The sequence below is a fragment of the Cornus florida genome, unplaced genomic scaffold, assembly GCF_030987335.1.
Source record: "Cornus florida cultivar Cherokee Brave unplaced genomic scaffold, ASM3098733v1 CherokeeBrave_3.0.0_Hap2_Chr03, whole genome shotgun sequence".
Classification (NCBI taxonomy): Eukaryota; Viridiplantae; Streptophyta; class Magnoliopsida; order Cornales; family Cornaceae; genus Cornus; species Cornus florida.
In genome coordinates, this window is record NW_026775573.1 from 40,840,409 (window position 1) to 40,912,497 (window position 72,089).

General features: G+C 36.3%; 4 protein-coding genes and 1 pseudogene across 4 annotated transcripts; 2 read left to right on the top strand and 3 right to left on the bottom strand.

The window, feature by feature from the left end:
• The first annotated feature begins 22,361 nt into the window (after positions 1-22,361).
• Positions 22,362-23,012, top strand: LOC132298762 (vacuolar iron transporter homolog 4-like). Its single transcript, XM_059795128.1, has one exon. It carries the CDS (start codon positions 22,362-22,364, stop codon positions 23,010-23,012), a length of 651 nt encoding a protein of 216 aa, XP_059651111.1.
• Positions 23,013-23,990: 978 nt separating this feature from the next.
• Positions 23,991-25,003, bottom strand: LOC132301492 (probable LRR receptor-like serine/threonine-protein kinase At3g47570). Its single transcript, XM_059798742.1, has 2 exons — positions 24,316-25,003; positions 23,991-24,184 (listed from the first exon to the last, which is right to left on the bottom strand). Exons 1-2 carry the CDS (start codon positions 25,001-25,003, stop codon positions 23,991-23,993), a joined length of 882 nt encoding a protein of 293 aa, XP_059654725.1.
• Positions 25,004-25,543: 540 nt separating this feature from the next.
• On the bottom strand, positions 25,544-32,830 carry LOC132301493 (LRR receptor-like serine/threonine-protein kinase GSO1). Its single transcript, XM_059798743.1, has 9 exons — positions 32,629-32,830; positions 31,705-32,098; positions 30,909-31,249; positions 30,421-30,711; positions 29,959-30,041; positions 29,802-29,873; positions 29,273-29,525; positions 27,839-28,201; positions 25,544-26,313 (listed from the first exon to the last, which is right to left on the bottom strand). Exons 1-9 carry the CDS (start codon positions 32,828-32,830, stop codon positions 25,544-25,546), a joined length of 2,769 nt encoding a protein of 922 aa, XP_059654726.1.
• Positions 32,831-36,685: 3,855 nt separating this feature from the next.
• Positions 36,686-39,219, top strand: LOC132301494 (vacuolar iron transporter homolog 2.1-like; annotated as a pseudogene).
• A 1,862-nt stretch (positions 39,220-41,081) lies between these two features.
• LOC132301495 (probable LRR receptor-like serine/threonine-protein kinase At3g47570) lies at positions 41,082-42,347 on the bottom strand. Its single transcript, XM_059798744.1, has one exon. It carries the CDS (start codon positions 42,345-42,347, stop codon positions 41,082-41,084), a length of 1,266 nt encoding a protein of 421 aa, XP_059654727.1.
• Positions 42,348-72,089: the final 29,742 nt, after the last annotated feature.

The following is a 72,089-nucleotide window of genomic DNA, read 5'->3' on the forward strand; positions in this document are numbered from 1 at the left end:
TTGACGAGTTATCGCGTAGCCGTCTTATTATTCAAGGTTTTAACCAAGGAGGACAGAGAGCTATCGGCATGATTCGGGCAAAGCTAACTATTGGCGAGCTCCAAGCAGAAACCTTATTCCATGTGATTGATGCAAAGACGTCCTACAATTTGTTGTTGGGAAGGCCTTGGATACATAGTAATGGCGTCATTCCATCGACTCTTCATCAGTGCTTCAAATTCTACAAAAATGGCGTACAAACGGTTGTAGAGGATCATAAGCCATTTACAGAGGTAGAATCTCATTTTGCCGATGCCAAGTTCTATATCGATCATGATACACCTTCGGAAGAGCCCATCCCAAGCCTTCCGTCTACACAAGAGATTCAATCTACAAAAGCGAAAGAAGCATTAAGTGATCCACTAGACGTTTCAGTGACAGACATTGTAAAGGTAGCTAAAACGCGAGGGGTCTCAATAAAAGCACATCGGACGAAACCTATTTTAAAGTATGTTCCCAAATCTCAGCGACAAGAAGGGCAGGCACCTGTTATCGAGATAATTGAAACTAAGGAATTTAAATTAAAGATGTCACAAACCAAGGAAAAAGAAGATATGCAAAAGCTTAAAGGAGAGTTAACTCTTCCTCTCCCTAAGATTCAGAAGTCTTCGCCTTCCAAGTCTCCGTTAAAAGGGTTCGTGCGGCCTTCGAAATCTATGGTTGATCATTTATCGCTTCCAAAACAAAGGACCGACTAAGGATTCGATCCTAAAGCATACCAACTCTTGCCTAAGTCGGGGTATGATTTTACAAATCCTGCAAGCCTTGGAAAACTGATTGCTGAGGTCACCGGTGAGAAGGTGCACGGCCTCAATGAGACACAGAAGAAGTTGAAAGATCAAGGGCATAAAATCATTTCACCTAAGTCTGGTCTCGGTTTCGTAGCTTCTGAGCCACTTCGAATTCAAATCACAAAGAGGGATAAGAAGTCAAGCACCTCATACATTGGGTTTGAAGAAGTTGAGGATGAACAAGATCAGTAGACTGGGCATAAAAAATCAGTCTTTGACCATATAAGAGCTCCATGCGATCGAACATCTGTATTCAACAGGTTGTCAAGCCGAGAATCAAATGTTTCAAGTTCTCATCTCAGCAATTTGCCTCGTAACTCTGTTTTTAACAGAATGAGCTTTCATGACCAAGGAAGAAAATCTGCACAACCTCAATCTCGAAAGTCAGTGTTTTCTCGAATTGGTACTATCCATGATGCACCACTAAAAAACAGCAAGATTGTGAAGTCAGAAGAAGCTAACATCGACATGGTGAATAATAGTGAGGTTCAGAGCCTAGTGCCTTCGCGAATGAAACGTAAGACAGAGATAGATGTCACCAATGATGTTACATTGAAAGCTCGAAGGCGAACCATTGTATTTACTAATCAATCAGCAGAAGTGGATAGAATAGAAGGCACTGGCGAATCGTCTTGTGTTACTTCATACCACATCACTGTTGAAGAGGAACCTGACTGTGAACAACCAGATGATATCGAGAAAGCTCCACCAACACTAGAAGACGGGGGGCAGGCTACTGTTGATCAACTCAAAGAAATCAACTTAGGAACTGACGATCAACCCAAACCAGTTTTTGTTAGTGCATTCCTAAACCCCTCAGAAGAAAATGATTACTTTCAATTATTGTCTGAGTACAAGGATGTTTTTGCTTGGACATACAAAGAGATGCCCGGTCTTGATCCTAAAATTGCAGTGCATAATCTCGCTGTCAAATGTGGGACACGTCCGATTAAGCAGTCTCAACGTTTCTTCCGTCCAGAGCTAGTTCCAAGGATAGAGGAAGAACTCAACAAATTGATTGAAGTAGGGTTTGTCCGTGAAGTCAAATATCCAACATGGATTTCGAGCATTGTTCCAGTGAAGAAGAAAAATGGACAGATTCGAATCTGTGTGGACTTTCGTGATTTGAATGAGGCATGCCCAAAAGATGATTTTCCTCTTCCCATCCCTGAGCTCACTGTAGATGCAACCATTGGACATGAAGCTCTCTCTTTTATGGATTGTTACTCTGGGTACAATCAGATAAGAATGACTGCAAGGGACGAGGAGTTAACTGCCTTTTGCACTCCTAAAGGCATATATTGTTACAAAGTTATGCCCTTTGGACTAAAAAATGCGGGAGCAACATACCAGCGCGCTATGCAAAGGATCTTCGACGACATACTCCACAAGATTGTTGAATGTTATGTTGATGACTTGGTGGTTAAAACAAAAGAACGAAGAAATTATTTACAGGATTTACGTACTGTCTTTAATCGCCTTCGAAAATATCAACTTAAGATGAATCCCCTTAAATGTGCATTTGGTGTGACTTCAGGGAAATTCCTGGGATACGTCGTACGTCATCGTGGTATTGAGATTGATCCTAATAAAATTGAGGCCATTCAAAAGATGCCGCCACCAAAGACTTTACGTGAACTTAGAAGTTTACAAGGTCAATTTGCGTTCATTCGTCGGTTCATCTCAAATTTAGCGGGTCGTTGTCAGCCTTTTAACCGACTCCTAAAAAAAGATGTTCCATTTAATTGGGACCAATCATGCCAATACCGGAGAATTGAGAAGGTACTTTGAGGTAGTTTTTTTTTTTTTTTTTTTTCTTCTCCTCCTCCATGTTGCCTGTTGTTGTTGGAGGAATCCAATTTTTTTTTTAAATTCCTTTTCTTTTCTTTCCTTTTTTTTTTTTTCCCTTTTTTTTTCACGCTAGATTTCTTTTTTTTTTTTTTTTCTTTTTTTTTTTTTTTTTCACACTTCACTATAGGATTTTTTTTTCTCGCTTTCTAACTTCTTTTTTTTTTTTTTTTTTTTTTTTTTTTGAAGGACTTGAGAAGGTATAGCAAATTGGTTTTGTCAGCCATAACAGAAATTGAAATCCTCTTTCTAAACAACATCGATCGAGCTTTGGTATCCATCATGGTGGTGTTCAAGTGTTTCGCAAAGCAAAAGCTGACTATCTTAGAGAGCGAAAATAGTCAACGAGTCCAATGAACGACATTAAGTGTATATGACTCACTTTTTGGTCGCAATGCTATTCAAGTGCCTGATTCTAACAATAAACATTGTTCATCTCATTGGGCATGCACGGCCACATGCGAACTCACCGACTTTGGTCCTGATCAGATTAATGAAGAATCTATTGTCTCTAAAGCCTTGATACTAAATTCTTCACTTCATGAGAGAGTTGTTGAAGAAAACCAGTTTTCACTATTGGGTCTTAATGTTCAGGCGAAGGAAATATCATGGAGTATTCCCTATAAACTTCCTGCTGAATTGTTATACACCGAACTATATTGGGAGTGGTTAGAAGATGTCTTGGCGCGTTTCCATGACTTTCTATCAAAACAACAACTATATGGTGCTTTATTCGCCTCCCTATTTTCCTATGATCATCATGAAGATGTATTCAAAGCATTCCTTGAATGTTGGTGCCTAGCCACTAATACACTTCATTGTTCTATTGGCGAGCTATCAATTTCTCTTCGAGATCTATATATGCTAGGTGGTCTCCCTCAGCAAGGAACTATTTATGATGAAGTTATTCCTTGTGCAGATGAACTATCAAGAGCTGGCAACAACAAAAATTCTATCCCTTTGAGTTGTCAACACCTATTTTTGGCCTTCCATAGACTTTCCAAGAAGTATAAAGGAGATCAGAATGTGAAGATATCTGACTGGATTAATTTATGGTTTAAAGGTGCATCAAGACATGCCAAACCTTCAAAGAAATCAACAAAAAATAAAGTTCACCGCCCTATGAGGACTCAAAATCCGTCTGGTGTGATCCTCCTGTCCAGTCGATGTCCACCAAAGAGAAAGAAGTATTTATCAACCTTGGTGTAGATGAAACATCGAGAGACACCACTTATCTAGCTGCTTTTTTAGCCTATTGGCTCTGCAAATTTGCCTTACCTGCACACCCTGGCAACATAATTCGTCCTGGGACTTTCAAGGTCGCAAGCATGTTAGCAGATGGCTGCAACATTTGTCTTTCCATCCCGGTTCTGGCCAGTATTTACAGAGGCTTAAAAGAGATTGTTTCCTCACCAGATCCTGGAAGCTGCTCTGCGATATTTCCTATTCACTGTGTATTCGGATGGTTGAGTGAATATTTCAGAACTAATTTCACCATTCCTAATACCAATTATTGGCCTAGAATGACATTATATGCAGGCGAAGGAGGAGCAAGATACTTTGACCATTTTAAAGCCCAAAATTTATTCAGATCATGTAAAGGAATAAACTTAACTCGAATGGCTAAAAGATCTTCAAAAGAGCGACTTATTGTAGATAATGGCGAGATGAAAAAGGCTGACTTTGACACCCTAATCAATCTTCGATCATGTTATTTGACATTGCGCCAAAATGACCGTCTTATCATTGAGCCGTATAGTCCACACAGATTTAGCCGACAATTTGGGTACCATCAAGATATTCCTGGAAAATTAAAAAATGACTTTCGTACTTGCACCTTAGAGGAATTTTTAAAGCATTGGAACTCATCCGTTCATTATTCTTCTGGTTGTGATGCGTTGCTTCCTTCAACCTTCAGCCACCAAAAATCCTCAGTTACCAGAGCATATGCCAAATGGTGGTCCAGCGTATATATTGATCCATTTACACAGAAAGAAACTACCTCAAAGCAATCTAAACGCACGATTTCCCCACCAGAGAAACCAACTAAAATTAGAAAGGTTTTAATTAAGGGGCTAAAGTCAAATCTCCCATCTAAGCCAGTGCCAAAGTTAACCATCAAATCTCATAATGATTGTGACGTTGTTGGAGGATCTAGTAGCCATCACCAAACAGCAGAAGATGTCCCACCACTAATCAATAACCGTTGCTGTCGTCAGTTGTTAATGGAGTTAGAGGAGGATGTGAAAGCTTATGATGAGGATCGTAACTGGAAGCATGTCACCGACAAAGTGAGACTTGATTCAGTACAAGAATGTGTTGCCACTTCTCTTGATCCATTTTTTACTGGGGTACCTAGCAGTTCACAACCTATACAGGTAACTGGTATTTAAATTGAACTTTCCTATATATATAAATTTTTTTTTTTTTTTTTTTTGGTACTGCAAATTACCATTATTTATTATTATTTTTTTAATAGATAAAAGACAGCAAGGGATTTCTTGGGGAAGATGTCGTCATTGTTGCTAATCCAACATGTAGTGAAGAATCTATTTATGGACCGTCTGCCTTAGAGTTGGCCACTGCGATAGGAAAAGGTACAGAGATTTCACTACAAAGAAGCAGAGTTAGTCAACACTCGGATGTTTTGGGGGTTGCTGAAGTGACTAGTCAAGCTATGGAGGCGGTTGAAAATATTGGTAAAGATCATGTAGTTATCTCTTCTTTGATTTTAAGAGAACAGGGTCCACCCTTGCATCGTGTTGCCCCTTCTGAAATGTCAATTTTCAATGCGGAAGAGATCGTTCTTGATGTTCATCGTCGTGCTGCTTTATTCTTTATTGATTTCATAAAGAATATCATACGCGATACTCCTACCGATAAAATACCGTCTCGAGCACCTAAACTTCAAACACTTTATGAAGGACTCGCAAAACTCCCTGGAGACCATTCAGCTTTGAAGAAGCGAATTGACTCATATACCAATAATGTGGCCAATTATATTGCTACATCTTCTTCATATGCCTGTATGATGACTTCAGACTCTCAATCCCAACGATTGGCCAGTATTGATGCACAGCTCACCAACGCTAGGTCTATAAAAGATGATGGTGCTAAGCGTATAGATTCACTTCAATCTAGTTTGAGTGAAGCTGAATTTAAAGAAGCTAGATTAGTGAAAGAATTGCAAGAAGCCAGGGAAGAGACTCAAGGGCTTAAAGTCCTCATATCGACAACGGATGCACAGTTATCTCAGAAGAAGGAAGCCATCACCAAACTTTGGGAAGATCGAAAATCAATAGAAGAAGCTAACGTCATCTCGAATCGCGATCTTGAAGTAGTGAAGCAATTGGAAGAGATATTATGACAAGAACGTGACGAAATTATCGCTATGGAATTTTAGTATTGATCATCATTTTTTTTTTTCAAAAACAAAGTTGTAACTTTGAATTTTAGCAATAAAACAAATGATTTATTATCTCCATTTTATTTACAAAGATGTTATCATTATTTATTTGTTTCACCGTTCACAGTTTATACTCTTGCGGGCCAGGAGTTTATAAAGAATTTTTTTTTTTTTTTTTTGGGCCGTACACAGTTTTAGCTCATGCGGGCCAGGAGCATAGTGCAGTTTAAGCTCGTACGATCAGGAGCATTGGCTTCATGGGTAGTAGCGCTTCAGGAATTTGCCATTAATGGGCCCCACTCTTACTCCGTCTTCATCAATAATGAGATATGCGCCGTTAGTATAAACTTCGCGAACAACATACGGTCCATCCCATTTGGATACAAATTTATTTCCCTTGCGATTTATGACAATCAGTCTACGAACAGCTAATACTAAGTCTCGAACTTGAAATGACCGAGGTCGAACTCTCTTATTGAACGCTTTAGAAAGTCGAGCTTGATAACACTTTAGCTGTTGTTGAGCTTCTAATCTCTTTCCATCCAATGCTTCCAGTTCTTGAAGACGTAAGATGGCATTTTCTTCACTTGTAAGACCTTCTTGTATGGCTATCCTTAATGAAGGGATTTGTTGTTCCAATGGAAGAACTGCTTCTACGCCATAGACCAGAGAATATGGAGTTGCTTGAGTAGGTGTCCGATGCGTAGTGCGGTATGCCCATAATGCTTCTTCCATTCGCTCATGCCAATCTCGCATTGTTTGGTTGACTACTTTCTTCAATAGCTCACATAGAGTCTTATTGAATGCTTCTGCGAGACCATTTGCAGGGGCATTGTACATGGAGGATTTACGTTATTTGAATCCAAATTTCTCACAAAGGTCATTTACCCAACTGTTTTTAAAATTCGTCCCGTTATCAGTGATGATGTATCGAGGGACACCATATCGATAAATAATGTTGGACTTGATGAAGTCAACCACTGTTTCCTTTTTCACATGTTTATAGGGTGCAGCTTCCGCCCATTTTGAAAAATAATCAGTTGCAGCCAAGATATACAAGTGGCCTTTTGAAGACTTTTCTAAAGGACCAACTACATCTAATCCCCATGCATCGAACGGCCATGACGTCACAGTAGGGTGTAATGGTTCCGGTGGTTGGTGTATGAAGTTGGCATAGAATTGATAGGCTTGACACCTTTTTGCATACTCCAAGCAATCTTTGACCATGGTGGGCCAATAATAACCCATTCTTTTGACGCGAAAGTGCAGCTTTGGACCAGATTGATGAGCTCCACAAATCCCGGAATGTGCCTCCTTCATTGCATGCATTGCTTCATCATTTCCAAGGCAGCGAAGGAAAAGGCCCTCATAGGAACGCCTATACAATGTATCGTTGTAATAGATGAAACGAGGTGCTCGCCTTCGTATTTCAGTCTTATGGCGTAGGTCTCCGGGAAGCTTTCCATGTTCCAGATAATCAATGATAGGGATTTTCCAGTCTTCTTCCTCTTGTGTCCAACAAGAAACCACATTACTTTCTTCAAATTTATCCTCCAAGACTTGTGGCAAGACCCATCTTTGACATACAGGAACATCAACCAGGTCTTCATCAGTTAATGCCAATGTTGTAGCCAAATTTGCCAAAGCATCAGCTATCCGATTTTCTTTTCTTGGAATGTGCTCTAGTATGACGCTATCAAACCGTTCCAACAAATGAGAGGCGTAACGATGGTACGGTACTGGATCATCTTTCTTAACCTCATATTCTTTAAGAAGTTGGTTGATCACCAACTTAGAGTCTCCATATATTTCGAGGTCCGTGATGTTCATCTCATTCGCCATTTGAAGGCCGATAATCAAGGCTTGATACTCAACTACATTATTTGAGCAGTTTTCAGCAAGTGCAAAAGAGTATGGAATGACATGTCTCTTTGGAGAAACAAAAACTACACCTGCTCCAGCCCCATCTGATCATGCTGCCCCATCGAAAAACATCATCCATGGAGTGAGGATGTCCACAAGGAAGACTTCTTCATCAGGAAAATCTTCAGAAATTTCCCAATCGGCTGGAATAGGATGGTCAGCTAAGAAATCAGCTAAGACTTGTCTTTTTACTGCTTTTTGTGGCACATAAATAATTTCAAATTCGTTGAACAAAATTGACCACCTCGCCAATCGTCTGGAAAGGACCGGCTTAGACATGACATATTTGAGAGGATCTGCCCTTGCAACAAGATGTATCGTATGAGCCAAGAAATAATGCCTCAATTTCTTAGAAGCGAAGACAAGTGCGAGGCATGTTTTTTCAATCGGAGGATAATTTCGCTCCATCGGGGTGAGTCTGCGACTTAAATAATACAATGCCTTCTCTTTATGTTCTTCATTATTCTGAACAAGTAAGGCACCCAGCGATTCTTCTTGCGCAGCAATGTAAAGTATGAGTGGCTTTCCAGGTACCGGTGCTCCCAACACCGGAGAATTGAGAAGGTACTTTTTTGATGCTATCAAAAGCATTTTGGCATGATTGGTCCCAATTAAATGGAACATCTTTTTTTAGGAGTCGGTTAAAAGGCTGACAACGACCCGCTAAATTTGAGATGAACCGACGAATGAACGCAAGTTGACCTTGTAAACTTCTAAGTTCACGTAAAGTCTTTGGTGACGGCATCTTTTGAATGGCCTCAATTTTATTAGGATCAATCTCAATACCACGATGACGTACGACGTATCCCAGGAATTTCCCTGAAGTCACACCAAATGCACATTTAAGGGGATTCATCTTAAGTTGATATTTTCGAAGGCGATTAAAGACAGTACGTAAATCCTGTAAATGATTTCTTCGTTCTTTTGTTTTAACCACCAAGTCATCAACATAACATTCAACAATCTTGTGGAGTATGTCGTCGAAGATCCTTTGCATAGCGCGCTGGTATGTTGCTCTCGCATTTTTTAGTCCAAAGGGCATAACTTTGTAACAATATATGCCTTTAGGAGTGCGAAAGGCAGTTAACTCCTCGTCCTTTGGAGTCATTTTTATCTGATTGTACCCAGAGTAACAATCCATAAAAGAGAGAGCTTCATGTCCAGTGGTTGCATCTACAGTGAGCTCAGGGATGGGAAGAGGAAAATCATCTTTTGGGCATGCCTCATTCAAATCACGAAAGTCCACACAGATTCGAATCTGTCCATTTTTCTTCTTCACTGGAACAATGCTCGAAATCCATGTTGGATATTTGACTTCACGGACAAACCCTACTTCAATCAATTTGTTGAGTTCTTCCTCTATCCTTGGAACTAGCTCTGGACGGAAGAAACGTTGAGACTGCTTAATCGGACGTGTCCCACATTTGACAGCGAGATTATGCACTGCAATTTTAGGATCAAGACCGGGCATCTCTTTGTATGTCCAAGCAAAAACATCCTTGTACTCAGACAATAATTGAAAGTAATCATTTTCTTCTGAGGGGTTTAGGAATGCACTAACAAAAACTGGTTTGGGTTGATTGTCAGTTCCTAAGTTGATTTCTTTGAGTTGATCAACAGTAGCTTGCCCCCCGTCTTCTAGTGTTGGTGGAGCTTTCTCGATATTATCGGGTTGTTCACAGTCAGGTTCCTCTTCAACAGTGATGTGGTATGAAGTAACACAAGACGATTCGCCAGTGCCTTCTATTCTATCCACTTCTGCTGATTGATTAGTAAATACAATGGTTCGCCTTCGAGATTTCAATGTAACATCATTGGTGACATCTATCTCTGTCTTACGTTTCATTCGCGAAGGCACTAGGCTCTGAACCTCACTATTATTCACCATGTCGATGTTAGCTTCTTCTGACTTCACAATCTTGCTGTTTTTTAGTGGTGCATCATGGATAGTACCAATTCGAGAAAATACTGACTTTCGAGATTGACGTTGTACAGATTTTCTTCCTTGGTCATGAAAGCTCATTCTGTTAAAAACAGAGTTACGAGGCAAATTGCTGAGATGAGAACTTGAAACATTTGATTCTCGGCTTGACAACCTGTTGAATACAGATGTTCGATCGCATGGAGCTCTTATACGGTCAAAGACTGATTTTTGATGCCCAGTCTGCTGATCTTGTTCATCCTCAACTTCTTTAAACCCAATGTATGAGGTGCTTGACTTCTTATCCCTCTTTGTGATTTGAATTCGAAGTGGCTCAGAAGTTACGAAACTGAGACCAGACTTAGGTGAAATGATTTTATGCCCTTAATCTTTCAACTTCTTCTGTGTCTCATTGAGGCCGTGCACCTTCTCACCGGTGACCTCAGCATTCAGTTTTCCAAGGCTTGTAGGATTTGTAAAATCATACCCCGACTTAGCCAAGAGTTAGTATGTTTTAGGATCGAATCCTTCGTCGGTCCTTTGTTTTGGAAGTGATAAATGATCAACCATAGATTTCGAAGGCCGCACGAACCCTTTTAACGGAGACTTGGAATGCGAAGACTTCTGAATCTTAGGGAGAGGAAGAGTTAACTCTCCTTTAAGCTTTTGCATACCTTCTTTTTCCTTGGTTTGTGACATCTTTAATTTAAATTCCTTAGTTTCAATTATCTCGATAACAGGTGCCTGCCCTTCTTGTCGCTGTGATTTGGGAACATACTTTAAAATAGGTTTCGTCCGATGTGCTTTTATCGAGACCCCTCGCGTTTTAGCTACCTTTACAATGTCTGTCACTGAAACGTCTAGTGGATCATTTAATGCTTCTTTTGCTTTTGTAGATTGAATCTCTTGTGTAGACGGAAGGCTTGGGATGGGCTCTTCCGAAGGTGTATCATGATCGATATAGAACTTGGCATCAACAAAATGAGATTCTGCCTCTGTAAATGGCTTATGATCCGCCACAACCGTTTGTATGCCATTTTTGTAGAATTTGAAGCACTGATGAAGAGTCGATGGAATGACGCCATTACCATGTATCCAAGGCCTTCCCAACAACAAATTGTAGGACGTCTTTGCATCAATCACATGGAATAAGGTTTCTGCTTGGAGCTCGCCAATAGTTAGCTTTGCCCGAATCATGCCGATAGCTCTCTGTCATCCTTGGTTAAAACCTTGAATAATAAGACGGCTACGCGATAACTCGTCAATTGTGATGCCAAGATTTTTCATCGTAAATTTTGGCATTAGATTCACCGCCGAGCCACCATCAACAAGAATACGAGTAACTCTTCGTTCTTTTATGTAACCGGAGACGAAGAGAGGACAATTGTGCGGCTTCGAACCCAACTGAAGATCCTCGTCCGTGAAAACAATTGGTGACAACATGACTCAAACGTACCTCTGACCACTTCATCATCATCAGATTTTTCAATGATGGCTGTATTATGGTTCTCTACAGTCTGGACTTCATCTTGATCCTCGTTCTTCTCATCATTAAGGCTTGTTTTCTTAGTTGAAACCATGTAAGTTGTTACAACTTCGTCATTTAGGTATCCTTTTGGAAAGAACTCTTGCAAAGTAATAGGCTTCTGACTCTTTTTGCTTATAGAGGTGTGTTTAGTTGACTGTGTCTTCTTGACCCATTTTCTGTTATGGCCAGACTGTTTATGGTGATATTGGGATTTCTTCTTCCTTTGCCCTCTGTCAGAATAATTAGTCTGAAAAATATCAGCTTGTTGCTTCCGTGGTTGCTTTCTTGTCACCAGAGTCCATCCTTCTTCATCATCCTGAGGAAAAACCCTTCCAAATGTTGAAATGTCACGTACACTCCCTTGGCCAATATAGATTGGGATTGGTTCCAATGAACCAAACTGGATAGTTGTGCAAGATACCTCCGAAGTTAAAGGTTGAAAACGAGCACTCCCCATGACAGAGGTTGTCAAAGTAGCAGTAGTATGATTTGAAGTTACAACTTCGTCTGTATCCAACAAGATTTTTCCTTGTTTTGCCAGATTCATCACCACCTCCTTGAAGATAAAACACTTCTCAATTGGATGACTGATAATGCGATGATATTTGCAGTATTTTGGATCGTTGATACGACCCATCTCTGGAGGACGTTTGCATTCAGGGAGTTCTATAACTTTGCTTTCAAGTAAACATTCCAAGATGCCAGGAACATCGGAATCGGGGAAGGGGTATTTTTTCTTCTCTAACTCCTTTAGCGTAGGATGCTGTCTCTCCCTCTCTTGAAACTGGCGAGGCTTTTTATCATCCTTCTTGTCATCTTTAACAGATATCTTAATTGGGGTGGTTGAGATAGCCATTGAATCTTTAGCCGCATTTTTTGATGACTTGTCGCCCTTCTTCCAGTCCTTCTTATCTTTGCGTGGTTCTATAGTCATGGGACTTTTGCCGTCATGGGATTTCATACTGATCTCCATGTCATGGGCACGTGTAGCCAATTCCTCAAATGTGCGAGGTTTTATGCCTTGCAGAATGTAGAGCAGGCCCCAATGCATTCACTGCATACACATCTCCACAGCAGATACTTCTGACAAACGGTCCTTGCAGTCAAGACTGAGGGCTCTCCACCGATTAATGTAGTCGATTACAGGCTCATCCTTCCATTGCTTCGTGTTAGTCAACTCTATCATACTTATAGTACGACGAGTGCTATAGAACCTGTTCAAGAATTCTCGTTCCATCTGGTCCCAACTATCAATTGATTCAGACTTTAGGTCAGTGTACCACTCGAACGCGTTTCCTTTAAGGGACTGGACAAACTGTTTGACTAGTAAGTCCCCCTCTGTTCCGGCATTGTTACAAGTCTCAACAAAATGGGCAATGTGTTGCTTGGGGTTACCTTTTCCGTCAAATTGCTGAATCTTTGGAGGTTGGTATCCTACATGCATTCTCATACTGTCGATTCTCCTTGTATAGGGCTTTGAGTACATGAGAGTGCTCTGTGAGACACCACCATATTGAGCTCGGATTGTATTCGTTATCATATCTTGCAATTGTTCGACAGATAATGAAGAGACTGAAGAAGAGGTATGATTGGTTTGACCAGTCGCCTGTTCTATCCCCGGCGTCTGGTTTTGACTGGTCGCTTATTCTGTCACTGGCGTCTGTTTCGGATTCTCCCTGTGAGTACCTTGTGCTGTAGAATTAGGATTCTCTGTTAGTATTGTTGTGGAAGATATAGGTTTCCCAGACGGTGGTGGTGTGAAAGTTGCACGATTCCCGGATGGCATTGGTGTTTCACCGAAGGTCTAAACTTCCAATTTATTCATTAGTGTAGTGATTTGCAAGTCCTTTTCTTCAATAGTCTTTGTGAGGTTCTCAATGGAATGAGCCATAGTTGCTAGTTGTTCGTCCATCGTAGCAGCTCCAGTCATCATAGCAGCAACCACATCTGAGTATGATAGGCCTTGAGAATCCACGTTCCTTGAAGTGATTGATCGTTCTGAAGTCTGACGTGGTGACTCTGGGGGTGAACCGACACTAGAGTGAGCATCATAGATAGAACGAAGTGAATCTGGTGGTGGAGCCTCCTCTGGAACAATGTCAAGGTTTTTGACATGTTGAGTTTTCACGTTCGCCGGTGTTGCAGGATTAGTTTTCACCACATCTTGCTGAAGTTTGAATGACTCCATCGCCTGGGACTTGCTACGTGTCACAGGGCCCGTTAAGGTACTTCCATCGCTTAATTTGGTCTTCGTGCCACTTTTCTTGGTGGCTTTAGCGTCGACCTTTGCAATAGCGATGTTCTTTTGGGCTTTCTTGTCTGTCTGAATCTTAGGGGGAGCCATAGAATCTGATAGAGAAGAAACTTGATGGTAGGAAAAAGAGATGAGAGGCAAAGGTGGTCCCACCGGGCGTGCCACAAATTTGTACACATAAATTTTGTAAGTCTGCAATAGAAACAAAATATGGAGCAAATAGAATTTTATTAATAAATAAAGATGGGGTACAGTCCTTTGTAATATCTTTTACAAAAAAAAGAATGGTCCTCTGATTCGATCTCCTTGTTTTTGGTTGGTTGGATCCAAGGGCCGCACGAGCTTGTTCTTGAATCACTGTGGAATTTGATGAAGAACGGCACGTTGTTGGATGTGCTTGATGTTCTTTGCTTTTGGGTTTTGATTCTGAATTTGCGTCTGAATTCTGAGTCTCTGGATTTCTGAGTCTCTGAATTTCTGAATTCTGAATTTGTGTCTGAATTTGTAGACTTCTGAATTCTGAATCCTCTCCTCATTTTTCTTCTTCCAAGCCTCTATTTATAGGCTTCTTGGATTAATAGGATGATGACACGTGTCATCTCCTGATAAGGAAAAAACTATAATTGCGCCGGGCCGAATATATTATGATAATTATCCTTAAAAATAATTATTCCAAATATATTTTATTAGGAATAATTATTCTTTTTATTTGACCATCTAGACTCTAGACTGGGCTTAATCAAATAATTTAAGTGGACCATACTTGGGCCAATTAAATAACTTAATTAAACATTGGGCCCATATTTAATGGGTCCATTTGTCCAAATTAAAGTGAAGAAAATGCCATCTTATGTCTTCAAGAACTGGATGCATTGGATGGAAAGAGATTAGAAGCTCAACAACAGCTAGAGTGTTATCAAGCTCGACTTTCTAAAGCGTTCAATAAGAGAGTTCGACCTCGGTCATTTCAAGTTCGAGACTTAGTATTAGCTGTTCGTAGACCGATTGTCATAAATCGCAAGGGAAATAAATTTGTATCCAAATGGGATGGACCGTATGTTGTTCGCGAAGTTTATACTAACAGCGCATATCTCATTATTGATGAAAACGGAGTAAGAGTGGTGCTCATTAATGGCAAATTCCTGAAGCGCTACTACCCATGAAGGCAATGCTCCTGATCGTACGAGCTTAAACTGCACTATGCTCCTGGCCCGCATGAGCTAAAATTGTGTACGGCCCAAAAAAAAAAAAAAAAAAAAAAAATATTTCTTTATAAACTCCTGGCCCGCAAGAGTATAAACTGTGAATGGTGAAACAAATAAATAATGATAACATCTTTGTAAATAAAATGGAGATAATAAATCATTTGTTTTATTGCTAAAATTCAAAGTTACAACTTTGTTTTTGAAAAAAAAAAATGATGATCAATACTAAAATTCCATAGCGATAATTTCGTCACGTTCTTGCCATAATATCTCTTCCAATTGCTTCACTACTTCAAGATCGCGATTCGAGATGACGTTAGCTTCTTCTATTGATTTTCGATCTTCCCAAAGTTTGGTGATGGCTTCCTTCTTCTGAGATAACTGTGCATCCGTTGTCGATATGAGGACTTTAAGCCCTTGAGTCTCTTCCCTGGCTTCTTGCAATTCTTTCACTAATCTAGCTTCTTTAAATTCAGCTTCACTCAAACTAGATTGAAGTGATTATATACGCTTAGCACCATCATCTTTTATAGACCTAGCGTTGGTGAGCTGTGCATCAATACTGGCCAATCGTTGGGATTGAGAGTCTGAAGTCATCATACATGCATATGAAGAAGATGTAGCAATATAATTGGCCGCATTATTGGTATATGAGTCAATTCGCTTCTTCAAAGCTGAATGGTCTCCAGGGAGTTTTGCGAGTCCTTTATAAAGTGTTTGAAGTTTAGGTGCTCGAGACGGTATTTTATCGGTAGGAGTATCGCGTATGATATTCTTTATGAAATCAATATAGAATAAAGCAGCACGACGATGAACATCAAGAACGATCTCTTCCGCATTGAAAATTGACATTTCAGAAGGGGCAACACGATGCAAGGGTGGACCCTGTTATCTTAAAATCAAAGAAGGGATAACTACATGATCTTTACCAATATTTTCAACCGCCTCCATAGCTTGACTAGTCACTTCAGCAACCCCCAAAACATCCGAGTGTTGACTAACTCTGCTTCTTTGTAGTGAAATCTCTGTACCTTTTCCTATCGCAGTGGCCAACTCTAAGGCAGACGGTCCATAAATAGATTCTTCACTACATGTTGGATTAGCAACAATGACGACATCTTCCCCAAGAAATCCCTTGCTGTCTTTTATCTATTAAAAAAATAATAATAAATAATGGTAATTTGCAGTACCAAAAAAAAAAAAAAAAAATTATATATATAGGAAAGTTCAATTTAAATACCAGTTACCTGTATAGGTTGTGAACTGCTAGGTACCCTAGTAAAAAATGGATCAAGAGAAGTGGCAACACATTCTTGTACTGAATCAAGTCTCACTTTGTCGGTGACATGCTTCCAGTTACGATCCTCATCATAAGCTTTCACATCCTCCTTTAACTCCATTAACAACTGACGACGGCGACGGTTATTGATTAGTGGTGGGACATCTTCTGCTGTTTGGTGATGGCTACTAGATCCTCCAACAACGTCACAATCATTATGAGATTTGATGGTTAACTTTGGCACTGGCTTAGATGGGAGATTTGACTTTAGCCCCTTAATTAAAACCTTTCTGATTCTAGTTGGTTTCTCTGGTGGGGAAATCGTGTGTTTAGATTGCTTTGAGGTAGTTTCTTTCTGTGTAAATTAATAAAATTCTATTAAAAAGGAAAGAAAAGAAAAGGAATTTAAAAAAAAAAAAAAAAAAAAGAAAAAAAAAAAGGAAAGAAAAGAAAAGGAAATTTAAATTGCAAATCTCAATCCTCCAGGAAACGTGGAGGAGGAAAAAAAAAAAAAAAAAGACAGACATTCATACCTATGTGTTCAAGCAGATGCCGCAATCCAACACAATCTTCAGAGGCCGCCATCTTACAAGTTCTTCAGAACTGATTGAAATTGATGTCAAACCCTATGACTTGGGTGGTATATATAGGCAAGGGATTTGTATAAATTGGAAATTAAAAATCCAATAAAAAAAAAAAAAAAGTTGGATACTTCAAGTCCCACTTGAAAAAGGAGACAAGTCCTATTAAGCGTAGAACTTGAAGTGGGGGCAATTTGTAAACACTAAAATTTTAGTGAACTTTAATTTGGACAAATGGACCCATTAAATATGGGCCCAATGTTTAATTAAGTTATTTAATTGGCCCAAGTATGGTCCACTTAAATTATTTAATTAAGCCCAGTCTAGAGTCTAGATGGTCAAATAAAAAGAATAATTATTCCTAATAAAATATATTTGGAATAATTATTTTTAAGGATAATTATCATAATATATCCGGCCCGGCCCAATTATAGTTTTTTCCTTATCAAGAGATGACACGTGTCATCATCCTATTAATCCAAGAAGCCTATAAATAGAGGCTTGGAGGAAGAAAAAGGAGGAGAGGATTCAGAATTCAGAAGTCTACAAATTCAGACACAAATTCAGAATTCAGAAGTTCAGAGACTCAGAAATCCAGAGACTCAGAATTCAGACACAAATTCAGAATCGAAACCCAAAAGTGAAGAACATCAAGCACATCCAACAACATACCGTTCTTCATCAAATTCCACAGTGATTCAAGAACAAGCTCGTGCAGCCCTTGGATCCAACCAACCAAAAACAAGGAGATCGAATCAGAGGACCATTCTTTTTTTGTAAAAGATATTACAAAGGACTGTACTCCACATTCATAAATTAATAAAATTCTATTTGCTCCATATTTTGTTTCTATTGCAGACTTACAAAATTTGTGTGTACAACAACTAGATGATATTGTAACTTGTGGTTCCTTATTTGATTTCCTATTTTGAGCTTAAGATGTAACTTTGTGAAAGCATGCTTTGTGCGTTGTATTGGAAGTTCCATTGTCGGTTAAATTGCATCGATATCATAAATTGTATTTTGATGTTCAAATGTAGTTTAGTAATGATCTTATAGATTCATTTTGAACATAGACGTTAGGTGGCATGACTTACTCTTGTTGTTTTCGTATTTTGGATTTCAAGTTGAAGACTTTGAGAATCTATATCTAGTTGCTTTGTATAACATGTTTCCATGTTGTTTGAATTGCATGAATAATGTGACTATGCTAGAAATGATCTAGGTAGCTTAGGATGATCCTTAAGTCTCACTTGACATAGACGTTAGGTGGCATGAGCCCCTTTAACATGTTTCACCCTAAGGTGATAAAACTGTAAAACGCTAGGTCGATGCATGCTCATCTCCTACGAGTAGCTTATGTTGCTTACCCCTACGTTACTGGGGTATATTTCAGGTACATGACTCAAGACTTGAAGATTTCATTGCCTTGGATCGTTTGGTAGCTTTATGTATCAAACTTGTATTCTTTGATTCTACGTATGTAAAGTGTACATAAGTACACTCCTTTTAATGCATTTGACATGTAAGATATGAGGCCAAGGGCCAAGCAAGTTTATATTTGCACTTGTATTCAATTGGTGCCATATTTTGCTTGAAAATGTATTTTTATCAACTATGGAGGCTTTGTATGGTAAAACTTGTTAATGGAATGTAAAGAGGCTTTAGGCCATGTTGGTACATCTATTTTATCATATTGCATGCACTTGCATACTCACTTTGGCAAACAACACCATCCTTGACGAAACAAAAACTCTAAGTAGCATTTTTAGGGAGTTTTACCCTATTCTGTTCCAGGGGCATTTCGGGTATTTTACAATGTATTTTTTTTTCATTTTTCATCCCGATTCATGTAGAAAACTCAATTTTGAGGGGGGTTTCTTCTTTGTGTTTTTCCAGAAAATGCCATCTTGGGCCTCAAAAATCCATATTTGTCCGAAAAATCCTTGCTGCCAGGTTTTGCAGTTTTTTAGTGCAAATGTACTTGGTACTATTCATCGACTTTTTTTTGAAAAGTGTGACGACCGATCCAAAACTTCCGGGGGTCTTGTGGGTGTATTTTAAGATTGCATTTTCAATTTAGGAAATTTAAAAACCTCCCGAAGCCCTATTTCCTTTCTTTGGGCAGTAGCTCGGAGAAATTTTTACCCCCTTGACCAGATTTTCTTGGGGGCATTCTGAGCATTTTACAATGCATTTTTTTTTTTATTTCCGTTCGTATTCGGGGCAGGAAACTTGATTTTTGGGGGGGTTTTTTCTTTGAGTTTTTCCAGAAAAGTCCGTTTAGATGCCCATTTTTACTCTCAATTGCAGCAGTAGTGGGTTGACGGCACTGTAGCTGTCACAGCCTTCGTCAGGACGCCGCGACGTCGATTTTGTTTTTGACCTTTCTCCTTCATCCGGACCCCAAATCAAGTGAATTTTTTTTTGAAATTGATTAATTTTTCATTGTTTATCCAACGGTGTACTCGGTTGCACCCAGATATTTTTGGATAATTACCAGTTTACCCCTTTTAGCTTTATTGCTCGTTTTTCTTTGTTTTGTCGTTTCTCCTTTGTCCGGAATCCGAATAATAAGATTCTTGAGTCCATCATGATTAGTTTTTCATTGTCTTCCCAGTGGTGTGCTCGATAGCACTTGAATCCACTTTTTTGCAAAATGACCATTTTGCCCATAAGTTCCTTTTTGTCCGTTTTTGAAACGACACTTCCGCATTTGTTTTCCTTTAGGTTCCATGACCTCATTTAGGGTCACATTGGTGTCTTAGAGATACATTGTATCTCTATAGACCGTTGTTTCACCTTTCACTTTCGCATTTCGGATCCGTTATCGGGTCATCTTTTGATCATCACTAACGCACCGGGTTTACAAAACTTAGGCCGTCACAACATGGTTGATCGAAAAAGGAAAACAAAGAGAGATCTGAACCAGAAACAGATCAGATTTTACTCAGATCAGATTTTGTTGGTCTTCTCATTCACTGCTTTCCGCAAATCAGTAAAGGAAAGGAGGAAAAAAAAAAAAAAATGGCAGAACTCCAAATGGAGCCATAAAGAAGACAAGTAAACTTTGATGCAAATGATCTAGGATCGTTGCTCTGATATCATGTTAACTTTATGATGCGGAAATATAAGATGTAAAATAGGAAGATGAAATAGAGAAAGATTAAGAACACATTATATTCATAGTTCGACACTAAGGCCTACATCATGGATCAAGAGTCACTAAGACTACATTTCTCTTATTGCTTGTATTTCTTTATGTGGGAAATAAAGTTGAAGACAAAAGGAATAAATCAAGGAGGAAAGAAGGGAAATAAAATAAATAAATCAATAAGTAAATGAAGGAGGAAAGAAAGGAAACCGAATATAATATATATGTATAATATATTATATATTATATATATATAAGGAAAGAAGGGAAACAAAAGGAATAAATTAAGAAGTAAAGGAAGGAAAACGAATATAATATATGTATAATATATATAATATAATATATTATACTTATATTTAATATATATCTCCAGATTAATAAATGAAAGGTTGTTCGAGTTGAGGTACTAAAACTGTGCGTTTTGCCCAAAAAAAAAAAAAAAAAAAAAAAAAAAAAAAATGTTTGAAGGCCATAAACTAAAAATTACAGTCCCACAAGAATGTCCAGAGGACTGTCAACCAACCCACCAAACTAACCCACAAAAAGAAAGGATCTTAAATATCCTCTGCAGACATTTAAAAATAGAAAAAGACACAATATATATATATATATATATATATATATATATCTAAAGCAAAAAACCGCCATTTGTGACATTTTTTGCTGGAGTGGAGAGTTAGGAAAAGAGAAGAGTACATTGAATCAACATCACATAACATTTTTAACCAAAAAAAACATCACATAACATTCAATTTAATATGAGGAACTCGTGGTCTCTGTGTGGATTTCACACTCCCTCCATTTTACTATTTCATATATCTTCCCACTTTCGTGTGGAATGCGCACTCTCTCCAATTTCATACTAACAAATAATATATCTTCTCTGTATCTTCTTTCTGTGGTTTATCTGTAAGTGCACTCCTATTCAGCACTCCATCTCTCTCTCTGTTCACGTACATGAAAAAAAGAACAGTTATATACGGTCACACACATAAACAAAAAGTATGACATTTTTTTGGTAGTGCAGTAACACAAATATAATCATGAGATTGATTCTTATTTTAGGTTTTGGATGTTTAACATGCACTAGACCATTAGTTGTAAATCATGTTGAACAGATGAGATTATCAAATCTTGAATACCTTCAAGCTACATACTTAAGGTACCATTCTAGAGTTGAGTAAAGTATGTTGTTTCACATACAATGAAGTTCTCAGTTCTTGAAATGTAGTTTATGCGGCATTAATGCTTTGTTCGGTAAGAAGGAAGGAAGAGGGGTGGAGGGAAGATAGGATGGATGGAGGAACAAGCTTCTTTCATTTGGTGGAGAGAAGACAAGGAGAGAAATGATAATAGGAAATATGGGTCATTTTTCATCCTTTTACAAATTTTTATCCCTCTAAATTTGAACAGAAAAGTAGTTGAAAAAGAAGAGGGAAGATAAGTGAGGCTATTTATCAAGTTTTAAATTATAATACTATAGATAGTGATGGCTATAATTGTAAAAATAATTTAAAACTATCTCTTCCTTTCTTTCTTAACGAACACAATAATTTGTAAGTTTATTACCTTCTCTTTCATTCAACTGAATAAAAAAGAGAATTACATAATCTCTTCTTGATCTAAGAATGTCTCATTCAATCATTCTTCTCTCTTTTATATATTTAATCTTTTTCCTTCATATGAATGTGCTCTTGCCAATTAAGCATAAGTATATATAGATGTGCCCTTGCCAATTAAGTTGTTGTTGGATTCGTATAGGAAGCTTAGATGTGTATTAAGATAACTCATTCATTTCAACAATAAAGTAAAAATTTTAATTATGTAAGTAGAAGTTTCATTGAAGGTCAAGGTTTGAATTCTGACGTCACAATGGTGAGATCTTGTGCACTGAGCTAGCCCTTTACGTAAGTAGAGGCTCTGCGCGAAAACCCAATTCTATATATCTCAAGCGGTTTTGTATTTGACCACCAAGGCTAGTGTTGTATATCAGAAGTTAAAGATGCATAAACCACTGAACAAGAGATCGAGCCTGTTGTAGACATGAAACTCGAAGTTATGGCATGAACTTTATCACACGTCTGCTTAAGAAAACACAATACAAATTGGATACTGGCAGCCAATTACCAATATAGAGATTCCATGTAACAATTAAAGAGCGATGCTGCTACGAAAGACTAAAGACAATATTTTAAATTTATATCTTTGCATTAATTAAAAGCCAGCATCGATCATGGGCTTGTGCCTTCCACACTATTTCCTCCATTTGCACCACCACCACTTCATAAACTAATCTAGTCCCCCTCTATATATAGTCTTCATGAGGGGTGTGTGTCTTCCACAAGTAGTACTACTCTATCTACCTATCCTCTCCTTTTTCTTCTTTTGTGTAGTACTTAGCCTTTTACCTTACTGTGTCATATAACTACCTCATGGCTGCACTAAATGATGTCCAAATTTCTTTTCCTGAGTGTCAAACTGAGCATAAAGAATGCCAAGAACCCGATTTTGATTACTCTCAAAGGGCACAGTGGATTCGAGCTGCTGTGTTGGGAGCCAATGATGGTTTGGTCTCAGTTGCATCATTGATGATGGGTGTAGGAGGCGTTAATAAAGACGTTAAGGCCATGATCCTTACCGGCTTTGCAGGGTTAGTTGCTGGGGCTTGTAGCATGGCTACAGGCGAGTTTGTCTCCGTATATTCTCAACTGGACATAGAGCTGGCTCAAATGAAGAGAGAGAAGAGGAGAGGGATGGGAGATAATGAAGTAGCAGTACAAGAGACACAGAAGGAAAAGCTGCCCAATCCAGTGCAGGCAGCTTTAGCATCCGCGCTTGCGTTTTCACTCGGGGCCTTAGTGCCGTTGCTTGCTGCTGCATTTATACACGACCACAAGGTGAGGATGGGTGTGGTGGTGGCTGCAGCGACCTTGGCATTGGTGGTGCTTGGAGGGGTTGGAGCTGTGCTGGGGAGGACTCCTGTGGTGAAGTCATGTGCTAGGGTGCTAATTGGGGGATGCATGGCCATGGCGATTACTTTTGGACTGACCAAGTTAATTGGCATTGGTGGATTGGAAATGTGATCATTATATTTTCCTTTTCTTTCATGTGTATGTAATATATTTCTTTTCATTAGTCTCTGGAAAATATGTAGTCCATGATGAAGGTTTGGTTTGTCAAATAAAAGCTATTCAATAAATGTAACAACTACATGTATTTGTGCGTATGCAGTCTGCTAATTCCAAGGTACGTATTTATGCTAATATGTCTAGTAACCAATGGTCCAGATGATCTGATCTCCCTCTCTAAAAAACGAGTTGAAGTTCGATCCCCACTAGGGACAAAATTGCATGTGCATGTGTGGGCAGTCGCTTTAACTTAAAAAAAAAAAAAAAAATTATCATACCTTCTAGTAGGTAAATACTCAAGTTACATCTCTGTTGGTCGTTAGATGAAACTTATCCCACATCAGATTTAGAGGGAAAATAATTTGGACATACATGTTAGAGTGTGACTCAAACTATATTAGATTGCAGATTCTGGTGGAGTACGACAGATCGCACTTTTGCGGACCTGCTGCACTTGTTGAAGAGTCAAAGACTGAGGTTCTGAGAATTTTAACTGGTCGAAAAATGGTTTGAGTGGGTGAGGAGAGAAGGGAGTGGGTGAGTGTAGAGAGATGTTGCCTCATGATGAATGAATAAGAAGAAGATTGATCCAGAAATGAGTTTAAATTAAGGATGCAAATTTTGAATTATTCACAGCACACGAACTATAACACGACCTTCAACTTCATTTCTCTCAAGAAAAATTGTTTCAAAGCGGACCTAAATTATTAGAGAAAAAAATGAGAAGTACAAAATACTACAAAAAATGATACATGTTAATCTTGATTGCTTCATCTTTCTAGCTGGTACCAATATTTGCTAGAAAAGAGGTTTTGATTTTCTTGAGTGTGGCCAAAGCATCAATCATATTGATCCTTAGCTGAATCATTGGAACAATCCATGGACAAACGAAAGATAGATGATGCACATTCCACCTTAGCAGAGAAATTTTGATCATCTCTTTCTATCAGATTGGTCCACAATTTCAATTATCGAACCCTTTATTGCTTCCTTCACCCAACGCTTCAAGCTCACCTCTCCGGCAAACATTTCATCAGTCGGCTTCTTCCTTGAAAATGTTTCCATCAACAAGACACCATAACTATAGACATCAAATTTTGTTGACACTCTTCCTTCAATTCCATACTCTATGCTCCACATCAACATTATTAATTAGAAAAAAAAAAAAAAAATGAAAAAAGATTCTAATCAAGGAAAAGGACTACACAAGTTCATAAAATAAATAGGAAAAGCTGAAAATTGAATTAACAAACATCACCTGGTGCCATATACCCGATTGTTGCCAAGGTCATGGTTTGTACCATTAGATCTCCTTCACCTAAGAGTTTTGCAATCCCGAAATCAGCAACACGTGCAACCATGTCTTCGTCAAGGAGGACATTGCTCGGTTTCAAATCACAGTGAATAATAGGTGTTGCATGATCATGATGTAAATATTCTAATGCTGACGCGACATCTATCATTATGTTTAATCGTTGTAAAATGTCCAAACAATAGTTATGAGAATACAACCACTTCTTGAGGCTCCCATTAGACATGTACTCTAGTACCAAGGCTTTGAAATCCATGTTGCTGCAACTGCTGATGATTTTAATTAGGTTCCGATGAGGAATGTTACGTATTACTTCGCACTCGACATCGAAACTCTTGAAAGCTCCTTCTAGTTGCAAATTGAATACCTTCAAGGCGATATTCATCCCATCCAAAAGCTTTCCTTTATATACTGAACCATAACTTCCCATGCTTATTAGGTTTGTTTCACTGAATGCTTTTGTTGCTTGTAAAATTTTCTGATACGAAACCTTTCTCCATGCAAAGGGTGATATATCTTCCTCGGTACGCAATTTGATCTTTTGTTTTCGATTTATTTTCAACAAAAATATGAGGGCCATAACAAGGAATGCTAATGCAATTGAGGGTAAGATAAATTTCAGCACGGGTACCATTTTCGACCTTGATCGGCCATTCTTATTGCTTTTACAAGGGGGAATTTGTAGTCGGGGTTCACCACAAAGTGCATCATTATGCATAAATGATCGAGATGTAAAATTAGGGAAATGTCCTCCAATAGGAATTTCTCCTTCTAGTTAATTGAAAGACACATTTAAATATTCGAGATACCTGAGTGCCTCTAAGGACTTGGGAATTTCTCCAGACAAATTGTTACTAGATAGATCTAATAATTCCAAGCTTATGAGGTTGACTAGTGATCGAGGAATAGGTCCTTGTATTTTATTGTTAGACAACGAGAGAGAAACTAACGACTGAGCTCCTCCGATAGTGTTTGAGATTGTACCTGATAATTGATTCCTTGACAAATCAATTAGGGTTATGACCTTTAAGTTTCCGACAAACAATGGTAGCTCACCAGTTAGAAAGTTTGAGGATAGGTTGAGACCCGAAAGGTCTTCAAGGCTCCACAAGTTTGACGGTACCTTGGAACTCAATTTGTTGGAGTCAAGGTAGAGCCATCTGAGAGATTTAAGCTAACCCAAGCATGTTGGAATCTGTCCATACAACATATTATCACTCACATTCAAATCTCCCAATTTCCCTAACCGACAGAGGTCATCGGGGATGGATCCTTTCAATCCATTGTTTTGAAGATGCAAACGTACGAGATTTTGTAATCTCTCTAGTGATTTCGGAATTGGTCCAGTCAAATGGTTGCTTCCTAATCGTAGGATTACCAAGTTGCTCAAATTGCCAATTCCACTGGGAATATTGCCCCTAATTTTGCAGCCAAATGCATCAAACACTTGTAGTCTAGTAGACAAATTCCTGACAGATACTGGAAGTATGCCGTTTAGTGGATTTAATGATATGCGCAAGACCTCCAATTGTCTACAATTTGTTAAAGAAGAGAAAATTCTCAACTCTGGAGTAGAAGTTTCCCCCTTCAAACTGTTTGTATGAAGGAAGAGCTTCCGCAAGAGTGTTAAACTACCAAGTGTGTTGGGTATAGTTCCAGTGAATGAGTCCATGCTCATGCTAATGATGGTAAGCTTAGAAGCATTAGAGATAGAGCTCGGGATTGTTTCGCTGAGTTTGTTCATGATTAGATAAAACTCTTCAAGATTCGGAAGCCAAAACCCCATGTCCGAAGGAAGATTGCTAGAAAAGTTATTAAATCCCAGGTTAAGGATTTTCATTGTTGACACATTGAATATTTTGAACGGAATGGTGCTAGTTAAAGTGTTTCCATAGACATCAAGACTCTCGAGATTAAGGTTACCAATCCCATCTGGTAAAGTACCTGCCATTCACAACATGAACACCCTAGCATTATTAATCAAGCTTTAAGTCTAAATAAGAGAAAGTATAAATCAAGAGATAGCCTTTTATAGAAGGGATCAAATGAACATAATTGAATTGCGAAAGAGTATTAACCTCAAATATTAGAAAAAAATCAAATTTGTGTACCTACATCTAACTATTTATAGTTATCATTGTATTATACTTGTATCAAACTATTCTCAAATATTTTATTTATGAGTCACTATACATATAGTTCAGTCCTTTTATATGGTTTTGAAGCAGAAAATCCATCATTTCTCTACCAAATATATCTATGTTTTTGGATTGATTTTTGATTCCCTTTTCAACCAAAAACCTAGGGACATCCAATTATAATTTAAAACTCATTTTCCTATTTTTATCTGGACTCTCTTGTCTATAAAAATTCTTCTTTTCTCCAGCTCTACACACATTAGAGAGACATATTTATCTTTAATTCTTTGAGCTTTGGAGTGAGTTTCTGTGACAAAAGAATCAACCAATTTTCTAAATTGATTTTCTTTATTGGAGAGCACAGATACATATGGGTGATATTAGGATGATGTTCTTTATTTGATCAACACTATCGAGACATCTACGGATTATTTTGTTCGATTAGCGCATGATTTTATTTTTCCTTTCAACTTCGTGATTAAAAGGAAAGTGATCCACTTACTACGAAAGGGGATAGAGTGTTCTACAAGCAACTCGTGTGCAAGAATTGAGGAATAAGACTACAGTTCCAACAATATGATGAGGAGTTGTAGGAGTCAGTATGGGACGTTCAACTACTAGTTCTTAGTTAAGTGGAGTAGATGTGAGGCTCAAACAAGGTATGCATAACACTGCTTTGAGATATTGGATTGATTTGGGAGAGACGACTAGATTCGTAGTTTTTTCCTTGCTGAGGTTCTTCCACTTAAAAAAAAAAATACCTGATGTCATCTCTAACTTTATTTACTTTACTAATATTTATTTATTATTTTGTGATTGGTTTAGCTTTAATTCAATAAAATAAAAATAATTTAAATGCAAAAGTTATTCACAAGCGCAAACTATACCTATTCACCACCCCCTAGGTCTTTTGTCTGAGATCAAACTAAACCTATTCACCACCCCTAGCTCTTTTGTCTAAGAGGTTTTTTGTCTGAGATCCACTTTTCACGTACACCACTTCCGCACTATGTAACTCATAATTTTGATACACACAAGTAAATTTAGAACACCCTTTATATATAACAAAATAAAATAAAATAAAATCTTCCCAAAGACACTGATTGAAAAAAATAATAAAATAGAAAAGAAACCTACAAGGCATATATATAATTATATATAACTAGTGATATGCATGATATATGGTTGAACAATTAGCTAGCTGGCAAGGGAAACTCCTATACAAGTTCACCAATTTTCTATTATGTTTATGGAATTTCCTGTCCACAGAAAGTATATACTATATACCAAAACTACTAAATCAAAAGTTAGATATCAACTTAAAACCATACCTTTCAAGTTGTTTTCACGAAGATTTAACTCCTTGAGCATAGTCAGGTTGGCAATTTCTTTACATATGCCGCCATTAAAGCCATTGAATGACAGTGATAAAACTTGGAGCTCCCGGCATTTGTATAAATCTGATGGAATATGCCCTTGAATCTGATTCAAATCGAGATAGAGTCCACCAAGTTTAGGAAGATAGTTGCACATGTCTACAGGCAAACTTCCAGACAGGGTATTATTTGAGAAATTAATTATTCTCAAAGATGAAATGTTGAAGATTGAAGATGGAATGGACCCTGTTAAAGAGCTACTGATTAAGTTCATTACTTCCAAATGTTGAAGATTACCTATCTCTGATGGAATTATACCTGCATAGTTGTCAGAAGCAACACATGTATAATTTTCTCCCGTGTTATACTAATATGCTTGTAATTAATATAGAATTACATAATAATAACAATTGGTCACACAAGAGTACCAAGTTAAATCATATGAATAACTTGTTTTGATGCTCACAGGTAAATTTTGGACACCCTTTACATATAACAAAAAAATAAAAACAAAATCCTCACATGATGAAAATAAAAAAGAAACTTACAAGACTTATTTTGCTAGTGGTTTGAATGATATGGTTGAACAATTAGCTAACAAGGGAATCTTCTATGAAAGTTTATCAATTTTCCATTCTGCTTATGGAATTTCTTCTCTACATAATATATATATATATATACACACACACACACACACACACACACATATCAATACTACTAACTTGTGAGTTAGTACCAAGATATAACTTCTTGAGCATAGTCAAGTTGTTAATTTCTCTAGGTATGCTGCCATTGAAATCATTGAACGATAATTATAGATATCGGAGATCCCTGCATTTGCCTAAATTGGATGTAATTTGCCCATGAAGCTTATTCCGAGAAAGCTAAAGTACTCCAAGTTTAGGAAGATGGATGCACATATCTACCAGCAAACTTCCAGACAAACTATTGTTTGAGAGTTTAATTATTCTCAGCAAAGATATGTTGAAGATTGTAGATGGGATGGACCCAATTAGAGAGCTATTGACTAAGTTCAATACTTCCAAACGTTGAAGATTACCAATCTCTGATGGAATTACACATGCGAAGTTGTCTAAGGCAACACATATAACAATTGTTCACATAGAGTACCAGTTATGATGATATGAATACCTTATTTTGAAGCTCAAAGGTAAAACTAGAACGCCATTTAAATTTCAAATAAAAAATGAAAACAAAACCATCACATATACTCTAAATTGAAAATAAAAATAAAGGTAATGATTAGCTAGTAAGGGAAATTCCTATGTAAGTTTATTAATTTATATTTTGCTTCTAGATTTTATTCTCTACAAAAGGTATATATAAAGACTACTAACTCCTGAGTTAGATGTGAACTCAAAATTATACCTTTCAAGTTGTTTCTACCAAGATATAACTCCTTGAGCATAGTCAGGTTGCCAATTTCTCTCGGTATGCTGCCATTAAAGCCATTATCTGACAGTGATAAATCTTGGAGCTCCTTGCATTTGTATAAATTAGATGGAATGTGCCCTTCAAGCTGATTCCAAGAGAGATTAAGTCTTCCAAGTTTAGGAAGATGGTTGCAGATATCGAAAGGCAAACTTCCAGACAGACGATTGTTTGAAAAATCAATTATTCTCTAAGAAGAAATATTGAAGATTGAAGATGGGATGGACCATGTTAGTGTTATGAATGATATGGTTAAAAAATTAACTAGCAAGAGAAACTCCAATACAAGTTTATCAACATTCCATTCTGCTTGTGGAATTTCTTCTCTGCGGAATATATATATATATATATATATATATATATATATATATATATATAACTAATTCCTTGTTAGTTAGATATGAACTTAAATTACCTTCCAAGTTGGTCATTCCAAGATATAACTCATTGAGCATAGTCAAGTTACCAATTTCTCTAGGAATGATGCCATTGAAATCATTGAACGATAATGATAGATATCGGAGATCCCTACATTTGCCTAAATTGAATAAAATTTGCCCATGAAGCTTATTCCGAGAAAGATAAAGTACTCCAAGTTTAGGAAGATGGATGCACATATCTACCAAAAAACTTCCAGATAAACTATTGTTTGAGAGTTCAATTACTCTCAGCAAAGATATGTTGAAGATTGTAAATGGGATGGACCCTATTAGAGAGCTATTGACTAAGTTCAATACTTCTAAACATTGAAGATTACAATTCTCTGATGGAATTACATGCGAAGTTGTCAAAAGCAACACATATAACAATTGTTCACATAAGAGTACCAGTTATGATGATATAAATACCTTATTTTGAAGCTCAAAGGTCAAACTAGAACACCCTTTAAATATCAAATAAAAAATGAAAACAAAACCATCATATATACACTAAATTGAAAATAAAAATAAAGCTAATAATTAGCTAGTAAGGGAAATTCCTATGTAAGTTTATTAATTTCAATTTTGCTTCTAGATTTTCTTCTCTACAAAAGGTATATATAAAGACTACTAACTCCTAAGTTAGATGTGAACTCAAAATCATACCTTTCAAGTTGTTTCTACCAAGATATAACTCCTTAAGCATAGTCAGGTTGCCAATTTCTCTCGGTATGCTGCCATTAAAGCCATTATCTGACAGTGATAAATCTCGGAGCTCCTTGCATTTGTATAAATTAGATGGAATATGCCCTTCAAGCTGATTCCAAGAGAGATTAAGTCGTCCAAGTATAGGAAGATGGTTGCAGATATCAAAAGGCAAACTTCCAGACAGGCGATTGTTTGAGAAATCAATTGTTCTCAGAGAAGAAATATTGAAGATTGAAGATGGGATGGACCCTGTTAGTGTTATGAATGATATGGTTAAAAAATTAACTAGCAAGAGAAACTCCGATACAAGTTTATCAACATTCCATTCTGCTTGTGGAATTTCTTCTCCGCGGAATATATATATATATATATATATATATATATATATATATATATATATATATATATAACTAATTACTTGTTAGTTAGATATGAACTTAAATTACCTTCCAAGTTGTTCATTCCAAGATATAACTCATTGACCATCGTCAAGCTGCCAATTTCTCTAGGTATGCTGCCATTGAAGTCATTGAATGACAATGACAAATATTGGAGCTCCGTGCATTTGTATAAACTAGATGGAATTTGTCCATGAAGCCGATTCCGAGAAAGATAGAGTTCTTTAAGTTTTGGAAGATGGATGAACATATCTACCGGCAAACTTCCAGACAGACTATTATTTATGAAATGTTGAAGATGAAAGATGGAATGGGGCCTGTTAGAGAGCCATTTTGAAAGCTCAATATTTTCAGACATGGAAGAGTACCCATCTCCAAAGGAATTACACCTACAAAGCAGTTAGAAGGAACACATATATAATTTTCTCCATTGTTGTACTAGTATGTTTGTAATGAATATATAATTACGCAATAAAAACAATTTTTTTTTTTTTTTTTTTTTTTTTTTTTGATAATTGGGATGTCCAAGGTTTTTCCCTAACTAATCCACAGGACCCGTACAAGCTCCTCCGAAATCGGGTAACTATATCTGTAGGCGTGACCTATAAGAAATTGTTTGCAATTAGGAGGAATTGATCCTGAGACTTGAATTCCTTGTTTTGATGCTCACAAGTAATTATAGAATACCCTTTACATAAAACAAAAAGAAAAACAAACTCAAAAATAAAGAAGGAAACTTACAAGTCCAATTGATCGGTCTAGTATTATGCATGACATGGTTAAACAATTAGTGAGGGAAACACCACCAATAAAAGGTGTATATATATATCTCAAAACTACAAACTCTTGGGTCAGATGTGAACGTAAAATCATACCTTTCAAGTTGTTATTACCAAGATATAACTCCTTGAGCATAGTCAGTTTGCCAATTTCTCTAGGTATGTTTCCATCAAAGCCATTGACTGAAAATGACAAATATTGGAGCTCCCTACATTTGTATAAACTGGATGGAATTTGTCCATGAAGCCGATTCCGAGAAAGATAGAGTCCTTCAAGTTTTGGAAGATGGATGCACATATCTATCGGCAAACTTTTAGACAGACTATTATTTGTGAAATCAATATTTTTCAAAGAAGAAATGTTGAAGATGAAAGATGGAATGGGGCCTGTTAGAGAGCCATTTTGAAAGCTCAATATTTCCAGACGTGGAAGATTACCCATCTCCAAAGGAATTACACCTGCAAAGTAGTTAGAAGGAACACATATATAATTTTCTCTCTTGTTGCACTAATATGTTTGTAATGAATATATAATTACGCAATAAAAGCAATTTTATTTTTTTATTTTTATTTTTTATTTTTTATTTTTTTTGATAATTGGGATGTCCACGGTTTTTCCCTAACTAATCCACAGAACCTATACAAGCTCCTCTGAAATCGGGTAAATATATCTGTAGGCGTGACCCATAAGAAATTGTTTGCAATTAGGAGGAATCGATCCTAAGACCTGAATTCCTTGTTTTGATAAATGCTCAAAAGTAATTATAGAATACTCTTTCCGTATAATAAAAAGAAAAACAAATAATAAAAAGTAATTATAGAATACTCTTTCCGTATAATAAAAAGGAAACTTACAAGTCTTATTGATCAATCTAGTGTTATGCATGATATGGTTAAACAATCAGCAAGGGAAACACCTTCAATAGAAGGTATATAAATATCAAAATTAACTACAAACTCTTGGGTTAGATGTGAACGTAAAATCATACCTTTCAAGTTGTTATTACCAAGATATAACTCCTTGAGCATAGTCAGTTTGCCAATTTCTCTAGGTATGTTTCCATCAAAGCCATTGAATGAAAATGACAAATATTGGAGCTCCCTGCAATTGAATAAACTAGATGGAATTTGTCCATGAAGCCGATTCTGAGAAAGATTAAGTCCTTTAAGTTTAGTAAGATTGCTGCACATATCTACAGGCAAACTTCCAGACAAACTATTGTTTTGCAAATGGATTTCTTTGAGTCAATGCAAACAAGCCAACTCCTTGGGTATATTTCCATCGAAATTGTTATCGCGGATAATAAGTGATACGAGAAATGAGAGATTTTCAAGATGTGGAGCAATGGTGCCTTTGAGACCGAAATGAGAGAGATTCAAGGTCGTGACCCTCATGTGGGTGAGACCACAAGAGACACCAATCCAATTGCAAACTGAGGTAGTGGAGGACCAATTACTTGCCAATACATCTTAAGGGTCATAAGTGATTCGGGTTTTGAAGGCAAGAAGAGAAAATTGGTCGGTGGTTAAGTTTGTGATGGAGCTAGACAAGCAAACCATGAAACAGTTTACCAGTAATATTGAGATGGAAAAGAGGAAGCAATTAATCTTCTCCATGGTAAATTAGTGAATAAACTATATATTAATGGAGTTGTATGTGTATATATAGCAAATTACAAGGATGGATGCATGGATTAGCGGGATTTATATACGATGGTGAAATGAAATGAAGCACAGCATATAATCAACTTTTGAAAGTTCTGGTGGGGTTGACTAACTAATACGTGTGAACACTTGCAAGGTCTCACCAGTAAAGGACACCTTGTGTGAAGCTATCTCTAAATTTTTTTGACGGAAAGTACAAGGAACAATGACCAAGGAGATATTTTTTATTTTATTTTATTTATTTATTTATTTATTTTGACTAATTCAAAGAGGACATTTTTCTAGGAAAAAAAAATTAAAGATATTTTTTCAAAACAAAGTAATAAATTAAAAAAATATATATTTTGATTGATAACATTTTTATTTGTAACATTTACAATTGTTCTTGATGATTTTTTTATATTAAGTGAGATATTCATACAAAATTGAAGAAAAAAGCTGTTTGTATTGAAGTAACACAACTATGCCAAATAAAACAAATTTAAATGTGTGTTTGTATTATAGTTAGTATATATCTTATTTTTGCATACTTAAATTACATGGACCTCCTTATGATTTGTCATAATTACAGAATCTCCCTATGATTGAAATTTTAAAATCTATACATACAAAAACCAAATATAAAATAAGAGAGGAGTTTAGGTCATATCCAAAAATATCAGTGGGGACAAATTTAAATATTGAATTTTTTTCATAATTTTAGTATGGGCAAATTCAAAATTATACATAATTTATAGGCAAATAATACAAATACAAAATTAAAAGGTCATATCAAACTTTTTATAACTGTGTTCTAAAAAAGGGTATGTATAGCCACACCATCCAATTAAATAATAGGAGTAAAAACGTAATGCTTATACAAATTTGTGATACTTATAATTTCTAGAAGATCCTTATGTAATTTAAATTTTAGAGTTGTTTCTAATACTTTGTGGCTTCTTTATAAACGCATTCTTAACAACGATTTTTTTGTTCTCCTGTTCAATTTTGTACAAGAATCACAATAAGCAAGGCTTGGTGTATTACTTTGCCCTTGTAGTAAATATTTTTGAGAGCGCTAAAGCGAAAGCGTGAAAGAGACAAAATTAATTTACATCGTGCAAAGTAAAGACATGTAATACACCAAAGAGGAAAGGAGAATATAAGTGAGGAAAAATGTATATTTACTTTACTATTAAAAAAATAAATGAATAAATAAATGCAACACTAAAGTCAAGTCGAGAAGTAGACCACATAATTAAAATGACTAAATGTAGTATTATTAAAGCAAATAATAGGTGGAGACTAACAATTGGTGGGCTTCCTTATTTACTTCCACCAATTGTTATGCGTCTCGGCCTATTATTTACTTTCACCAATTGTTATGTGTCTCCACCTATTATTTGCTTTAATAAAAAAAAATCATTATGGGAAGAGACCAAAAGTTTAAAGGAAAAAAACAATCACATTGACCATGCCATTGAATTTCTCATGGGTCTATTTATACTGTCATTAGGGCTGGTTTGGCCTTTTTGTTTATGGGCTTGTGTCCCTGTATAGGCCACTTATGACCCTTTTCTCATGGGTCTAGTTATACTGCCATTAGGGCTGGTTTGGCCTTTTTGTTCATGGGCTAGTTAATACCACACACTACATATTTCTTATCAATACAAATTGCTTCGTCTTCAAACCTAATTGTAAACTATCTTGTGTTCGAGGAGAAATACTTTATTGTTTTCATTTTATTAATGGTATGGTATTGCCAATTTATTAAATATTGACACGTAATGTAATATGACTCTAAAATAAATAATTTTTAAATATGTGATAAAGTATAATTGATAGATGACACGAATTACGTAGCATCACCGAAAAATTTTCTTTGAGAAATTTTTTTAGCTATCAACACTGCCTACTTGTGTCAAATATATGTTCTTTTCCAAACTGGTATTGCCATCATAATCCTATGAGGATTGTCCATATTTTCCAAACCAGACTATATAGTAAGGGTTTTATTAAAGAGGAGATTTTACTACTGTGTTAACATCTCGTATTATTATTAATAACAAAGCAAGTTTGAGTTCAAGAATTCCAGTTCATCCTCTCTCAAAATCCTTGATTTACAAAACCACATTATGTAGTGACTATTTTCATCTCCAATAAAACATAATAATAAATCAGTATTGTATAACAATATAAGGGTGTGCCCCTCTATCTACAGGTCAACTTTACCCCCAAGAGCTTGAATCACACAAAGCGATAGCCAGAAGAGAAGGCCATAGCCTAAACCTACAAGGATAGTTGTTGAACATATGGCTGTGGAATCCAAAAGAAAAATTGCAGAAATAGTGCACTGAGACTACATGTAATTGGAGCCTTGAAATTCTAATAAACACAAAAAAATCGACATACAAATTTTACATGATTCGACAAGATCGTCTATGTCCACGGCTCACATTGATTTCACTAGTTTTAGGGAAAAAGGTACAGTGATACATCGATTACAATCATCACCTAGACTGAAGTGTAGCCAACAACGAAAATAAATAGCCTGGTACTATGTTTACATTAGAATCATCATAATAATTTCACCAAATAAAATAGCTCGGGCCTCCACCCTAAACAATCAGGCTTCAGAAACCCAACAATCTCCCAATACCTCTATTCAACATAAGAAACTAGTGTGACACTTCCCCCGTCTTGGGTTTGAAGACCGACAGAAGCTGAACATATCTTCAGCTTATCAACAATTACCACATTTTTTACGCTCAAATGAAATTACAAACTAAAAATTTTCTAAAACTGGTTGAGAGTCTTGAGACATTTTATAAATTGCCTGAAATGGATTTTCTTGTTTGAATTGCTTGTTGTCTTTTTATTATTCTTTTTCCTCTTTAAATCCATGAATTTTTTCCGCAAGTACATTGAACAATTGTAAAGGAAGTGGCTACTGTAAGTTTTTATTTTGGTTTGCATATTTAATTTTTCTGGTTTTAACCAGTCACAAGTTATTTGTATGTAGACTAATGGAGGAGATGGAGTATGTAAAATTAAGTAGTGACCAATCAAATAATTGTGAAACTAATGATGATTGTTCTTCTCGTACTAATGATTTTTCCTCAAAAAAAGAAAATCAAGATAAAAGAGATGAACCCGAACTTGAGATGGAATTTAGTTAAGATGAGGAAGTATATAAGTTCTACCTCAACTACGGTGGCAAACTTGGCTCCGATGTAAGGCGAAATTTTCGTCAAAAAAATACGAAGGGGCTCATCATAAGTGTGACATTTTGTTGTTCAAAAGAAGGTAAAAGGAGAGAGAACAAGAGCAAACCTTCTTTGTACAATCAACCTATTACAAGAGTTGATTGTATGGCTCATATGAAATGTACTCTTCAAAACAATGAGAAATTCAAAGGCAAGGACTATCACCAATTGTCATGGTATTGAAGCCAATGAAATTCCTATGGCAAAGCGTTATAGTAATTTGTGTCAAAATTTTCATGAGGATTCATCTTTAGCCTCAGAACATGAGAAGTTATATGCATATGCAAATAAATATGCTCTTATGTTGCTTAATGACTTGGAGGAGATGAAGAAAGAACTTTACATAGACAATGAGGAAGTTGAAAAGATAGTTCCACCAAAGAATTATGAGCCATTAGAAGCTTGTGGGGTTAAAAGAAAAGCCACAATTGGGCGTCCGCGTGGTCGAATAACTAGTGCACTCGATAAGGAAGAAAAAAATCATATGCCAAAGATTCAAAAAATGCTACCAAAGTATGCTTTGAAACTTATAAATAAATAAAATGCTACCAATTTTTTTTTTTTGGTAGTTACTTTTTATTTTCAATAAATATTATAGGAGCCTATTTCTAATACTTGTAACATGTAACTCACAAGAGCAACAAGTTAGACATGGAATTCAAACTTCTTCTTTTTTTGACTCAGGTAATTCATTCTTTGTCGTGTTATGTTTCTTTACATGGCCTCGGGAAGTCAGATTCTGGTTATTTCTTTACTCAACACATTTTTGCTTATTTTATAGGAATCTCAAATTGGGAGTGGAACAAAAATACCTTCTATAGTTCATTCAATGATGACCTATGGAACAGAATTGCCTTCTACATCTCATTCAATGATGAACACAAATCGGCTACCCAATATGTTTTACGCTTGATTACTTCATATATTTATTTTATAATAAAAAAAATGGTTGTTAATGTTAAAGATTAAGATTTAATTATTTTTATCTTCTTATCATTTTCGTTTTTCAATATTTGTAGGAGTCTCATCATGGTAGCCTCCCACAAAATATACAAGAAGGCAACGAGTTTGAATATTTTCCTCACTGTTAGAGGACTATTCGGAAAGCTATTTGAAAGCTTGCATATGTTACTTTTTATTCTTCCAGTTAATTATCAAAGTTTTTGTATCATGTAGTAACACAGTAGACTTGGTCCAATGACTCCCCTTTTGTGTGAATTATTTCGGTAATACAAATTAATTGGGAGATAAATTTTATCCTTTGTGCTTAGATAATGATTACATAGTTATTCAGCTTCAATATAACATCAGAAAATTTTCAACTTGTTATTCCATCATTTTCTCAATTTATTATAATTTTTATACCTGTTAAAGTAATTTATTACAATTGGATTCTACCCAAATGTGATGTACAATAAAAGGCAAGTGCACAAAAAGGGTTGGAGAGAGAGCAAAGGGAAGTGATCTTCTGGCAACCAAAAAAAAAAAAAAAAAAAAAAAAAAATAATAATAATAATAATAATAATAAAAATAATTCTAGTGTTCTGCCGAAACATTTTCAGCTTCACTGATTTTATTTTTATTCAATTTATAACAATTTTTATACCTATTAAAGTAATTTATTACAATTGGATTCTGTAAAATAAAAGGCAAGTGCACAAAAAGGGCCGGAGAGAGAGCAAAGGGAGTGATCTTCTAGAAGCAAAGCAAAAAAAACGAAAGTGTTCTGCCAAAAGAAACAATTGTTCTGCCGGGTGAAACTCATTTAAGTTGAGTACTATCCAACTTGGGTTGAATGGGGCTGGATGACACTTGTCATGTACTTATTGGGCCACATACTTAGGTTTGACGAACTTCATCCCATCTGTGTTGGATACAGGTATTGTTCATATTTTTTTACATATAATTGGTTTTTACATATTTTTTACATATAATAATAATAATAATAACAATAACAACCCGCCATTTGTGACATTTGTTGCTGGAGTGGAGAGTTAGGAAAAGAGAAGAAAGAGTACACTGAATCAACATCACAACAACAACAACAACAACAACAACAATAATAATAATAATAATAACAATAACAACCCGCCATTTGTGACATTTGTTGCTGGAGTGGAGAGTTAGGAAAAGAGAAGAAAGAGTACACTGAATCAACATCACATAACTGGGTTAGTTGCCGGGTCTTGTAGCATGGCTATAGGCGAGTTTGTCTCCGTATACTCTCAACTGGACATAGAGGTGGCTCAAATGAAGAGAGAGAAGAGGAGAGGGATGGGAGATAATGAAGTAGTAGTACAAGAGACAGAAGGAAAAGCTGCCCAATCTGCAGGCAGCTTTAGCATCCGTGCTTGCGTTTTCACTCAGGGCCTTAGTGCCGTTGCTTGCTGCTGCATTTATACAAAACCACAAGGTGAGGATGGGTGTGGTGGTGGCTGCAGTGAGCTTGGCATTGGTGGTGTTTGGAGGGGTTGGAGCTGTGCTGGGGAGGACTCCTGTGGAGAAGTCCTGTGCTAGGGTGCTAATTGGAGGATGCATGGCCATGGCGATTACTTTTGGACTGACCAAGTTAATTGGCATTGGTGGATTGGAAATGTGATCATTATATTTTCCTTTTCTTTCTTGTGTATGTAATACATTTCTTTTCATTAGTCTCTGGAAAATATGTGGTCCATGATAACATTTCAGTTTGTCAAATAAAAGCTATTCAATAGATAATGTAACAACTACATGTATTTGTGCATAATATGTATGTATTCATGCAAATATGCATCGTAACTAATGGACAGTAATCTAGATGATATGATCTCCCTCTCTAAAGAAGAGTTCAGAGTTTGATCCCCACTAGGGGCAAAATTGCATGTGGTTGTGTGGGCAGTTGCTTCAACTTTTAAAAAAAGAAAATATCATACCTTCTAGTATGTAAATACTTAAGTTACATCTATGTTAATTGTTAGATGGAGCTTATCCCACATCGGATCGATGGAGAAGGATTTGGGCATATATGGAGCGTGACTCAACCTTTATCAAATTGTAGGATTTTGGAGAGCGGTTTGAGAAGTGGGAAGAAAGAAGAGAGTGGGCCAGTGTAGAGAGATGTAGCTTCGAAGGTTGACTCAAAAATGAGTTTAAATTAAGGATGCAAATTGTGAATTATTCACAACACACGGACTTTAACAGGATCTTCAACATCATTTCTCTCAAGAAAAATTGTTTCAAAGCAGACCTAAATTATTAGAGAGAAAAATATGAGAAGTACAAAATACTACTAAAAATGATACATGTTAATCTTGATTGCTTCATCTTTCAAAGTGGTACCAATATTTGCTAGAAAAGAGGTTTTGATTTTCTTGAGTGTGGCCAAAGCATCGATCATATTGAGCCTTTCCTTGGCTGAATCATTGGAACAATCCATGGCCAAACGAAAGATAGATGATGCATATTCCACCTTAGCAGAGAAATTTTCATCATCTCTTTTTCAGATTGGTGTCCACAATTTCAATTATCGAACCCTCTAATGCTTCTTTCACCCAACGCTTCAAGCTCACCTCACCGGCAAACATTTCATCAGTCGGCTTCTTCCTTGAAAATGTTTCCAACAACAAGACACCATAACTATAGACATCATATTTTGTTGATACTCTTCCTTCAATTCCATACTCTATGCACCACATCAGCATTATTAATTAGAAAAAAAAAAAAAACAATGAAAAAAGATTCTAATCAAGGAAAAGGACTACACAAGTTCAGAAAAAAAAAAAAAAAAAAAGAAAGGAAAAGCTGAAAATTGAATTAACAAACATCACCTGGTGCCATATACCCGATTGTTGCCAAGGTCATGGTTTGTACCATTAGATCTCCATCAACTAAGAGTTTTGCAATCTCGAAATCAGCAACACATGCAACCATGTCTTCATTGCTCGGTTTCAAATCACAGTGAATAATAGGTGTTCCATGATCATGATGTAAAATTCTAATGCTGACGCGACATCTATCATTATGTTTAACCGTTGTAGAATGTCCAAACAATAGTTATGAGAATACAACCACTTCTCGAGACTCCCATTAGACATGTACTATAGTACCAAGGCTTTGAAATCCATGTTGCTGCAACTACTGATGATTTTAATTGGGTTCCGATGATGAATGTTACGCATTACTTCGCACTCGACATCGAAAATCTTGAAAGCTCCTTCTAGTTGCAAATTGAATACCTTCACCGCGATATTCATCCCATCCAAAAGCGTTCCTTTATATACTGAACCATAACTTTTCATGCCTATTAGGTTTGTTTCACCGAATGATTCTGTCGCTTGTAAAATTTCCTGATACGAAACCTTTCTCCATGCAAAAGGTAATATATCTTCCTCGGTATGCAATTCGATCTTTTGTTTTCGATTTATTTTCAACAAATATATGAGGGCCATAACAAGAAATGCTAATGCAATCGAGGGTAAAATAAATTTCAGCACGGGTACAATTTTCGACCTTGATCGCCCATTCTTGTTGGTTTTACAACGGAAAACTTGCAGTCAGAGTTCACCACAAAGTGCATCATTATGCATAAACAATCGAGCTGTAAAATTAGGGATATGTCCTGCAATAGGAATTTCTCCTTCCAGTCTATTGAAAGACACATTCAAATATTTGAGATACCTGAGTTCCTCAAAAGACTTGGGAATTTCTCCAGACAAATTATTACCAGATAGATCCAATAATTGCAAGCTTATGAGGTTGCCTAGTGATCGAGGAATAGGTCCTTGCATTTTATTGTGGGACAACGAGAGAGAAACTAACGACTGAGCTCCTCCGATGGTGTTTGAGATTGTACCTGATAATTGATTCCTTGACAAATCAATTAGGGTTATGACCTTTAAGTTTCCGACAGACAATGGTAGCTCACCAGTTAGAAAGTTTGAGGATAGGTTGAGACCCAAAAGGTCTTCAAGGCTCCACAAGTTTAACGGTACCTTAGAACTCAATCTGTTGGAGCAAAGGTAGAGCCATCTTAGAGATTTAAGCTCACCCAAGCATGTCGGAATCTGTCCAGACAACATATTATCACTCACATTCAAATCTCCTAATTTCCCTAACTGACAGAGGTCACCCGGGATGGATCCTTTCAATGCATTGTTTTGAAGATGCAAACGTACGAGATTTTGTAATCTTTTTAGTGATTTCGGAATTGGTCCAGTCAAATGGTTGTTTCCTAATCGTAGGATTACCAAGTTGCTCAAATTTCCAATTCCACTAGGAATGTTGCCCCTGATTTTGTAGCCAAGTGCTTCAAATATTTGTAGTCTAGTAGACAAATTCCCGACAGACATTGGAAGTATGCCGTTTAGTGGATTTAATGATATGGTTAAGACCTCCAATTGTCTACAATTTGTTAAAGAAGAGAAAATATTCAACTCTGGAGTAGAAGACTCCCCAGCCAAACTATTTGCGTGAAGGGCAAGCCTTTGCAAGAGTCTTAAACTACCAAGTGTGTTGGGTATAGATCCAGTGAATGAGTTCGTGCCCATGCTAATGATGGTAAGCTTAGAAGCATTAGAGATAGAGCTCGGGATTGTTCCACTGAGTTTGTTAATGAATAGGTAAAGCCCTTCAAGATTCGGAAGCCAAAACCCCATGTCCGAAGGAAGATTGCCAGAAAAGTTATTAAATCCCAGGCAAAGGATTTTCATTGTTGACACATTGAATATTTTGAACGGAATGGTGCCAGTTAAGTGGTTTCCAAAGACATTAAGTTTCTCGAGATTAAGGTTACCAATCTCATCTGGTAAAGTACCTGTCATTCACAACATGAACACCTTACCATTATTAATCAAGCTTTAAGTCTAAATAAGAGATCAAGACAACCACAAGTATTGGAAAAAAAATAAAATTTGCATAACTACATCTATCTATTTAAAGTTATCATTGTATTATACTTGTATCAAACTATTCTCAAATATGTTATTTATGATTCACTATATGTATAATTCAATCCTTTTATATGGTTTCAAAGCAGAAAATACACCATTTCTCTACCAAATATATCTATGTTTTTGGATTGATACCCTTTTCAAACAAAAATCTAGGGACATCCAATAAAAATTTAAAACTCATTTTCGTACTTTTATTTGGACTCTCTTGTCTATAAAAATTCTTCTTTTCTCCAGCTCTACACGCATTAGAGAGACATATTTATCTTTAATTCTTAGAGCTTTGGAGTGAGTTTTTTGTGACAAAAGAATCAACTAATTTCCTAAATTGATTTTCTTTATTGGAGAGCACAGATACGTGTGAGTGATATTAGGATGATGTTCTCTATTTGATCAACACTATCGAGACATCTACGGATTATTTTGTTCAATTAGCCAGGAGTTTATTTTTCCTTTCAACTTTGTGATTAAAAGGAAAGTGATCCATTTACTACGAAAGGGGACAGAGTGCTCTACAAGCAACTCGTGTGTAAGAATTGAGGAATAAGACTACAGTCTCAACAACTTGATGAGGAGTTGTAGGAGTCAGTCTGGGACGTTCAACTACTAGTTCTTAGTAAATGGAGTATATGTGAGGCTCAAATAAGGTTTGTACAACAATGCTTTGAGATATTGGATTGGTTTGGGAGAGACAACTAGATTCCATAGTTTTTTCCTTGCTGAGGTTCTTGCACATAAAAAAATTCCTCATGTCATCTCTAACTTTATTTACTTTACTAATATTTTATTATTATTTTGTGATTAGTTTAGCTTTAATTCAATAAAATAAAAATATTTTTAATCTAAATGTTATTCAAAAGCACAAACTAAACCTATTCACCACCTCTAGGTCTTCTGTCTGAGATCAAACTTTTCATGTACACCACTTTTGCAATGTGTAACTCATAATTTTGATACTCACAAGTAAATTTAGAACACCCTTTATATCTAACAAAAATAAAATAAAATAAAATCTTCCCATATACACTCATTGAAAAAAATAATAAATTAGAAAAGAAACCTACAAGGCATATATATATATATAGCTAGTGATATGCACGATATGGTTGAACAATTAGCTAGCTGGCAAGGGAAAATCCTATACGAGTTCATCAATTTTCCATTATGCTTATGGAATTTCCTCTCCACATGAATTATATACCAAAACTACTAGCTCATGAGTTAGTTGTGAACTTAACACCATACCTTTCATGGTAGTGATGGTGGTCAAATGTAGTGGAGGTGGTAGTTAAAGGCACTGGCGGTGGTAAAAGTCGAAGGTGGTGGCAGTGGTATAAGTCGGTGGAGGTGGCAGTGGTGGTGGTGGCGGCGGCGATGGAGGTGGCAACAACAGTGTGGTGGTGGTGGAAGGCGATGTCGACAGTATGGTGGTGGCAGTAATGGTGGTTGCAGTGGTGGAAGGTGACAACGGTGTAAGTGGTGGTGGGAAATAGCAGTAGTGGAATATGGTACTGGTGGTGATGGAGGTGGCAATGGTGGTGGTATTGGTGACGGTGGTGATGACAATAACCGTGGTGGAAGGCAATAGAGGTGGTCGAAAGCGATGGCAGTGGTGTACATCGGTGGTGATGGTGGCAACGGTGGATTTAGGCATGGTGGAAGATAATGTAGGTGGTGGCGGTGTGGTGGTTGAAGGTGGCAACAATTGTAATGATGGCAGTGTTGGTAGTGAAAGGTGGTGGTGGTAATGGTTTTTGAACTTAGAACATAAGGGTATTTTGGGAACTTATTTTTTTTTTATAAAAAAAAAAGAGTGGATTTTCATTTCAATTGAATGCTTATTTCCACTTTAAATTGCATACCAAACAAAGGAATGGTTGAAATGGACATTTCATTACATTCATACACACCAAACATAGCATTAGAGCTTTGAAGTGAGTTTTTTAGTAGAAGAATGAGTCAGCTTTTATGATTGTTTTTCTTTATTCGAGAACATACATTGTACGTGCAAGTGTTTAGATTTTTCAAAAAGATGGGTGTGTTCGTTTGCCTGAAATTAGAGCCTTGGAATTGGAATTAGAATTGGTAGAATTTGAGAAAAACAACTAAGAAAATTGAACCAAAATTTTCTTAAATTTCACTAATTCCAATTCCTAGGTTCCAATTTCATACAGCTAAAGACACCCTCAATAAAATCTTCAGATTTTTTTTAGGAATTTGTGAGATATATATTTTGTAATTGGCTAATTTCGTTGTCAAAACAAGTCTGATCGAGTTGTAATTTTTTAATTCAAGATTTCAAGATTGAAGATTGAATGCGGATTTGAAGAAGTTCAAGTGTTCATGGTTTACAGCACTCCGTGATAATGAGAACAATACTTTAGAAAGGTATGCGAGTGAGTGAGAAATTTCAGTGTACTTGAAGAGTTTAGGAAATTTACATTCTGTCTAGTTGGTATTGGTAACCAAATCTAGTATTGGTAGCCAAACTATTGCGAACTGGTAGCCAAATCTAGTACTGGTAGCCAAACCATTGGAAACCGGCAGCCAAATCTGGTACGGGAAGCAAATTGTTCAAAATACGTCAGAAGTTGGAAACCATTCTAACCTTTTTGAACTGGTAGCCAAAATCTTGTACCGGTTCAAGGCATCCTGAACAGTTTGGAAACTTTCATTTCTTATTCTGTTTGATTCCTTTTTGGACTAAACTTTTTTCCAAGTCTTATGCACAAAATTTCTATATTTTCAGAGGGATTAGGACATTCTAAACTCTATATAAACCCTGATAGTCATTTAAGTTTATTCATGGCTTTAAGGAACATCAATTATATATTTTGAGAAAGCCTTTGAGAGAGAAAATTTAGAAAGTCAAATCTGATTATTCTGAATGAATTTTTGATAGCACACACATATTCATGAGTGATTTAGTAGTGTTGTTCTCTATCTCCTCGGAATTGGAGCTATATTGAAGATTCAGAGATTTCGAAGAAAAAACAGGATTTAATTCTTCTACATCGAGTTTAGATCTTGAAAAACAGAAGTAAAAGCGTTCACACTTTGAAAGGGTTGGAGCATTCGAGGAGTGTTGTCTGATCTACCTGCTACTCTTCTATAAAGATAAAGCATAAGCTTGAGGTCAAGTTGCTGTTGGACGGGACGTCGTAAAGCTAGAGAATTGTCAGCAATTAGTGTTTGGTAGAACGGTAGGGTATTAGCTAGAGTCAAAGTTCAGTGTACTTTGTTTCAAACATATTGGATCAGTTTACTTTAGACTGCATAGTCCACTAGGTTTTTCCTATGCAAACAGTTAACGTATTTTATCAACTAGGGTTTCCTCGCTAAAAATCTTGGTACAATCTCTCTAACCCTAACTTGCTTTACTTTTCAGTATTTATATTTATGATTGTGGATGGTTAATTGATCAAATAATTTAATCAATCATAAATTGAGTAAGTTGACCTAATAATCAGATCTAGGTCATTAAAGGAGTTAATCATAATTAAAATGAACTAATAATTTCCGCACCTCGCGGTAACACTATTTTCACAATTGGTATCAAAGCGGGATACTCGATATACTGAGTAGATCATATTTGTTTATTTATTATTGATTTTTGCATCATGTCTGAAAATTCATCTTTTATTGATGTGTTGCCTTTAACTCCTATTTTTGATTCTGTCACTAGTATACAAATTGAATGGTCTAAGTTTAAAAAAGATTTTGAAATTTTGTTTGAGAAATTGAATCTTGCAGAACTTGATAGATATATTTATAAGTTAGAAGTTTCTATCTCTAATAAAAATTTGGAAGAAATTGGCTATAAAAATTTGAATCTTCTTCATAAGATTGATTTTCTAGAAAAGAAACTTAAGAAGGTAAATTTGTTTAATAAATCACTTGAATTAAAAATTGATAATTTAAGTAGTGAGTTTGTTAAATCAAAACAGTCTTTTTAAAAAGTTGACATTGACACTTGCAAAACTGATAAGTTAAAAGAAGTGGTTGAGAATACTTGTAGTAAAAAAATAAAAATTACCTTCAACTTCAAAGGATTTGTATTTTCAAAAATCTAAAGATATTTTTATGAAAGTTGAAACCAAACCTTATGTTATCTCTAGTTCTCCCAAACTTATTTCAACATGTCATTTTTTGTGGTGAAAAAGGACATATCAAGTATAAGTGTCAGAAAAGAAAAATTGAACTAGGGAAGAAATTGAAAAATCTCGAAAGTTCAATTAAGAAGAAGAGAAAAAAAAAGACTTTTGAGTCTTGTGACACTTTTCCTAGAACAATAAGGAAATCATTGCATAATGTCTAAAATTGTTTGGGTAAAGAAAGAAAATTTTAAATGCCTTGCCATGCACACAGCACTTAGAACACTTGGTCTATGTGGTTGGTACTTTGATAGTGGTTGCTCTAGGCATATGACAGGGGATAGAAAATTTTAAGGAATGCTCAGTTGATACTGTTACTTTTGGTGATGGTAATGCTTTTACAGTAAGTGGTAAGATCAAATTTTCAGGAATTGGGGAGTTAAAAAATGTTCTATATGTTAAAGGTTTAGTTGCTAATCTGTTGAGTATTAGTCAAATATGTGATGAGGAGTTTCAATTCAATTTTACTCAACAAGGGTGTTGTGTAACTAATGAAAAAGGTGAGTGTATTTTGAAAAGAACTAGAACTTCTGATAATTGCTATGTTGTGTTTTCAGATCCTTCACTAATGTGTTTTTCTGCAGTTACTGATGAGGCTGTTTTATGGCATAAAAGACTTGGATATGTAAACTTTAATGATTTGGTGAATTTGTCTAATAATGATTTTGTTCGAGGTTTTCCTAAATTAAAAATGCCTAAGAATGAAATTTGTAGTTTATGTCAATTAAGAAAACAAACTAAAGTGTCACATAAGAGATTTATTCATAAAGTCACTTCTCGACCTTTAGAATTGATTCATATGGATTTGATGGGTCGCATAACACCTGATAACATTAAAGGAAAAAGATATATGCTTGTTATGGTTGATGATTTTTCTAGATTTATTTTTGTTACATATTTAAGAGAAAAATTTGATACTTTGGTGAATTTCAAGTCTATTTGCCAACTTATTCAAAACAAGACGGGATATCGAATTAATCGAATTAGGAGCAACAATAGAGGTGAATTCGAACCTAAGGAATTTATTGAATATTGGATAAGTATGACATTAAGCATGAACTTTCAGCACTTAAAACACTACAACAGAATGGTGTAGTGGAAAGAAAAAATAAGAAAATTACAGGCATGGCTCATACTATACTTCATGAGAATAAAATTTCTTGTCACTTTTTGGCTGAATCAGTACGTCAACTTGTTATATCCTAAATAGAGTTTATCTTAGGCTTGGAACTAAAAAGACTTTATATGAATTGTGGTATGATAGAAAGCTCACTATTAAATACTTTCGAGTCTTTGAAAGTAAATGTTATATCATTAGAGATAGGGAATACTTGGGAAAATTTAACTCTAGAAGTGATGAAGTTGTATTTTTGGGTTATTCACTAAAAAGTCGGGCTTATAGGGTTATTAATCTTAGAACCAAAGTGGTCAAGGAGTTTATAAATGTTGTATTTGATGATACAAAATCTAAGATAATCTCCTCTCAACTTGAAGAAGAAGAAACTAATTTTGAAATTGCAGGAGAAATAATAGAACCTACAATTCATGAAGAAGAAAGAGTTGAGAATTTTGGTGGAGAAGGTGAAGAGGATGATGATGAGGAATTAGTGGTCACCACTAATGAATCTAAAGGAATTCTTGCACCATCTTTAGACATTCCCACATCTAGTAGTTCTAGGGTTCGATCGAGTCATCTAGTTGACAATATAATAGGCTCATGGGATAAGCCGGGTACTAGGAGTACAGTCCGTGATCATTTAGGACACTTATGCATTGTAGATGACATAGGACATTCATGTCACATGGCTCAGTTTGAACTAAAGAATGTTAACGAAGCTTTTCAAAGTTCTGATTGGTTTATGACTATGCAAGAAGAATTGCTTCAATTTGTGAATAATGATGTTTGGGAATTAGTGCCACGACCTAGTGATATTAATATCATAGGGACCAAATAGATCTTTAAAAATAAACTTGATGAACAAGGTCTTGTGATAAGAAATAAAGGTATATTGGTTGCACAAGGATATACTCAAGTTGAAGGAATTGAATTTTATGAGACTTTTGCACCTGTTGCTAGACTTGAGTCTATTCGACTTCTTTTTGCTCTGGTATGTTAATGAGCGCTGAAAAGTGCGTATTTAAACCCCTTAAGCTTAGGCATTCTAGTACCTTTATCTATCTTACTTTACCGTTTTAGATTAATTTCGTATTATTTCCATTTTCAGGCACTTATCTCGAAAATAAGCTAACTCAGCCAAATAAGAGCTTAATTGAAGCAATTATGGGATTAAATAAAGAAAGGAGCAAAGTGGAGAAAGAAGGAAGCAAATGAAGCCAAAGGTGGGAAGCAGCAAAGTTCGATCGATCCAACTCCAAAGTTCGATCGATCGAACACTGATCGATCTCAGCACTTCAAGATAGATCCAAGCCTTGACCCAAAAGCAAAAAGTCCAAAGTTCGATCGATCCAACACCACCTTTCGATCGATCGAACACTTTTGTCCTTATTCAAATGATTGATCTTATCCACAGCTATACCACACACTAACCACTTTTGTCCTTTTCCCAAAAATATATCCCAAAATATCTCGGATTTGTCTTTTCCCAAAAAGCTCAACCAGTTGGATCAATCCAGCCTTAGTTCGATGGTTCTCAGCGAGTTCGATTGATCCAAGTCCAAGGTTCAATCGATCGAACTTCCTCCTTTGCGAAAAAGTTAAATTTTCATCTCATTGAAAGTTGTCCTTTATCCAATCATTAGGGAATATTGTGTGCACGACCCCAGCTCATTTTGGGTATCATTTGACCTACCTATATAAGGATAAGGATTGCTTTTTACAAAGGGAGCTAATATCATTTTCACATCATCTTTTGGAGAGCAAGCTTAGAGGAGGAGGAGGCTAGAGACACTATTGGAGACTCTTCATCAACCAAGGAGCAAATCTCTTCCATGGAGTTAGCCCTTGAGGGTTGGAGCAACATCACCATAAGTGGCTAGACATTCTCTTGGGGCTAGAGTTAGCCCCAAGCATGCTTTCTATATCTTAATCTGGTGTATTATTGAGGGATTAGTATTGTAATTGATGTTTTGGCACTTTGATATATATAGATCTTGTTTATTCAATGATTTATGTGGTTTAATGCTTCCAATTGATCATTTCATTCTATCCATATATCTATGTATGCTAGAATAGATGTTCACGTGCTTGTCTCTAGATTTTGTGTTATTAATGCATGTCTATGTATATTGATGCTATAGATTTGGAGATTGTCAAAACATAGTGCTTAATGGAATGCTCTTGTGATTCTCTTGATGGTTCATACTTATTCTTTGATGGATTGTGCCTCTCCCCTAGTTTATTTTCATGCTAGTAGTGTAGATGTAGTGTAGTTGTAGTGTAGTGTTAAATGGGAGGATAATCCATGCTTGTTGTTTGATGATCCAAGCTTTTGAATGCAAGTAGCATATGTCTCTAACCTTGTGTTATATTTGGATTGTGAGCTTAATGAAAGGATTAATGACTTGTTTTGATCTATTGTGCCTTTCACATGTTGTTTAGACAATATATGCTTCATTGCTTAGATATATTGTGCCTTTCACATGATGTTTAGACAATAAATACTTAACTAGTCATCCTTACTTGTTGAATCAACCAAACACACACACACACCAATATTGCAACACACTATTTGCCCTCATTAATCACTTGTCAATGGTATAGAAATGCATAGCTTGGTGGTAATCTCTAAACCCCAAGACTCTTCTCTCTCTTACTTACTCTTAATTGCATTCTTTTGTTATTATTTTGTTTAATTTAGTTACTCTCTAATCTAATCAACTAACCAACCAATTGTTTGATCATTTGACCTACTAGCCCTAATAGCGATTCCACGACATTGTTCGATCCTCACAATCCCTTAGGACGATCCCTACTCGCCCTAGCTATATTTTTAGTGAAGGTAGTAGTGACTTCTATAAATGTAAAACTCTTGGCCCTCGCCTTAAAATGCACACACTCTCTCAAGCTTGACGGTAGTGCGGCAAACCGGTCATATGTCACTTTAAATTCAAATTGTTTCAAATGGATGTTAAAAGTGCTTTTCTAAATGGTATTTTGCAGAAAGAAGTTATTGTAGCACAACCAAAAGGTTTTATTGATCCACATAATCCTGATTTTGTGTTTCATTTTAAAAAGACTCTTCATGGGTTAAAGCAAACAACTAGAGCATGGTTTGAGAAGTTAACTTCTTATATAATGCACAAAGGCTTCAAAAGAGGAGGAGTAGATAAAATATTATTTATTTCAGGAAAGGAAAATATTTTCTTATTACTCAAATCTATGTGGATGATATTGTTTTTGGTGCTACTTGTGATAAAATTGTTCATAATTTTGCTAAGGATATGAGTAATACTTTTGAAATGAGCATGGTTAGTGAACTGACTTTCTTTCTAGGTCTCCAAGTGAAATAACTTGATGATGTGATTTTCATATCTCAATGAAAATATGCAAAAGAGTTAGTTAAAAAATTTGGTATGAAAGATTTAAAGCATGTGCAAACTGCTATTAATACTTCATCCAAACTAGATAGATCGAGACTCTGATCCTAACAAGGTTAATCAGTTCTTGTATAGGAGTATGATTAATAGCTTGTTGTATTTGGCAGCAAGTAGGTCAGATATTTCATTTAGCGTAGGTGTTTGTACTAGGTATCAAGCTGATCCTAGAGAACAACACGTTCTTCCAGTCAAGCATATTATTCGTTATGTCAGTAGTATATTGAATTATGAATTACGTTCTTCTTTTAAATCTAACTCTAAGATTGCAGGCTATAGTGATGCTGATTGGGTTGGTAACAGGGATGATAGAAAGAGTACTTCAGGTGGTTGTTTCTATGTTGGTACTAGTGTTGTTTCATGGTACAACAAGAAGTAAAACTGCATATCTTTATCATATTGTGAGGCTGACTACATTGCTGTTGGAAGTTGTTACACATAATTGCTTTGGATGAAACAGATGCTTCTGGATTACGGAGTTGATTAAGGTACTATTGTTATCTTTTTGTGATAATACGAGTACAATTTATATTTCATATAATCCAGTTTTGCATTCTAGGAATAAACACATTGACATTTGACATCACTTTCTTAAAGAACTTGTTGAACAAACTGTCGTATCTTTGGAAAAAGTACATACTGATGAGAATTTGGCTGATATTCTCACTAGGCCATTAGATGCTCCTAAGTTTTCTCATCTTAGGAAATCTATAGGCGTTATTTGTCTTGATTAGATGCATGTCAAATACATAGTCTAGCAAGGATTTTCATGCATATCTTGAGTATCTAGATTATGTTTTTGGGAAGTTAAGCAAATCATATTTATTAAGTATGTTGAATATAACGAGTTTAATGACATATAGATTATATGTGTAAAACATACGATGGTTATGAATTGATGAAATTGGTTTTGCTTACTTGGTCCGTATAGTAAATGGATCATTGATAGTACATTTATTTGTATTTGATGTCATTGTTTTGGTTAAAGATAATGTTGATATGATTGATCATTGTCTTAAATTTAAACTTGATTTATGTATTTTAGACCAAAAGAGTGAAAAGAAATAAAAGATTTTGAAAAACAGCTTGGAATGAAAAGTTTTTGAAAAAAAAATGAAAAAGATTTGCTGTTTTGAAAAATGTGAGATGGAAAAAGGCTACCTGGGAATTTTCTAAAGCTACCTTAACTCGAAACAAATAGGAATAAGGGAAAGAGCTGGCTGCCCATAAGCATGAAAGCCACCAATGTACAAAAAGAAAAAAGGAGCACAAAGAGAGAAAAAAAAAAAAGAGTCTTATGCACATGTTGATTGTTTGATTTCTATTGATATGTGATATCATTGATTTATTATTTGAAATCTAAACAATTGACAGATCATAGGTTTTTGGAACTTGGTAGTAATTTTATTACACTTATTAAGTTTGTGGAACTTAAATGAATTGATCTTGGTTATTTGTGTTAATACATATAGTCTTATGGAGTCTACATTCTCATTGGTTTCAATTTACAAGAGTTATATGGTTGGTTGTTTCCTACTTCAAGGATATTTATTCCTTTAGACCCTTTGTTAATTTCTGACAAAAAGGGGGAGATAGAGTTGAGATTGATATCATTCAGGGGGAGAGATACTTTTGCATTAAAGGGGAGAACTTTTTGCTTTAAGGGGGAGAACCATTGATCATTGCATTTATATTGCATTGGTTTTCAAGCATTAAAATTTTTCTATTTTATGCTTGTGTTTATTTTCCTGATCAAGCTTCACGGGTAATTGTGTTTGAGCTAATGTGCAGATTACAGGTTGCTACATGTGTTGAACCTTCATGTGATTCAAGAAAATTTCCGCGGTTTATTTCCTTTGACAAATTGTAATCTTTTTTTCTGCTTGGTAGATTATACATTTGTTTTTAGGGTTTTGTCATGAAATTGCCAAAGGGCGAGATTGTGAGATATATATTTTGTAATTGGCTAATTTTGTTGTCAAAATAAGTCTAATCGAGTTGTAATTTTTCAATTCAAAATTTTAAGATTGAAAATCGAATGTGGATTTGAGGAAGTGCATGTGTTCATGGTTTACTACACTCCATGACGATGAGAACAATGCCTTAGAAAGGTATGTGAGTGAGTGAGAATACTTAGGAAATTTCAGTGTACTTGAAGAGTTTAGGAAATTTACATTCTGTCTAGTTGGTACCAGTAGCCAAATCTAGTACTGGTAGCCAAACCATTGGGAACTGGTAGCCAAATCTGGTACGGGTAACAAATTGTTCAAAGTACGTCGGAAACCATTTTGTCCTTCTTGAACTGGTAGCCAAAATCTTGTACCGGTTCAAGGCATCCTGAATAGTTTGAAAACTTTCCTTTCTTATTCTGTTTTATTCCTTTTCTGACTAAACTTCTTTCCAAGTCATATGCACGAAATTTTTAATATTTTTAGAGGGATTAGGACATTCTAAACTCTATATAAACCCTAATAGTCATCAATTCTATATTTTGAGAAAGCCTTTAGAGAGAGAAAATTCAGAAAATCAAATTTAATTATTCTGAATGAATTTTTGAGAGCACACACATATTCATGAGTGCTTTAGTAGTGTAGTTCTCTATATCATCGAAATTGGAGCTATATTGAAGATTCAGATATTCCGAAGAAAAAGCAGGATTTAATTATTCTACATTGAGTTTAGATCTTGAACATGAGTAAAAGCAATCACACTTTGAAAGGGTTGGAGCATTCGAGGAGTGTTGTCTGATCTACCTGCTACTTTTATACAAAGATCAAGCATAAGCCTGAAGTCAAGTTGCTATTGGACGGGACGTCGCAAAGCCAGAGGACTGTCAGCAATTGGTGTTTGGTAGAATGATAGGGTGTGAGCTAGAGTCAAAGTTTAGCGTTCTTTGTTTCAAACGTAGTGGATCAGTTTACTTTGGACAACATAGCCACAAGGTTTTTCCCATGCAAACAGTTGACATATTTTATCAACTGGGGTTTCCTCGCTAAAAATTCTGGTGCAATCTCTCTAACCCTAACTTGCTTTACTTTTTAGTATTTGTATTTATGATTGTGGATGGTTAATTGATCAGATAATTTAATTAATTATAAATTGAGCAAGTTGACCAAATAATCAGATCTAGGTCGTCATTAAAGGAGTTAATTATAATTAAAATCAACTAGTAGCTTCCGTACCCCGCGTTAACACTGTTTTCACATAATTCTCTATAAAAGTGCATATTAAGAAAGAGTACTTTTCAATCTATTGATTTAAAGGAATTTCTCTACCTTATGATGAAATTAAATTTGGATAAAGCACACGTTTATTACTTTATGGTTAATATAGTAAAATTTGTAATGAAAGTACTTTAAACAATATTGTTATCAAACAAGTTATAAAATATTTTAAGTATAAAAAATATTTTATATAATATATCACCAAACGCCTAACAAGCTTTTTACTGATGATGAGCGCTGAAAAATGCGCATTTAAAACCCCTTAAGCTTAGGTATTCTAGAACTTTTATCTATCTTATTTTCCCGTTTTAGATTGATTTTGTATTATTTTCATTTTCAGGTACTTATTCCTAAAATAAGCTAACTCAGCTAAATAAGAGCATAATTGAAGCAATCTTGAGATGAATTAAAGAAAGGAGCAAAGTGGGAGTAAAAGAAAGAAAGTGGTGGAAATTCAACATGTTCAATCGATCTCATAAAATATTCGATCGATCGAAAGTTCATCGATCTCAGCATTTCAAGATGGATCCAAGCTCTTTTGTCTTTATCCAAAGATCCCACAAAGTTCGATCGATCCAACTTTCTTCCGATCGATCGAAAAGATTCCATCTTATCCACTTGTACCACCCTACCTACTACATTTGTCTTTTTCCTAAAAATATCTTCAAAATATCTTAGATTTGTTTCTATCCAAAAAGGCGCCGCCATAGAGGATCGATCCAGCTTAAATTCGATAGATCTCAGCCATGTTCAATCGATCTCACCACAAGTTCGATCGATCAAACTTCCTAAAGCCCGAGAAAATCCAATTTCCAGCTCACTAAAAGTTGTCTCATATATCCAATCATTGGAAGGAATATTGGTGTACGAGCCTAGCTCATTTAGGGTGATATTTAACCTACCTATATAAGGAATATGAGCCACTTTTTGAGAGATATACTTGAGAGTAGATAGAGACACAATTTCTATATTCTTAGTGAGGAAGAAAATAAAGGAGGAAGCTAGAGACACAAGCTTGGAGTTCTTCCATCAACCAAGAAGAGGAGCAATCTCTACCATGGAGTTAGCCCTTGAGGGTTGGAGGACACCATCCATGAGTGGCTAGACATCCTCTTGGGGCTAGAGTTAGCCCTAAGCATATTTCCTACATCTTGATTTATGTATTTTTGAGGGGATTTGTATTGTGATACATGTTTTGACACTTTTATATATATAGATCTTGTTTATTCAATGATTTGTGTGGTTTAATACTTCCAATTGATCATTTCATTCTATTCATATGTTTATGTATGCTAGAATAGATGTTCATGTGTTTATCTCTATTTCTTGTGTTATTAATGCATGTCTATGTGTATTAATGCTATAGATCTAGAGATTATCAAGACATAGTGCTTAATGGAATGTTCTTGTGGCTTGTTTGATGGTTCATACTCATTTCTTGATGGATTGTGCCTCTCCCTTAGTTTAATTTCATGTCATTAACTTAATTGTAGTGTAGTTGTAGTTTGGGTGTTAAATGGGAGGACAATCTATGCTTGTTGTTTGATGTTTCATACTTATGAAAGCAAGTAGCATATATCTCTAACCTTATGATATGTCTAGATTGTGAGCTTAAAGAAATGATTAATGGCTTAGTTTGATATATTGTGCTATCCACCATGTTGCTTAGACAATATATGCTTAATTTGTCATCCATGCTTGTTGAAACAACCACACACACACACTATGTTACAATACATGTTTTTCCCCTCATTAATCATTCATTAAGAGTGTAGAAAAGCTATGCTTAGCGGTGATCTCTAAACCCCAAGATCTTTCTCTTATTTTCTCTCCATTATATTTAATTGCCTACTTTAGTTTAAATTGCATCTTAGTGTAATTCAACCACCAACCAATCTTTTGATCACTCGACCTACTAACCCTAATCTCGATTCTACAACCTACTACGACCTACCAATCCCTTAGGACGATCCTTACTTGCCCTAACTATATTTTTAGTGAAAGGTAGTAGTGTTAATTTCTAAATGTAGAACTTGGCCATATTCATCGTAGCTCTACACCATTATTCTTTGGTGCACAAACTTTGGATTTTGGGGTGCAACACCCGAAGTAACACCAAGTTTTTGGCGCCGTTGCCGGGGATTGAATGAAGGCAACGGCGCCAAAAACTTGGGGTTGTATTTCATATTTCTAAGGTAATTTTGTATGGAATTAAGGCTATAGGGGTCATATTTTTCACTGGGATTATTTTGAGGCTGTAGGCCATTGTCGCGCATCTAAAATGTCATTTTAACGTATGCGTGCATGTTCACATTTCATAAAACACTTAAGTTGCAACTTTTGACCTATTTTTGGAATGATTTATGGATTTTTATGAAAAACTCATGCATAGGAGCATGGTTTATGATTTTTTTCGGTTTAGCATGTTATAAATGCTCAATTATGGCCTCGGTATGTTTTGAAACATGTTTGAATCAAATAGGATGCATGCATTGCATTAAGGTTGGGCCGAGTGCATTTCTCACACTTTGCAGCAGTTTTTAAATTGCAGCAGCAGAGGCGTCGGTCGGCTGACAAGCATCGTCAGTCGGCTAACACATCTCGAGACTCCATTTCCAGTAGGATTTTAAAGGAAATCATCATTTCGGCTGACCGATGATTGGGCTTTGGTTAACCGATCCTCTCTCGAACATTTTTTCTTCTCAATTTCCTTGGACAGCTTTGTTGTACCAACTTTAGGAGATCATATCTCTTTCATTTTAAACCTAAATTGGGCCATTCTTAAGTCTAAATTCAAGAGCTTGAAGTTAGCTTTCCAATGGTACCAACTATTCATCACAACTCTATCTGTAGTCTAAGTAATTCTAGTTTTAGTGAGATAGGTTTGTGATAACTCTTAAATGGAGAAGGCCACTGTGTTTTAATTCATATATTTTTTGTCCGGACTCAGAACCAGGCGATTCTTGAGTCTAACTTTGTTTATTTTTCATTGTCTTTCCAATGGTGTGCACGGTGGCACCCATTTCAGTCTGAAATGACCATTTTGCCCTTCGTTCGTTTCCTTTACGGTTAGGCATTCTTGCTTCATTTGCTTAGCTCATTTGAGTTCCATGGCTTCATGTGAAGTCATTTTAGTGCCTTAGGGATGATGTACATCTCTAGAGGTCACTTTTCTTCTTTCGCTTCTGTATTTCAGATCCGTTATCGGGTCATTCCTTCGGTTCATCACTGACACACCGGGTTGAAAAACTTGGGCCGTCAAAAGTGGTATCAGAGCTCCTAGGTTTGAATACCTTGGACGACGGGTTTTGGGTGCATATTATGCGTTTGTTGATCTGCTTTGATACATTCACATGCCTTTGGTAACATGTTTCGGCGTTATATCATGTTTACGTGTTTCTTGGTAACACACTCGGTATTATGACGTGTCTCTATGCTTATATGCTTATATGTTTAAAAGCATCTTTGTTTGACATGTATGCTTAATTGTTTAAATGCTTAACTGTTTAAATAGCTTTCTTTGATTGCTTTAGCATGACTATATGTCGCATACATTGTCTTGCTTCGTGTTTCGTTCATTCATAGTGTGAGTTGCATTGATCATAATAACTAATGTTATTCTTGATCTCGTCTCATTTTCACGCATAGAACGTCACAGTCTTGACTCGCAGAGAGTCTTCTCGTTAGGGCTCAGGTGAGCGTACGGTTGTAGTCTCCGTCTGGCGAGATGAAACGTAGGCCACGGAGGCACCGTTTCGTCTCATTTTCTTTTGTCTTTTCGTGATGTAGTCCTGGTGTTGTTAGAAGTGTCGGTGTCATCTCTTAGGACTTCGTAGTGGTCTTGACATCACCATATCATTGAGGTCTTTGTTTCTAGCGTCATGGACGATGGGTCAGGGCTGACTCGAACCCTTCCTTTGGGAGTTAGGAAGTTGCCTTGTGGGCCTCAGGGTGAGGTTCTCATGTATTGCCTTCTTAAGGCAATGGTTTTAGGATTTGGATGGATGCGTCCACCTAGAATCTTTCTTGTGTTGCCTTGGTCAACTCTTATGAGCTACGGTTAGAATGTAAGTGGTTTCATGTAATTAATTACATTGGTGCAATTAATTACTCTCCCTTATCATTGGAGACTTGGGGGTGTGGCATTAGGGTTCTGGTAGAATCCTATAGAGTTCCTATAGAGCTCGTTGGCATCTTAGTTTGGGGGATGGTTCTTTTCCTCGTAATGAGAGATTGAACTCATCCAGGTTTTGTGTTGCATTTTTTGCGTGCTGTCTTTTGAGAGGCATTCCATTCATTTCTGTTGGTTTTACGAACTTGCCATTTGTATGATCACTTTTACATGTTTATGAGCTCCACTGTTTTCGGGCATACCTTATAAACATGTTTAGGATTTATGACTATGTGGTAGTCCGTGTGCGGATGTATATAATACGTTGCTTATACTGTATCTACTTACCATGTTTGTGTCGTTGGTGGTTTATAGCGCGTTGCTATTTGTTTAACCTCTATGTGATAGGTGGTTTATTTGGTTTACCTTATGTGTACTGTGCTTAGTACTATGATATTATTGGATTTATGTCATTTAAATTTTGCGAGCATATACTATGTGAGTATTTGGTTTATACTGTTTCATCTTTCCTGCACTTATGTTGGGGTTTTGTGACCTTGGATGTCGGGATTGTCACGAGCAAGTTACGTAGTAGACTTGTGTTTTGAGGTTTTAGTTGCCCATGATAGGGATTTAGACCCAATGTTTTGTCTTTTGTATGTAGCCTTACGGTAGGTCTACTTCAGATCGGTGCTTAGGTTTTTGGTTTTATGGGTCCAATCCATTGGCTTGAGGGCATAGACGTGTCAGGCTGTCGATTCAAGACCGGTGCTGTTGTTGTTGCATTTTCAGATGTGGGGGCCACTGTTGCTCCAGCGTTAGGGATTTAAGGCCTTAAGCGTAACGGCACCAGTGACATTGTTGTTAGAGTTTTGGGATTAACTACCCCAACTCTCGCAGATGCCTGGTTTCCGTAGTGCTTTTTGTAATGATTATTTCCAACATTGATGTCATTTGTATCGAAAAGTTTCTTTCTGAGTTGATCTGTTGAGGGCATGTTATGAACCAGTGCCTTATACTGTTATGCTACCTTACTGACGAGTAAGTGTGGGCGGGTTCTGGTCATTGTTCGTACTACCATATCATTCTTAGCCATCTGTCATGATTTGACTTATCGTTGTCTTAGGGATTCTCTCGGTGATTGACTTTGAGTTAATATGCCGATTCATTTGGGGAGTGTCACTCGGTTCTTAATTTTTGTGTTCCTTCGGAAGACCTTCACGCTTTTGAAGTTGTCTTTTCACATATTATAGTTTGTCCCTTGGTTTAAAGTTGCTTTGATCTTGTTCAGTTCTCTTTTGTCTGTTCCTGATTTTGGGGACAAAATCCCTTTAAGGAGGGTAGGTTGTAATGACCCAGTCATTTTCCTTCCTTTTCTTTTCTCAGATTTTCACTGATATTTTTTTCCATTGATGTTTTCTTTTCTGAGTTCGGTTTCTCGACACTTAGTGTCATCTCGAGTGCTTTGGAATGATTTTTGAGACTTTTTTCTTTGGATTAACTACTTCCTTTGAGGACTGCGTCATTTCCACATTTTCATTTTTCGGACACTATTCACTTTTTGTCATTTTCCCTATTTGTCACTTTGTTGGCATAACCACACTTTTTGTGTTCGGAGTTGGTTTTTGACTTCACGTATCTTCATTCTAAGTGGTTTTCATGAAATAAGTATCTTTACTTTTTGCAGAAAAGTACTCTGATTGCTCCCGGTGTCCATAGGGGAATGGATAGACAGTTCTTCAGAAACATTCTTTTTTCTTGGGGTGTTTTTCATAAATATCTTTTAAAGATATTATATTTCAGGGGTTTCTAAGAAAATATTTTCGGAAGATATTTTCATTTTGGGCCAGTTGTGCAGTTTTCACTTTTTGGAGGGGCCATTGTGCAATTAATGAAAGTTATTGCTACATGCCTTGTTTTGAGCCTGGATCCTCTTACGAGATTTATTTTTACTTTTCGTTGACTCATGTGCTCATAGAATTTCCTTCTGGTTGTTTTTCTCCAGTTTCAAGGTTTCTGGCCCCGTTTGCCGCCGAACTTGTTCGGGGCATATCTCTCTGCTCGGGACTCGGTATTTGACGTCGTTTCGTCCATTGTTTATCTTTTCTCATTTTAGTTCTTTTTTGTTCATGGAGTTTTGCCGTTTGAGCACGTCTGCTCAAATTTCACTTTTTCGAACCCGGTGGGGCCCGTTCGGGGCACTTTTTGAGTTTTTCTATAAATAGGGGGTCTTTAAGTGAAAAATCAGATTTCACTCTCTCTCTCCCCTACCTTGGCCAGATTCCATGGTAGCCATGGCTGCCGCCTTCTCTTTCCTCTTTTGAGTTTCTTCTCCTTAGTGAAACGCCGTAATGCCTTAGTATTTTATGTTCGTCATGGCGAGGCCTTCGATTCCACCGATTGGAATCTCATTTTGGCCATTTCTTGAGTTCGAGTTTGAAGTCAAGTTGTGATTTTGATGGGGCTTCCTTGGGGTTCTTGTTCACCGTGTTGTCCCCGACAAAACCCCGAAATTTCGTTGGATTCGGAGCGGTTTCGTTTTGGTGGCTTTTGAGATTTTAATCTCAAATTGAGGTAGGGGGTGTCTTAGGTTTATATTCATGTTGTATTGATGATTTTAGAAGCTTTTATAACTTGTATGCATGATTTGGTTTAAGTCCTAGAATTTAATTTAATTAATTTCTGTGGTTAAGATTTAATTCTCATCTGGGTATACAACTTATAATTAAATTGTGGCATGCTAGAAAGTTTGGCTTTAATATGTTTGTTAACATATATTAAATTGGAATTATTTGAATAAGAATTACACTTTTTATTTAATAATTATCTTTGGTGAAAGTTTAATTATCATGGACGTACCTTGCATTAAATTAACTTGTAATATGCTTTTAAATTGAGTCTTGTCATGTTCTTTAACATACTTTAATTCGAGAGCATTTGGATGAGTATGAAAATCTAGAAATTTTAATTAAAAGGATTAGTTAAAATCTATTTTAAAGGTTCCATTGGATTAATTGAGTTTTTAACTTGATATTTGTAATAAGTATGACTTGTTTACTAGCATATGTTAAAGTTGCTTTAGAAGTTAGAGATTTAATTATTATGATTTAATTAAATTCTACTTTGTTGTTTCATTGGCCTAATTAAGATTTTAATGGATGTGTGTAATGACCATGCTATGTTGCTAACATGTGCTAATTAGGGAGCATTTAATTGAGATTTGAAACTTAGAGAAATTAATTAGGTTATGTAATTAATTTCCGTTTCTATTGCGTTAACGATTTAATCATGTGTTTGACATTGGTTATATGTTTAAATCATGATTTTAGACTTGTATTAGATTCTTCAGTTTATGCTTTCAATATTGAATCATATTGTTATAGCGTGTAATGAATTACACACTGAAGATTCGACATGTGATGTTATTATAGTGTGTAACGAATCGCATTCTGAAGATTTGACATTGTCATCCTATAGTAGTTGTGGATTTAGAGCATGTATTGTGTGGTTTTAACCTACTTGTGCATGAAATATAGTTTCGTGCTATATATATATATATATTTCGTATATAAATTGTTAACTTATTTACTTTGGAGTCACTTGGGATATTTGTTACTGAGACATGGCTAGAGTTTAGCTCTAGTGCGGTATGTATGAGTTCTCCCCATTTATAGTGCGCACTTAGGGTGGTATTCCCAGCGGGTTAATGCTTGGAATAACCGTAGGTCTTGGCATTATCCAAGGCATGATGTCCAAGTATTCCACTATTTGATTTCACATTCAATTCCAAGTTGACAACCAATGTTTAATTGTGACTTGTGGTTTTGGTTATTGGCGATTTAATGTTGTTAAGTACATTCTGCATTGTGATTTTTAATGAATCATCGCAGGTTTTAATGTTGTTAAGAACATGTATGCTTTACGATTTTAATGAATCATTGTAAATTTTGATGTTGTTAAGTACATCTATGCTTTATTGTTCAAATGTAACTTAGGAATGATCCTACAGATTCATTTGGAACATAGACGTTAGGTGGCATGACCCACTTTAATTGTTTTCGCATTTTAGATTTAAAGGTTATAACCTTGAGAATCTATATTTTGTTGCCTTGTATATCATAAACTTATGTTTTCTGGAATTGCATAAATGATGTGATTTATGCTAGAAATGTGCTAAGGTAGCTTAGGATGCTCTCTGAGTCTCACTTTGACGTAGACGTTAGGTGGCATGAGCCTCTTTAACATGTTTCACTTTAAGGTGATATTATTGTAAAATGTTAGGTCCTTGCATGCTCGTCTCCTACGAGTAACTTTATGTTATTCACCCACGTAGTGGGGACATTTTTAAGGTACAGGAATCAAAGTTGAGATTCTCTTTATGCTTGGGCGACTAGCGGACTTAAAGGTTCCATTTTTGTGAAGGTTGGCTCGAAATGCCATTTGTAGCCTTATTTGTCAAATGTGTATATTTGATTCTAAACTTGTAATGAGTACCTAAGCACACCTTTTGATTCTTATTTTTTGTATATGACATAAGGCCAAGGGCCAAACTTTGTTTAGAGTTACATATGTCATGGATGTTGTATTTTACCTTTAATGAGAATATATGAAAAAACATGCGTTTCAGTATGTTATTTTGCACCGGAGTGTGCTTTATGTATGAAATTCATTATGTAGTATTCTTTTGATATGTATGAGGTGTGGCCAAGGGCCAAACGCTATTTCATTTTCATTTATATGCCATGGGGTTGTATTTCATATTTTTAAGGTAATTTTGTATAGATTGAGGTTTGATGGGTCATATTTTGCACTAGGATTATTTTGAGGCCGTATGCCATTGTAGCGCATCTAAAATGTCATTTTACGTATGCGTGCATGTTCACATTTCATAAAACACTTAATTTGCAACTTTTGACCTATTTTTGGAATGAGTTATGGATTTTTATGAAAAACTCATGCATGGGAGCATGGTTTACGATTTTTTTCGGTTTAGCATGTTATAAATGCTTAATTGTGGCCTCGACATGTTTTGAAACATGTTTGAATCAAATGGGATGTATGCATTGCATTAAGGTTGGGCCGAGTGTATTTCTCACACTCTGCAGGAGTTTTTAAATTGCAGCAGCAGAGGCGTCGATCGGCTGACGAGCATCGTCAGTTGGCTAACACATCTCAAGACTCTATTTCTAGTAGGATTTTTAAGGAAATCATCATTTCGGCCGACCGACGATTGTGCTTCGGTCGACCGATCCTCTCTGGAACATTTTTTCTTCTCAGTTTCCTTAGACAGCTTTGCTGTACCAACTTTATGAGATCACATCTCTTTCCTTTTAAACCCAAATTGGGCCATTCTTGAGTCTAAATTCAAGAGCTTGAAGTTGGCTTTCCAATGGTACCAACCATTCATCAAAACTCCATCTGTAGTGTGAGAAATTCTTGTTTTAGTGAGATAAGTTCGTGGTAACTCTTAAACGGAGAAGGCCGTTTTGTTTTAAATTCATATCTTTTTCGTCCGGACTCAGAACCCGACGATTCTTGAGTCTAACTTTGTTTATTTTTTGTTGTTTTTCCAATGGTGTGCACGGTGGCACCCATTTCAGTGTGAAATGACCAATTTGCTCTTGGTTCGTTTCCTTTCGAGTTAGGCATTCTTGCTTCATTTGCTTGGCTCATTTGAGTTCCATGGCTTCATGTGAAGTCATTTTGGTGTCTTAGGAATGATGTACATCTTTAGAGGTCACTTTTCTTATTTTGCTTCAACATTTCAGATCCGTTATCGGGTCATTACTTTAGTTCATCAGTGACGCACCGGTTTGAAAAACTTAGGCTGTCACAAGTGGTATCAGAGCTCCTAGGTTTGAATACCTTGGACGATGGGTTTTGGGTGCATATCATGCTTGTGTTGATCTGCTTTGATACATTCACATGCCTTCGGTAACATGTTTCGGCGTTATATTATGTTTACGTGTTTTGTGGTAACACACTCGGTGTGTCTCTATCCTTGTATACTTATGTGTTTAAAAGCATATTTGTTTGACATGTATGCTTAATTATTTAAGTGCTTAACTATTTAAATAGCTTTCCTTGATTGCTTTAGCATGACCGTATGTCGCATACCTTATCTTGCTTCGTGTTTCGTGCATTCATAGTGTGAGTTGTATTGATCATAATAACTAATGTTATTCTTGATCTCGTCTCATTTTCATGCATATAGCATCGTAGTCTTGACTCATGGAGAGTCTTCTCGTTAGGGCTCAGGTAAGCGTAGGGTTGTAGTCTCCGTCTGGCGAGATGAGACGTAGGCCACGGAGGCACCGTTTCATCTGATTTTCTTTTGTCTTTTTGTGATGTAGTCCTAGTGTTGTTAGAGGTGTCGATGTCATCTCTTAAGACTTTGTAGTGGTCTTGACATCACCTTGTCATTGAGGTCTTTGTTTCTAGCATCATGGGACGATGGGTCAGGGCTGACTCGAACCCTTCCTTTGGGAGTTGGGAAGTTGCCTTGTGAGACTCAGGGCGAGTTTGTCATGTCTTGCCTTCTTAAGGCAATGGTTTCGGGATTTGGATGGATGTGTCTACCTAAAATCTATCTTGTGTTGGCTTGGTCAGCTCTTATGAGCTACGGTTAGAATGTAAGTGGTTTCGTGTAATTAATTGCATTGGTGTAATTAATTACTCTCCTTTGTCATTAGAGACTTGGGGGCGTGGCGTTAGGGTTCTGGTAGAACCCTATAGAGTTCCTATAGAGCTTATTGGCATCGTGGTTTGGGGGATGGTTCCTTTCCTCGTAATGAGAGATTGAACTCATCCAGGTTTTGTGTTGCATTTTTTGCATGCTGTCTTTTGAGAGACATTCCATTCATTTTTGTTGATTTTACGAACTTGCCATTTGTATGATCACTTTTACATGTTTATGAGCTCCACTGTTTTCGGGCATACCTTAGAAACATGTTTAGGATTTATGACTATGTGGTAATCCGTGTGCGGATGTATATGATACATTGCTTATACTGTATCTACTCACCATGTTTGTGCCATTGGTAGTGTATAGCGCGTTGCTATTTTTTTAACCTCTATGTGATAGGTGGTTTATTTGGTTTACCTTATGTGTACTGTGCTTAGTGCTATGATATTATTTGATTTATGTCATTTAAATTTTACGAGCATATACTATGTGAGTATTTGGTTTATACTGTTTCATCTTTCTTCCTTATGTTGGGGTTTTGTGACCTTGGATGTCAGGATTGTCATGAGCGAGCTACGTAGTAGACTTGTGTTTTGAGGTTTTAGTTGCCCATGATAGGGATTTAGACCCAATGTTTTGTCTTTTGTATGTAGCCTTACGGTAGGTCTACTTCAGATCGGTGCATAGGTTTTTGGTTTTGTGGGTCCAATCCATTGGCTTGAGGGCATAGACTTGTCAGGCTGTCGGTTCAGGATCGGTGTTACTGTTGTTGCATTTTCAGATGTGGGGGCCATTGTCGCTCCAGCGTTAGGGATTTAAGGCCTTAAGCGTAACGGCACCAGTGACATTGTTGTTAGAGTTTTGGGATTAGCTACCCCAACTCTCGCAAATGCCTGGTTTCCGTAGTGCTTTTTGTAATGATCATTTCCGACATTGATGTCATTTGTATCGAAAAGTTTCTTTCTGGGTTGATCTGTTGAGGGCATGTTATGAACTAGTGCCCTATACTGTCATGTTACCTTACTGACGAGTAAGTGTGGGCGGGTTCTGGTCATTGTTCATACTGCCATATCATTCTTAGCCATCTGTCAGGATTTGACTTGTCGTTGTCTTGGGGATTCTCTTGGGGTTTGACTTTGAGTTGATATGCCGATTCATTTAGGAAGTGTCACTCGGTTCTTGGTTTTTGTGTTCCTTCGGAAGACCTTTGGGCTTTTAAAGTTGTCTTTTCACACATTATGGTTTGTCCTTTGGTTTGATCTTGCTTTGATCTTGTTCGATTCTCTTTTGTCTGTTCCTGATTTTGGGGACGAAATCCCTTTAAGGAGGGTAGGTTGTAATGACCCGGTCATTTTCCTTCCTTTTCTTTTCTCAGATTTTCACGGATATTTTTTTCCGTTGATGTTTTCTTTTCTAAGTTGAGTTTCTCGACACTTTTCATGGATGTTGTATTTTACCTTTAATGAGAGTATAAGAAAAAACATGCGTTTCAGTATGTTATTTTGCACCGGAGTGTGCTTTATGTATGAAATTCATCATGTAGTATTCTTTTGATATGTATGAGGTGTGGCCAAGGGCCAAACGCTATTTCATTTTCATTTATATGCCTTGGGGTTGTATTTCATATTTTTAAGGTAATTTATATGGAATTGAGGTTTGAGGGGTCATATTTTGCACTGAGATTATTTTGAGGCCGTAGGCCATTGTAGCGCATCTTAAATGTCATTTTATGTATATGTGCATGTTCACATTTCATAAAACACAAAAGTTGTAACTTTTGACCTATTTTTGGAATGATTTATGGATTTTTATGAAAAACTCATGCATGGGAGCATGGTTTATGATTCTTTTCGGTTTAACATGTTATAATTGCTCAATTGTGGCCACGGCATGTTTTGAAACATGTTTGAATCAAATGGGATGCATGCATTGCCTTAAGGTTGGGCCGAGTGCATTTCTCACACTCTGCAGCAGCTTTTAAATTGCAACAGCAAAGGCGTCGGTCGGCTGACGAGCATCATTGATCGGCTAACACATCTCGAGACTCCATTTCTAGTAGGATTTTTAAGGAAATCATCGTTTTAGCCGATCGAAGATTGGGCTTCGGTCGATCGATCCTCCCTAGAACATTTTTTCTTCTCAGTTTCCTTGGACAGCTTTGTTGCACCAACTTTAGGAGATCATATCTCTTTAATTTTAAACCCAAATTGGGCCGGTCTTGAGTCTAAATTCAATAGCTTGAAGTTAGCTTTCCAATGGTACCAACCATTGATCAAAACTCCATCTATAGTGTGAGTAATTCCAGTTTTAGTGAGATAGGTTCGTGATAACTCTTAAACGGAGAAGGCCACTTTGTTTTAAATTCATATATTTTTCATCCGGACTCAGAACTAGGCGATTCTTGAGTCTAAATTTTTTTATTTTTTGTTGTCTTTCCAATGGTGTACACGGTGGCACCCATTTCTGTGTGAAATGACCATTTTGCCCTTGGTTCGTTTCCTTTCGGGTTAAGCATTCTTGCTTCATTTGCTTGGCTCATTTGAGTTCCATAACTTCATGTGAAGTCATTTTGGTGCCTTAGGGATGATGCACATCTCTAGAGGTCACTTTTCTTCTTTCGCTTCCGCATTTCAGATCCGTTATCGGGTCATTCCATCGGTTCATCACTAACGCACCGGGTTGTAAAACTTGGGCCGTCACAAGGTTTTAAAGAATGATGTTTTATAAATTGCAGTTAACTAGAACCTATCTGCGGTTAGCATGGACTATCCACCTACCTACTTTAACTACTTTTGTAAACAATCCATCTTTCCTAAACATAGACTATGAAAACATTCATTTATAAAAAATATTAGAACACCATTCCATGATCTCCATTCTTATGTCCGGCAGGGCTCCACCAGATACCCTCCAATAAGAATAGGGAGAGTATAGTTTACGAACAGTTATATCTATGACAAGGTAATAACAATTTAAAAACTATTAAAACTTTAAAATCCAATTGAGTTGTCTCAATTGCTCATAATCATGTAATCAGAAATATAATATATATCAAAAATATCCCATAGTTAAAATAATCAAACCATTGTACTTAGATCGGGTTACATCAGTGTCTGATAAGCGCCGAATATTGCATATTCAAGCGCCCTTATTTGCATTAGTTAAGTCCACTATTTTATCATATTGTATATTCTAGCTTCATTTGCATGCTTTTGTTTATTTTCAAGTTGGTTCCCCAAAAAGAGTTAAAAGAGATGTTTTGACGAGTTCTTAAAGAATTAAAGCACATCGTTGCTAGGGACCTTCATTTTGGCCAAGATTAATGATCCATGGGACTCATGACGCTCTATGCAAAAAGTTCTGGGAAGAATTTCTGCGTCTTTGGGCTAAGCCAAATCATTTCAGGTTGCAAGTAGCAAATTGGTGCAAGGCTGTAACAGCGCGGGCGCCGGTTCATTTTCCATCAGACTTTGGCCTCCAATTCTGACCCTTTGTATGTGCGAATTTGGTCTTTAGTAAAACATAAAATATGAAGGACTATGAGTCAGATTTCCATAGACATAATGTTTGCCTCATTTGGAGTTCAGAGTAAAGAGTTATGTCATTTTTACCAAAGGTGCGTAGAACAGCCTGGCAACAGTGAAGTTCAACTTTTCTTGTCATTTTTGACCCAACAAGCTTGAGAACTGGACTTCTAATAAAACATGGCATACTTAGAGCTTTGAATTAGCTTTCTAAATCTTCAAACGGTTCGTCATTTGGAGTTCGGAGCAGAAAGTTATGGCCATTTTACCAATGTAGCTCAGAGCTGAACAAGTTGACTTCAAGCGCTCGAAGGGCTTACTTCGAGCGCTCGAAAATTGGGTAGAATGCTCTCCGGGAACCATCATTTCAGCCCACTTGCACCTTGATTCCCTCAATTCTGATTTCCATCTTTATGAATTGGTTGGAGATGTCTTTTGGTAAGAAAAAAAGGGCCTTGTTTGGTAGGGTTTGGTGAGAAGATGTCTAGAAGGTGAGGGGAACCACACATAACAATATCAGATCTCATCTTGGCAAGATTTTTAGAGAGAGAAAGAGGAGGAGAAGATAGAGTTGTTGTGGCCAAGAATAGGGAGCTCGAAAATAGAGGGATCTTCCAAGCTTTTTCCTTCTTCTAGGGTTTCCATGGGTAACTAATTCCTCCTCTAGGGAGGTGATGAAGCTCCTCCCTTGTAAGCATGATCTAGTATAACTCAATTTTGGGGATTACAATGTATATTCTATGGTCTTTTCATAACCAAGAGCACTTCATTTGTTGTAATGAATGTTGATATATGTATGGATGATTTCTTTAAGTTGATTATCTTGTTTTAGATGATGTCTTATATTAATCATATTGCTTGAGTTTTCATGGTGAGAATGGAGACAAGGTAATGAAATGGTTTAATGGCATGTTGATAAGTACTTTGATAAATCATTGCTTAGGTGATGCCTTTGATGGTTTATGCTTATTTCTTACCTTCATGTGCTTCATCATTTTATCTAGGGCTTGATAATCTTTCATTTAAGTAAATGTGGTTAAGCTACACTTTAGTTAGGTAGTCTAAACATGTTCACCTTTGAAGGATCATGCTTGCTTGAGATTTAATATACATCTTGTTGATCATATGGCAACTATGTGTTGCTACATATTTCTTGACTATCATATATTGTTTTTCCCCCCAATTTAGCTCTAATCTAGCATGTGTATAGGGATGAAAGAGGATTCACTTCCCTAGTCCTCTTTACTTGTATTTCATCTCCTTTAAATTCTTGTAAGCTTTTATTTTATGCATCTTAATTTCATAGCTTAAGTGACAACCAACAAATCCTCTATGAACACCCCGTATCATTCTAAAAAGACTCTAGACACTTAGGTTATCATAGATTAGCGCAGTCCCAGTGGTTCGACTTACCCGACCAATAGCCCTATTTTACAATGATTCGTGCTATTACGAAGGTTGATTTATTATAGATCGAATTCTCAACCGATCAGTGCCATAAGAAATGAATTAGCTACTCATGATAATGCAGAATATCATCTGTGTTGTTGTCGTCTTCATCGTCACAGACGACACTTTTCTTCTCAAGATCTTCACCTTCTAAGGTTATGGAAACCCTAAAAACCGCCACCATAATATCAGCCTTCTGAATAATACGAGAAAATGAACTTCTTCTATCAAGGCATGTGCCTTCTTTTATAGAAGAAATAAAGGTTTGGTGGGCTTTTAGGTCTTCTGGCCCATCTGGAGTGAAATACGATTTGGAAAAAAATAACCCCCGTAACTTAAAATCCATCTATCTTGGAAAGCTCGAGGTTAAGAAGTAGAGCTCGAGCTATTGGGCTCAGGCTCGAGCTTTAGGAGCAAAGCTCGAGCTTTCTTGAATTATTGCTCGAGCTTCAAAGGATGGTCCTCAATCTTCAATTTTGTACTTGGTCAAATTTCTTCAACTATTTTTCGAAGCGTCTTTTCCATTAACACTTAGAATATTTTGGGGTTTTCTTCTTTTAACATTGCTTGATCCAAGCTTCATAGGGCTCGAGCTTTAGGTACCAAGCTCGAGCTTTGGGGACTCAAGGCTCGAGCTTTGAATGATAGTGCTCGATCCTTGAGGTCTGGCACGAGGCCCTGGAAGCTTGGTTTTCTTTAGAATCAACTCTTCAAATTTCGACGCCTTATGCTCGAGCTTGAAGGCCAATGCTCGAGCACCCTGGGGTAAGGCTCGAGCACTGAATAGGGCTCGAGCTCTAGATGTATAAGGCTCGAGCTTTAATGCCTTGTTGATTTTCTTCTTTTTCTTACAGGGCTCGAGCCTTAGAACTTAGACTCGAGCTTTAGTACTTAAATTATTCCAAACTTCACCATTTAAGCTCTCAGCTTGCTTCGAATGACCTGCAACGACTCTCTAAGCTCTGATATCAGTCTTTTAATCATAAAGTTCTGGTTTTAACCGTTTCTCTGGGAAAGTACCTATAAACACACAATAAGTATAAATCAGTCTAACAATGGATAGAAGTATCATTTTAGGTATTAACATACGTATATTTAAGGGCTTGAATATGCAATATTCAGCTCTTATCACCGCCCGCCGTTCAAACTTTGCTCGTCGGTGTCGTTTATTGCCGTCGTCAGAACTGCTATCCTCATCACCGCTCATCGTTGCTTTTGACTTAGGCCATCGCGGTCGTTCATGCTCGTCGGTAAAAAAGAACCACCAAGCAAATCCGTGACTATCGTGCTCGCATAAGTTCTTTGAATATAATCAAAACTAAATCCTAACTTCTATTGTTGGCAGTTTAGTCCCACAAAGTATGTTGCCATATTATTTTTTGGAAAGTAAGGAATGGAAGAAAAAAAAAACCCAAATTATGACGCTACTCTTAATCAAAAGCAAATGGGTATTTCAATAATTTATGATAGCAAAACGAGGGTATTTTAGTAAATTAGACATGTCTGTTAGTGCATTTGTTGGTGCGTCATTAGGAAGTGAAATTCGTGTAAGTTAGTTTCATTTTTAGGGAAGATCCGAGTAATTTAACAAACCATATGAGAGGTCCTTATAATTATTGTGTAATTTATCCTTTTAGTGCATACTATTAAAAATTTCCTAATAAGCCAATTTAATTAAGAGTCTTGCTTGAAATAATTTAAAATTTAACTAGTGAAACTTATTTTTGTATTAAAAACATGAACTATTTTTAGGTAGGTTCTCCAATCAAAAATTAATTTTTGTTAAATAAAATAAAATAAATAAGGAATTGTGTGCTTTAGTTTATGAGTCTTCACCTTTTTATAACTAATGTATATTCATGATTTTCATGTATCATATACATTAAAACAGTCTAAAGAGAAGTAGACAAAG

Excerpts from the sequence above, each read along its gene's own strand:
- LOC132298762 (XM_059795128.1), top strand. The coding sequence starts at position 22,362 with ATGGCTGCACTAAATGATGTCCAAATTTCTTTTCCTGAGTGTCAAACT.
- LOC132301493 (XM_059798743.1), bottom strand. The coding sequence starts at position 32,830 with ATGTGCAGCAATCTTACTAAACTTAAAGGACTTAATCTTTCTCAGAAT. Across the intron at positions 31,250-31,704 it reads CGTTCACATCTGACCCAAGA|GTGTAATTCCTTTGGAGATG; the intron begins GTTTGTAGTTTT and ends ACTGCTTTGTAG. Across the intron at positions 29,874-29,958 it reads GTTTATCTGGAAGTTTTTTG|GCAAATGTAGGGATCTCCGA; the intron begins GTAGATATGTGC and ends TATTCAATTTAG.
- LOC132301495 (XM_059798744.1), bottom strand. The coding sequence starts at position 42,347 with ATGACAGGTACTTTACCAGATGAGATTGGTAACCTTAATCTCGAGAAA.
- LOC132301492 (XM_059798742.1), bottom strand. The coding sequence starts at position 25,003 with ATGGTACCCGTGCTGAAATTTATCTTACCCTCAATTGCATTAGCATTC. Across the intron at positions 24,185-24,315 it reads AATCGGGTATATGGCACCAG|AGTATGGAATTGAAGGAAGA; the intron begins GTGATGTTTGTT and ends TGTGGAGCATAG.